General features: G+C 38.8%; 1 protein-coding gene and 1 long non-coding RNA gene across 4 annotated transcripts; one reads left to right on the top strand and one right to left on the bottom strand.

Moving 5' to 3' along the window:
- Nucleotides 1-25,523: 25,523 nt before the first annotated feature.
- On the bottom strand, nucleotides 25,524-48,249 carry LOC117141953 (eIF-2-alpha kinase activator GCN1). Of its 2 annotated transcripts, XM_033305709.1 has the most exons (4): nucleotides 48,169-48,249; nucleotides 48,013-48,115; nucleotides 37,294-38,258; nucleotides 25,524-32,433 (listed from the first exon to the last, which is right to left on the bottom strand). In XM_033305709.1, the coding sequence occupies exons 1-4, from the start codon at nucleotides 48,181-48,183 to the stop codon at nucleotides 25,621-25,623; spliced, it is 7,896 nt and encodes a 2,631-aa protein (XP_033161600.1). In that variant the 5' UTR covers nucleotides 48,184-48,249; the 3' UTR covers nucleotides 25,524-25,620. The 2 variants fall into 2 exon arrangements, with proteins under 2 accessions (XP_033161600.1, XP_033161601.1); XM_033305710.1 differs by lacking the exon at nucleotides 37,294-38,258 and having other exon boundaries at nucleotides 32,274-32,433.
- A 1,181-nt stretch (nucleotides 48,250-49,430) lies between these two features.
- On the top strand, nucleotides 49,431-65,596 carry LOC117141216. 2 transcript variants are annotated; one of them, XR_004459467.1, is made up of 3 exons: nucleotides 49,431-49,636; nucleotides 64,356-65,378; nucleotides 65,436-65,596. It is a non-coding gene; the product is annotated as an uncharacterized LOC117141216 (long non-coding RNA). The 2 variants fall into 2 exon arrangements; XR_004459468.1 differs by lacking the exon at nucleotides 49,431-49,636 and adding an exon at nucleotides 63,915-63,988.
- Nucleotides 65,597-72,089: the final 6,493 nt, after the last annotated feature.

Below are 72,089 nucleotides of genomic sequence, written 5' to 3'. Positions count from 1 at the left end.
ATTTTCGAATAAGTGCCTTAATAGAGTCCCTACTTATGAACGTATAAAGCGCTGAGCGATCTCCATTAAACGGGAAAATGTCGTTGAGTTGTCTTCGCGCTTCACTTAGGTTGTTTTCGTTTAGAGCTACGAGTTGTGGTGCGGCAATTTTAGGCTGTTCCATTTTGTATTTTCTTTTTTATTTAGATAGAGTTTATTATGTTTTTACAGCTCGGTAAAAATGATGCTTTGCTGTTTTGACAGCCGCCTCCCAGAGGCCCCCAAAATGCGGCGATCGAGAAGGTATGAATCGCCATTCAATGCTATCAGTCATGCAGAATTCATGTACTGCAGTTTGATGTGATGTGTTCAGGAACAAACGCTTAAGATCCTCCAGGTCATTCCGAGCGCCGACAAAATTGGCGGCGCTGTCCGACCATATTTATGCAGGCTTTCCACGAGTCAGTATAAATCGACGCAATGCATTAAGAAATGCAGAAGTGGAGAGATCCTGAACCAGCTCAGGGTGAACAGCCTTTGTAGAAAAGCAGCGCGGTCCTCAGGAAGATCACCCATAACGTGACGAGCTATGTGTGGCTTGGCTCGAAAACATATGATACATGTGCTGACTGCACTTGCAGTGGTCTTGCGACCGCCTATGGGCAAGAACTGCAGTCGAATGGAAGCGAGTAGTGCGCGAGGTCCAGAATGCAGATTGAGACCATAATAGCCGAGTATAATAGCACGAGTGACTGGGTGCTGACGTGGCAATATTAATGGATGCTGTGCGTCATAGTCCAAGGATGAGTGCTTCAGTCTGCCACCAACTCTCATAAGTCCAGAGTTGTCAATGATGGGTACTTAAATTTTTGCCAGGAGTTGGCAAATTTACAACTGGTTGGGATGTCGATGTCGGCAGGGGTCTTGAGAGTGATGAGGGCCTTCTTCCTTAGCTCAGGGAGAACCTTTGGAGCGAGACAAGATTCTGGCCAGTGCGATTTGTCTTCTTGAAGATAGTCAGGACCACGCGACCAAAGACTGGACTCGATCAGCTCACTAGGAAGTGCCCTTCTGGAAAGAATGTCCGCTGGATTGCAGGCTGTAGGAACTGAATGCCATTGTATGGCATTTGACAGCTCCTGGACTAAAGAGATGCGATTAGAAATAAAAGTTTGAAAGCGTGAAGACTCATCTTGAATCCATGACAGCAGCACAGAAGAGTCTGACCAGCAATAAACAGGGCATGAAAATTAGCCAAGCTGCAGGACTTCCCAAATTAGTTGAGTCAGTAATACTGCCGCGCATAATTCCAATTTGGGAATCATGAGGGTAATTCAATCAGTGGCGCCACACGAGGTTTAGCGCAGAAAAGGTGGGCTACTCGTTGACTTTGAGACATGAAGACTATGTAGATGCAGATGCACCCCCCATATGCGTCAATGCTGGCACCACTGAATCCATGAATTTCGACCACGCTATTGGTACCAGTGCAAGACGAGGAAACTGCAACATCTGCGTGAGACAGATATCAGCAGACAACTTTAGCCAAGCAGAATGAAGCGACGATGGTAATCTTTCGTCCCAGTCAGGTTTTTCTCTCCAGATTCGCTGCAGCAGGATTTTGGCCTTCGTTATGGCGGGGCAGATAAGACCAAGAGGGTCGTAAAAGCGAGCAATTGCAGACAGGACCGAGCGCTTGCTGGATTTTAGAACTGCTTTCATGGGCGATGTGGAGGAGAGCAGAATATCCGAAATTGAATCCCAGGCGATACCAAGAGTTTTGGTAATGTGGCTGCCATCATCAAATTTGAGAAAGGAATCCTTTTCTGAATCGGGAATCTGCTTCAAAGTACCAGGATCATTTGATCATCATTTTCTTAATTTAAATCTCCAAGACTTCTTCGGTTGAGTTACCTCCTGTGATGAGGTCATCGAAATAAAAACTCGGAGAAGAAATTTAGCGCCAATTGGAAACGGTGTTCTTTCGTCTTCTGCTAGCTGCTGCATAGCTCTGACAGACAGAAATGAAGATAACTTTTTTCCGTAGGTGACGGTATCAAGCTTAAATACTTGTAATTTTTCCTGGGGTGTGTCACGCCACAAAATGCATTGTAAGTAGCTGTCAGATTCCTTGACCCGTACACATCGGTACATCTTGCAGATGTCACCAGTTAAAGCAACAGGGGAGGTTCGAAACTGTTGCAAAGTGTGAAACAGTTTGTGCTGCAAAGTGGGGCCTGCTATTAGTATTTCGTTTAAAGAGTATCCAGAAAAAGTTTTTGCAGGGCCATCAAAGACAAAACGCAGCTTAGTTGTTGTGCTGTCTTCCTTTAAAACGCAGTGATGCGGCAAATAAAATTTGCATATTTTCTGTGAATCAAATGGTACCAGAGACATATGATTTAAAGAAAGGTTCCGTGAATAAAGGCTGAATACTTCTCTTTGAGATGGCGATGGCGTCTAAGTTTGTTTTCCAGATTTAAAAAACGGCGATAGGCTTGTCGATAGGACTCTCCCAACACGGGCTGCGCTTTGCAGGAAGTCGAACTAAATATTATCCAGATGGAAGCCTAGAAAATGTAGACGTGAAGTGGGCCTAGCAGTCGAGTTCTTCCTTTGTGCGCTTAGAGACTGTTTCAGCAATGGTTTCTGTCTCCCAAAATTTGCGCACCAGTTCCTCCAGACGGATGCCCTCATCAGGCATTTGAGAACGGTCAATGATGAAGCCTTGTGACAATACATCCAAAACGAGTTTTTTGGAGAATCCATCGGCCAACTTTATGTGGCCTACATACAGCAGATCAAAGAAAAGACTAGCACCTATCAGCAAGTCAATTTTTTTGGGGCCTGAAGAATTGGGGATCGGCCAAGCGAAGATTAGCTGGTATTTTCCAGTCTTCAGAATTAGCAGTTAGGTTGGGCTGGTTGTCCGTGATTGTAGGAGCTACCAAAGCTGCGATATTGGCAACGAACTCTGAAGTTTGAGATTTGAGATACATTTATCTGAGCTAAATCTGGCTTCACCAATTCCAGAAACTGTAGCTGCAGACTTGTACTTGGGCAATTGCAAAGTGTGTGCCAGACGAGAGGTGATTATGTGTACTTGCGAGCCGGAGTCAAGCAAGGCGCGTCAAGGAACCCAAGATCCTGATTTATTTGGAATATTGATGAAGGCAGTGTCCAACAACACAAAATCCGCTCCGAGATTTTTAGCCACTAAGGAAGAAGATTGACCAAGGCATGATTCCTGCGCAACTACTTGCAATCCGTTGTAATGAGCATCAGAAGCTAGCTGAGGTGGAGCAGGCTGGGAGCGAGATGACGAAGGACTTGAGCCCAAATGTAGCAATTTGTTGTGCTTACTTTTACAAATACAACGGCGATAGGCATTACAATGTCGTAGGTGATGTCCACCTTTAAGGCAGTTTTGGCATAAGGCCAAAATTTTTGCCTCCTGTAAGCGATCTTGAGGCGACAGTTGATCAGCAATATACAAGCTTTTAAATAAAAACCATAACAGCGACATATGATGACAAAGCAAAATTACAGTGCCGACCAGAGGGTATAGAAGTAATGGAGAATACTGCTCAAGTGCTATTACAAAATCTCTTGGATCATACAGCGCAAAGATTAATTAAGTTGGAATCTAATGTTTTCAAGCAATTTCCAGATATCTTTAAAATAAAATTCATTTCCAGCTACGGACTTGATGGAAGAACTGGTAATATTGGAAGCAGAAATTTGAAACTGAAGCACTTGGCACACCAATTTCTGAACACTCTTTATTTGTAACTTCTGTCATACCCATAGAAATTATAGGGGTTTTCACGGTCGATTTTTCGGAGAAGACAATAAATGAGAAAATGGTCGGACAGTTCACGCAGCTTTACATAAGATGAAGTCTCTACCTCTGGTAGGTTCATGATCGCCGAAATGTGAGACTCGAAAATAAACCGCTTATTGTTGTAGCGCTTATCCAACAACTCGAGGGCAGTAGGGTAATTTGCATCAGTAACCTCTAAAGCACCAACGGCATCCAAAGCGGGACCTCTTTGGCAAGAATTGAGGTATTGAAGCTTCTCCATGTCAGCCCACATTGGGTTTTTGTCGATGACAGTGGAAAACATCGACATAAAATCTGTGTATTCTGTATAAATTCCACTAAAGGTTGTTAGCCTCAGGCACATTCGGTCTTCGAAATAAAGAACCAGAAGACCACTCAGTTGCTGGATCTTGAAGAATAGTTGAACAAGCAATCTCTCGCATTTGCGCATTTCAAAGACATGTCTTTGAACTGGTCACGCAATTCGCTTCCTATTTGACTGAGGTCCAGTTCCTCCAGGGAATCGTGAGCCAAGTTAAACGAATCCTCTGTCTGGTTTATTAAATCCAGCTTTAAATGCAGATCATCATCATTCAGTGAAGTGAACCACCGATTCGGTGGTTAATCCTGCAGCAATTTTTTTAGCGTCGACAAATATGGAATTTTCCTTGCGCTTTAAAAATGTTATTCTGTCAGCTGGCAAACGGACTGTGTCGTTGTTTGACATTTTTTATTATATATTTTTTTTTTATCTTATTTTAATAATTCATTTTGAAAATATTTCTACATATGTATAAGACAGCTGTCAAGTGTAAAAGTGAAAAAGTAAAAAAAAAAAAATTAATCAACGGAAAATGGAAAATAATGGCCCACCGCAAAAGTCACTGGACTTTAAGCCGGATACCCGGCCTTCTGCAGGATGGCAAGATGTCTCTTTTACACCAGGTAAAAGAAGAAACAACAAGAGAGCAGGCACAGCCCTCAACTCAAAGAAGGCAACGAAGGCGACATCTGATCAGCCTTTAATCAACTCCGCAAATCGCTTCAAACCCATAAGCAAAGAAGAAGATTTCGATATGGACGTCGTATCCTCGAGTGACGGTGATGAGCTTTGTTCATCGAAAACGCCCTTATTCGTGCCTCAAGAAAAAAAAAAAGTTGCAAACAGCCGGCTGGTGTTAACAAAGCTGACCCCCGCACCCTGAAGGCAACCCATTACTCTAAGGTACCCAGAATGATGTTTCCCAATCTGATGAACTTCACAGCTTTTCGCAGCGAGCTGGACGCCCTTGTAGGAGATTCTTACACCATCAAGGCACTTAATTCAGGTAACTACGCTGTTCAATGCAACACCTCGGATACCTACAGGCAGGTGGCTCGGAATTTTCTAAAGAAAAGATCCTTATTTCATCATCACCAGCTCCCCGAGGACCGACCATATAGAATCGTATTGCGTAACATATACCATGAAGTTTAATCGGAGGACATCATCGCATGCCTACAGAATGAAGGCCATAGCGTTATACGTGTATATACTCCACGCAATAAGTCGACCTCACTCCATCCTAATATGAGGTTTATTGATCTCAAAAAAGAGGAAAATAATAAGCTTGTTAAGAATATTCTTGTCGTTTTTTTTTTTTTTTTTTAATTTTATTAATTGTAAATAAACAAGTTTACTGCTACCTATGCAGCTTTAGGTTTTACATAAAATTCCACAGCATAGGCCTACCAATATATACATTACTTTACAAATTAAGCCACTCCAACAATATTTAATTGATTTGTTTTCCATGAAAAAATAATTATAATAATCTCGATGGGAGAGCATGTGGGTGGAATCTTTTTAGCCTTCTTTTTCTCGGGGGATGGATAAGCCTTCTCGCCAGGGTGTTGGGGTGGGAACCGAGTCGCCGCATATAACTATCCGCATGGGTCCTGAATACATCGCCTATCTTTGGAATATTAAGATCCCTTTCCATATCTCTGGTTCTCATGTACCAGGGGGAGTTACATAGTGATCTAACGACCTTACTTTGAGCAAGTCTTATTTTATTCAGATTAGTTCTGGCCGTAATTCCGTATACTGGCAACGCATACTTCCAAATTGGGGTCAGGATGGATTTATACAGGCGAACTTTATTTGCCAATGAGAGTTTGTTTTTCGGCGATAAGAGCCACGACATTTTTGCAGCCTTTGAAAGTACTGCTTGCTTGATCATCGTCGTATGCCTTTGAAACGTTAGTCCTCTGTCCAAAATCACCCAGAGGTATTTGTAGAAGGTCTAGTGTCGAAGTGTGGAGACGACCATGGAAATTCCTCAGCAGTTCAAAGGCCTTTTTGTGAATGTGACGGAGGCACATTTGCTGCAATTAATGCCGATATTCCATTCCGTTGCCCACTTCTCGAAGGCCGTCACATATTCCTGTAGGCCCCTGGTTGCATCACTTATGCTTGTACTCCTGACCATTACCGCGGTGTCATACACCGGTTGTATATGTCGGCGCATACTTTTGTAAGCTAGTGTATGTGCTAGAATATTTCACAAGAATAGTAATTCCATCATTTTCGGAAATCAATGGTATTTCATCATATTGCATTATGTGTTAGAATACTCCAGAAGAATAGTAATTTCATCATTTTGGGGAAATCATTGGTATTTCATCATATTGCATTATTGCATACTGCGTTGCTATTGGTCGGCTGTATTTTTGTAGCTTTGGCATCTCCCGTTTCAGCGCGGCGGCAGCGTGTGGTCGCTGTCGCCGAGTGTGGTTCGAAGGTTAGCACGGAGAAGAAGTGAGTGACACAAATTAATTGTGTGTAGACCTTCGGTGCCTTCGAAACTCGATGCGTGAAATGGAAAATAATAATTGTGCTCCGACATCAAAAGTGGGATCTGGCTCGCTACCTAACACCATAGATGGGCCATGGCGCGTTTTAATGGAAATGCAAAATAAAAACTTGATCGAACTTGTTAAAGTAATAAAATCAACGGCATCCGAAACAACAAACAAAAATATTGTTGTGTTAACTAAATTCAACGCGGACCTTGATGTCGCAGACGCAACGGCGTGGTGCTCTACGGCAAATATAATTTTGGCTGAATCAACTATAAAAGGCAGCGCGTTAGTTATGGCTTTAAGTGCAGCGATGAAAGGAAGCGCGTCGCTGTGGTTTGCTCAAATATGCTATCCGGAAATAACTTGGGCCGAGTTTAAGGAACTTTTCGTGCAACGTTTTGCTAGTGTGGAAACTCCAGCGGCTATGTTTTTAGCAATGCTAGCAGGTTGTCCAACTGACGGCGAATGTCTCTCCAATTATGCTAGTCGCATGATGACGTCGCTTATTACGAAGTGGCGTGAGATGGATGTGGAGGAAATAGCTGTTTCTGTGACGCTTGCTAAGTTGGCTCAAGTAGATAGCAGGCTGCAACGATTAACATTTACTTCAAATGTGCGCACAGGAAGTGAATTACAAACTGAGCTTAAAGCATTTACGTTTAATAAACGAAAGAAAACTTCGCAAGAAGAAATGCCTCCAGCTGACATAAAGCGCCAGCGACTTTCAACAATGAGATGCCATTTCTGTGGAAAACTCGGTCACAAGATGATCGAATGTAGAGCTAAACAGCAGCAGCAATTTTCATCTAATGCCAGGGACAGCAACGACAGGAACCCTTTTGGTCACCGTCAAAAATCGGATGTGACTTGTTTTAATTGTGGCGAGAGCGGTCATATTTCAACACACTGCAGCAAGCCCAAAAAGGACAAAGGCACACATCAAGTAAAAAGGATGGAACTATGCGAGGTTGTTGAACCCAAGGGAGAGATGGTTCATCAAGGCGAGACATTTTCAACAACAACAACTCAGAGCCCACTCGTTCGTCAGAAATGCCTAATTCGCTGGAATAGAGCAAGGTCCCGAAAAGAAGGAAACAAAATGCAAAACACCGATTAGATGCCATAGTTGTGGTAAACTCGGACACAAGGCAATGGAGTGCCGAAAGAGAAGAGCAGAAGAAAGGAACGAGAGAAACGAGACGAGACCAGGCGATAGCAGCGGCAGATCTAAAGTTACGTGTTTCAAACGTGGCAACGTTGGACATATTGCATCGGCGTGCGCGAACAGCAACAGCGAATATAACCATAGAGAGGAGTAATTCAGTAATTCAGCAGAACGGGACAGCAATATAGTTTGGTGAGCGGTTTCCATTTTTCTTTGATTCTCGTTCCGAATGCTCGTTAATAAAAGAGACAATTAGCGAGAAGAGACGCCATAATCTTGTAGTTTTGAGAGGCGGAGAGAGTAATTTGCAAATTCTGTCCACTGTAAAAATTTCTGAATTCAATCTTGAATTGGTATTTCACGTAGTTGATAAGAAATGCCTTAAATACGATATGATGATTGGGCAAGATATTTTTCAGCTTGATTTTGGAGTAATGTTAAAAAGTAACAGGTTCGATATTTACAAAACACAAACGGTATTATCGATAAATGACGATAGCATGTTAAATAAGGTCGACTCAATTGCTAGTTTTTTTTTTTTTTTTTTTTTGGATGTATTAATTTAAAACTGTCCTTCGCGGACAATCATTAAATTTGATGACTAAACTTAACGGTAGAGAATTAATTGATTACATAAATTGTTGCGAAACTATACAATAACTGTCGATATTGTATGTATGATGTATATAATAATGTATGTATATAATTTAATTTAATTTGCGTGTCTAATCCCAGAGAGGTCCAAAGGGTGTGATCGGTGCAGCCTCCTGGTGCGTTGACTGGTGTCCAGCAGGTCTTGTGCCAGGTTGTTTGGGTGGTCTTGAAGCCTCTGCATGTACTGCCTGCTGCTTTTCTTAATCTCATCCTTCACCCAGGGGAAGCTGAGGACCTCGTGTATAGTGGCATTATCGTGGAAAGGGTGAGCGTTTGTGACTGTGCGGAGCGTTTTGTTTTCGAATGTCTGGATAATGTTGATGTTACTTTTCGATGCAGTGCCCCACAGTTGAATGCCATACGTCCAGATTGGCCTTATGATCGCTTTGTAGATAAGGAGCTTAGTGGAAGTCGGTAGCTTAGATTGTCTGCCCATCAGCCAGTAGAATTCACGGACTCGGTTCTCCGCCTGTTTCCGCTTCTTTATCAGGTGTGGTCTCCATGTAAGTCTCCTGTCCAGTGTAAAGCCAAGATAATTTGGATTGGCTACCTCTGGGATTGGGAACCCGTTGAAACTGACTGGTGGGCAAGTGCCGCGTCTAGTTGCGAAGGTGGTAGCGGTTGACTTGTCGCTGTTTACCGATATATTCCATCTCGTGTGCCACGTGTTCAGTAGATCTAGTTGCTCCTGCATAGTCTGGGAGGCCTCTGCTGGGGTATCTGCTGTTGCTAGGAACGCAGTATCATCGGCGTAAGTGGCTGCCATAATGTACTGGCTCGGTATCACCGGCAGGTCAGCCGTATACGCGTTGTAGAGGAGCGGACCGAGAACGCTTCCTTGGGGAACTCCTGCACGGGCTTCTTTGACGTCTGAGCGCGCTTCTCCACACCTGACGGCGAATCTTCTGCCCTCCAGGAACGATTTTAAGAACTTGAAATATGGCTGGGGCAGGCTAGTGATAAATCAAAACTTAATGCTATATTGGCCAAATATTCAAATGGGCTTTGTATTGACTATCGTGAATTGAACGCAAATACAGTGTCAGATAAGTATCCCTTGTCGTTAATATCAGACCAGATTGATCGCTTATGTGGCGGGAAATATTTTTCCAGTTTGGATATGGCCAGTGGTTTTTATCAGGTGCCAATTCACCCCGATTCTGTTGAGAAAACAGCTTTTGTGACCCCTGAATGTCAATATGACTTTTTGGCAATGCCGTTCGGATTAAAAAATGCGTCATCTGTTTTTCAGCGTGGCATAGTCCGAGCCCTGGGGAATTTATTTAATACCTATGCGGTGGTCTATATTGATGATGTGTTGATTCTCTCAGATTCTGAAGAGGAAGCGTTCGAAATGATTGAAGTTGTTGAAAGAGACAGTAGCGAAATGATTGAAGCTGTTGAAAGAGACAGTAGCGAAATGATTGAAGCTGTTGAAAGAGACAGTAGCGAAATGATTGAAGCTGTTGAAAGAGACAGTAGCGAAATGATTGAAGCTGTTGAAAGAGACAGTAGCGAAATGATTGAAGCTGTTGAAAGAGACAGTAGCGAAATGATTGAAGCTGTTGAAAGAGACAGTAGCGAAATGATTGAAGCTGTTGAAAGAGACAGTATGGATGCCTGAAAGGCTAATAATGAAATTTGTAATTATAATGTAAGCACAAGTGCAAGGCAAATGTCATTAGATATGAATATGAAGAGAATGAATTATGTTAAAGAAAAGAAGTTTGTATTGGAAATTTAAATTTGAAAATTTGATTTGTCAATTTGCTAATAATTTTTCTTTGTGAAAATAGTTTTACAATATAATTATAGAGAACGATTCATTTTGGTAATATTTCACGAGGACGTGTAAAGGTCAGGATGGCCGTGTCTGCGCATACTTTTGTAAGCTAGTGTATGTGCTAGAATATTTCACAAGAATAGTAATTCCATCATTTTGGGAAATCAATGGTATTTCATCATATTGCATTATGTGTTAGCATATTCCAGAAGAATAGTAATTTCATCATTTTGGGGAAATCATTGGTATTTCATCATATTGCATTATTGCATACTGCGTTGCTATTGGTCGGCTGTATTATTGTAGCTTTGGCATCTCCCGTTTCAGCGCGGCGGCAGCGTGTGGTCGCTGTCGCCGAGTGTGGTTCGAAGGTTAGCATGGAGAAGTGAGTGACACAAATTAGTTGTGTGTAAACCTTCGGTGCCTTCGAAACTCGCTGCGTGCAATGGAAAATAATAATTGTGCTCCGACATATACATCTTGTCCTCCATTGCCTCCAAAGCAAAGTTTGTCACCCGGTGTAGTTGTTCTGGAGTGCCATGACTTTTTCGGAAACCGAACTGCCACTTTGGAATAGCTTGGCTCACGCTTGGAAGTTTGAGGATGCGTTCTAGTATTACCCTTTCCAACATTTTCCCTAGCGCGGGTAGAAGACTAATGGGCCTATATGCATCTACTTCAGTAGGTTGCTTTCCAGGCTTCGGAATCATCGTTATGATTTCCATTTGCTTGGAAAGTGTCCCAGCCGTTACTACCTCTTCCAAAGTAATAGGGTTTGTGGGAAGGGCCATTTGAAAAGGTTGGTCCAAGAGTGTTTGCACCCTGTTTCGGTGTTCTGCCGGAGTAAGATTCAATGGCTTAAATCTATCCTCTAAGCTGCTTGCTTCCTACTCCTGCTGCCTCCGCACCAACCACCATCCGGATTTCTGATGGGAGCCTTTGGAATAACTTGTCTTTTAAGGTTATTCTTGAGTTTCCACAGCGAGTAGTTAGTCGATGGATCAGGACTTGCATTTTCCAGCATTTGGTCAAAGTGGTCTTGTTTGTTTTTCACCAGAACTTTGTTAAGACGATTTGATAACCTTTTGTAAATGTTGTGGGCGCGTGTGTCTCCTGTTCTGGAAAATTCTCGTCTAGCTCTTCGTTTGAGATGTATGAGAACTGAAGCGTTTTGTGGAAGTATACTGCGTCTACTCTGGGTAGGAGAATTTCTGCTTCCTGGTGTAGCAAGTGTCGCAGCCACGTGAATTTTGTCCATGAAAATCACTATAGTATCTTCGACGTCTTCTGGATAATTTATGTCCATGTTTAGGTTAATGCTTCGGTCTAGGACATTCCTAAATGTTTCGACAGAGGAGCCGGGAGCTAGTAAGGATTTCTTTTATATTGGGGAGTGTGGCTTAATGTTGCTACTACAGGTAGGTGATCAGAAGATAGATCGTACTATGTTTCAATTGAAATTTTATTTATTGGCACCCCATTTAGGACAAAAAAGTCCAAAGCTGTTGGCGTCAGTCTAGTGTTAGATGAGTAAAAGGTAGGTTTACCTGTAGCTAGAACTTCGCTAGAACTAGTTACGATGGCCTCTTGTAGTCGTTTTCCTCAACTGCATGCCCATAGGTTGCCCGACCATTGGTGCTTAGCATTGTAATCCCCTCCTGCTATACACTTGGGGCCCTATGTGATCAGTATCTGATCAAAGTCGTTTTTAGTCCAACGCTTATTTGGAGGAAGATACAGAGAAGCTATTTTGATAATACCACCACTCGTTGGTACATCGAGACTGGTGACTTGTAAATCAGTGAGCATTGTTGATTTATTGGCGAATATTGGCTTTGATGTTACTTGGATGATTGGCATGATATTGTTCATAGCCAGGAGTGTATACTTTTAGTCCAGGGCGCATATGAGTTTCAGTAACTAGCGTGACGTCTATAGAGTGGGCAATAAGAGAAAGTCGAAGTTCTTCATTCTTCTGTACTATCCCTCTTGCGTTCCATAATCCGATTATTAAGTTTGAGACTATCATTTTTTAGAAATCAGAACGTGGACTAGATCACGAAAAGCTTTGTTGGACTCAATCGTTTCCATGACTAATTTAAATAGTTTATCCAATCTGGCGTTAATGTCCAAGGTTCCTGTTAGAGTTGTATTGCTCCCCAGTACTTAGAGTGATTGTGTTCCTAGCTGGAACGCTGTAGTTGTTTTCAGCTTTAGTTCTTGTCATGTCAGCATAGGAGACTCCATTTCTTACAGTTGACGTCGACGCGTATTGTACATGGCCGATTTCATTATCTCTGTTAATGGTGTGGTAGGGTGGTCTAGGCCCTGGCTTTAATTTTTTACTCAATTCTATTCTGACTTTGCAGCCTTTAAAACTGGCAGGGGGATTCTTCATGCAGTTTTCACACACGTATTGATTGTTTAGGTGTGTCTCACATGATTTGGAACCGGTAGGATGCTCACCCGCACAATTCCCACAAACTGGGATTAAATGACAGCAATTGCGGGTTTGGCCAAAATTTTGGCAATTGTAATATTGAGCTATGTCCATGTTGCGAGTAGCCTTCTCCACTGTAACCCTGTGCCTTCCAATACGGTTTACTTTTAGAGACTCGGCCACATTCGGAGTCGGCTTAAGATTGACTAAGAACTGATTTTGTCTAGTTTGTGCATTAATGGCTTCTTCGTCGTCGTTTCCACCAGCCAAGATTTTATTCCAGCCAGGCTTCCTTGGAGAGTAGATTTTCAGTACAACGAAGCCTTTGTCTGTGAAGCAGCGCTCTATTTCTTCTCTTGCGACAGTTGAGTGTATGTTCTTCAGCACCAGCCTATATGGTTTTTCCTCACGGAGTTGATGATGCCAAAACTGGAAATTCAGGGAAGTCAAGTTCCGAACCACACTTCTGAATGACGTTGCGGCTGGTCATTATTTGAGTTGTCAGCGCTAAATTCAATTGATTCCTCATTAGTCTCCATATTTTCGGTTAGGCTTATTTCTTCAGCTAAAGGTGCGAAACGGTTGTTGCGCAGACTAGTTGAGGGCGAAGCTTGTTTTGTTTTTCCCATAGACGCTCGGGAAATGTTTTCTTTGCATTTTTTCTATATTGTAGGATCTGTTCCAGAATCGGTAGGGTTTCGCTTCCTGCGTCCAGAAGGGGGGCGGGTCGGCAACGAGCACCCCAGACGGGGAACCTCTGGTGAAGTAGTATAACCTGTGGACATACTTATTACAGAGGAATTAACTGAAGCAGTTCTTGTCGAAGCAGTACTTGTCGGAACAGTACTTGTCGAAGCTCCCACAGTGTATGTTGTTGTTAAACAAACAAGAGAAGTGGTAACTGTATTTGTTACTGTTGAAGCAGAGCTGGTTTTACCACCTTGCTTGTTGGTATTGCCTTGAGGCAATCATGGCTCGTATCTCTGCTGGAGTATGTCCAGCGACTTTGTTCATCTTCTCGAATCCGTTCAGCTGATCCGAGAGCGGCGGATTAGAAGGGGGGTTTTTATCCATTTAATAATTAACTAAATTTTCAACTCGGAAAAAATAGAAATCATTTTCTTATCTCTCGCCGGCCTGTGAGTTAACAAGCGAGAGACAAGACACCAGCCTAATGGGCAGGGTCGTACACTAAGTTTTCAGTTTCGCTCTGGTGTTTACTGTTTTTGCGAAGTCCACAGAGACACCGTTTGGCAGACAATTTCTAAAAATAGATTGCGCACTGATAAGCACAAGCGAAAGAAGTTGAAGATCACTCCTCGGTTTATATTTCGAGCATAAGCTCGACTGATTTTCTTTTTTTGATAAGCACGTTGCTTGTTGCCTCCATTGTGCGGCTACCACGTGGTGAGGGACCCAATGGGCAGAGAATGCAAGTTTATCGCACCTTAGGCTATGGTCTTACCAAAAAGTATTGTTCTCGTTATTTCATTTGCAGAGAATGTGGAGAAAACCACCCCACTTCGGAGTGTAGGCTCAAGCAAGATGAGTGTAGGCTCAAGCAAGATGATGCTATCTCTGAGGAACCCCCATACAGCTAACTTTAAAGGTTGCATTAAATACCTTAAAGAAGCTTCTACTCGTAAGACTTTGAAGACCAATAAACACACTGCTGCTGGTCCTATTAACGTACCCCCTGCCCTTGGCGTTGCAAGGCCGTCTTTTGCGTCCGTTGTCAGAGGCAATCAGAATGCTGTTCAGCCGATTCATTCGCCTGCCGCTACTGCTACTAATGTAACTACCAACCTGGACTCCAAACTGGAGCAGCTTTTTTCTAGGCTTGACAGAATGATGTCGTTAGTGGAAACGTTGATGCAAATACCGTCCAGACCCGTCCTTCGCCGTCTGCATTTAAAAATGGGTCCTCTTAAGATAGCAGCTTGGAATTCAAATGGGGCCTCCTCGAAGACCAATGACATCCTCGATTGAGCTTTACGACATAGACATCCTCCTGTTGTCAGAATCCCACTTCTCCTCCCGGTCCAACTTCAGGCTCTATGGCACTGCCCTGCATACTGCCAACCATCCGGATGACAACACGGTGGTGCGACCAGAGGTAGGGTGCTGTTTTCTGCACTTGCAGAAAATCGAATCGACATCGTTGCAACTGGAGAAGCCACATGTTACCCCTATCGCGCAAATGCCTCTCAAAGTGTCATTGATTTCGGGATCTCCAAAGGCTTTAGACAGCAACAAATCAGGGTTAATGTGCTGACAGAACTGTCATCTGGCCATTTGCCTTTGCTCTTTCAGCTAGATGAGGACGCCCAATCATTTGGAAGTGTTACAAAAATGCTGTCTCCACAAACGAACATTCGGATCTTTAAAGAACACATCGAGGCTACTGTAGAACTCAACATTCCCATTGACACTTGCAGCAGGCTGGAAGCGTACGTCGACTATTTCACATCTGCGATCATTGAAGCTGCAAGGCAGGCTACACCAACCCCTGACCAAGTTGGTCTCAAGGAGGCCATAAGGAGGCCTCCCATTTTAAGCATAGAGGCTAGGGACTTGCTCAGCCACAAAAGACGCCTCAAAAGACAATACATCGCGACAGAAGATCCTGTGGTGGTTATAAAGTTGATTTACCGAGAATAGACAACATATTTGCAGCACTTCAAGGAGGCACATTATATACCAAGCTTGATTTAAGCAACGCATATAATCAACTACACTTAGATAAAGAATCTCAACTAAGATGTACTTGGAGCACACAGATTGGTCTTTGAAAAGTAAAGCGATTATATTTTGGTATTAAGGCAGCAGCAGCTATTTTCCAAAAGACAATGGAATGTTTGTTTCAAGGCATGCAAGGCATAGTAGTTTATCAAGATGATATTACTGTGACTGGTGCTAGTTTGGAACATATAGAACAGGAACAAACAAATTTAAAAAATGTGCTTAGAAGGTTGAAGTCAGTAGGACTTAAATTAAATGTCAATAATTGTAAAAACGGTCTGAGCAAAAACAAAGACAGGTGATCCTGTGTGTTATCAGCACCGACACCAAAAATATATTACAGCTACGAGCTTTCATAGGAATGGCTAATTACTATTCAAAATTTGTAAATAATTTTGCACAGATAATGAGTCCGTTGTATAAATTATTGCAAAAAGACATAAAATTTAAATGGTCCGATAGTTGTGAAAACTCATACAACAAAATAAAAGAACAGATAACTTCTGATCAGGTGTTAGTTCACTATAATCCTGATTTACCAATTGTACTTACGACAGATGCTAGTTCTTATGCAGTTTCAGGTATTTTAGCACACAAATTCTCAGATGGTCTAAAACCAATTGCATTCATTTCAAGGGCACTATCAAAAAGTAAAATCAATTACAGCACACTTGAAGAAGCTCTTGCTATATATAGCGTAATGAAATTAAAACAATATCTTTTAGGTGTGAAATTAATTTTGAAAACTGATGACAAACCTCTGCTGTTAGGTATATTTGGAGAAAAGAAAGGATTGCCACATCTGCACGATTGCAAAGATGGGCATTAATCTTATCAGGTTTTCAATTCACAATCGAACACATTAAAGGTGTGTCGAATGGAGCAGATAGCTTGTCAAGGATTCCGCAAATCGGAGTGATGATAAGAATGATGATTTTAATTACGTCATCTTTATAGAATCAAACAGTCCATCCAAATTGAATTTCATGAGCATTGCTCGTGAAACACGACATGATTCGATCTTGTCAAAAGTTTGTGAATCTTTAAAATTTGGATCACTACAAAAATAAAATAAAAATATATTTGGTAGCTTCATCAATAAGGCCAATAAATTGTCTGTTCGCTCGCTCATACGTATGGTGGCCAAATATGGATTTAGAAATTGAAAACTGATTAGAAAATATATTCCGTGCCAGGAGCAACAACCAAGACCAGGAAAGTCTTCATTAATTCCTTGTAAAACAAATGGACAAATTTGGAGCAGAATCCATGTAGATTTTGCAGGGCCAATTAAAAATCATTACTTAAAGGTTGTAGTTTGTTCATATTCCAAATGGGTTGAGGTTTTCAAGACAAAAGACACTTCATCATCATTCACAATATCTAAATTACGAGAATTGTTTTGTAGAAATAGTTTAGATGATACATAAGTTTCCGATAACGGAAGACAATTCACGTCTAATGAATTTAATATGTTTATGACCAATATTAGTATAAATCACATTATGACATCGCCTGGTCATCCAGCAACTAATGGCCAAGCAGAGATTGTCGTCAAAACAGTAAAAAAGTCGCTTTATGCAAGCATGAATTTTGACAAAAACTGTGATTTTGACATCACATTAAATACATTTCTTATGGATTATAGGAACACAATTCATTGTACAGCTGGGGAATCAAATGCTTAAAAAAAAAATATTCGCTGTTGAAACCACCTTTGATGACAGAACACATAAAACAACAACAAGACAAAAGTATTAGAAATTATAATGGTAATACAAATTCTCGTTTTTCAAAAGGTCAACAAGTTATGGTCAGGGACTGTATAAATCCAAACAAGGCAGGTTGGACTCAAGCAGTTGTAAGCGAAAGACTTGGAACTCGATCATATTATTGCATCTTAAAGCACAACACCCGATAAATAAAACGCCATCTAAATCAAATAAGAAATCAAGAAAATGTAAAATTAAATGAAAATGATAATAACATTCATGGAAACATATCAAATGAAAACTGTAATGAAAACATTAAACAACAATCGTCACCAGTAAGAAAGTTGAGACTTCATGTCGTGTACATACTTATTAATAAAACAGTTCATGTCGTGTAAATACTTATTAATAAAACAGTTCGAACTCAAACTTGTACGAATACACAACATTAACCAACGTCCATGGCTTCCCTACCACCCAAACACTATTGACAGGCGACTTTAAAAGCTGGCATACTTATTAGAGATCGTCGAAACCCAAACCCACATTGACCTTTAATATCGCTCTTGAAATCGCAAGGGAAGATGGTCTTTACGCAGCAACCACTTCCCTATCCATGTTTCAAATCACAACCTCGCCTACGTTTACCTTACCCTCCTAATACGGAAGATGTTTTATTTTAATCTTTAAATGTAAATCTACATTTATAGGAAAAATTTTCTTAAACAATTATTTACTGCAGCTTACATATTTATATAGCTTTATATTAAGTTGGGGCTATAGACAGCATGAATAATATCAATGGAAACTTTGTTTTTACATGTTACAGTGTTGCCTAACTGAAATATGCAGATGGAAGTATCTCTAGAAATAAAATCATCAGTTTAAATAGGGGTTAAAACTCAAACCCTAGCATTAACTAAGATGCAGCCACCATAAAAATGATAATACTCCAAAGTGCCCACCTGTCCATTCAACAAAACACCACCTTTACCAAGCATCGCACTGTTCTCTGGAGGAACAACGACCAGACTCGGCTTATACACGACAAAGTTCATAAATGGAAGATAATCAAAAGGAAAGCAAACTCTTGCAAAATAGTAGCGTACAAAGCGAACGATCGTGTTTTTTTCTGCGATCCGAATTTACTTTTGGGCTTGTAAAACTAGCGGAAATTTAATAATTTCTTTTGTAACTATATTTTTTAAACATAATTATTAAAACTCCGTTCGCTTTGCGAGTAAATCTATTTTGATTTGTGCACTAGTTTAAACAAATTAACTAATTCTTTTGCTTTTCTGTTTTGTGATTTGTTTACTCTCTCTTTCGTGCGTTGCTCACAGTGCTGTTTGGTGTAGTTTTGTATGCACATTAGCTGCACTTTACACCCACTCTCTAGTTCTTCCACACAAAATCTATAATTCTAAGCGTACGGTTTGTACTCTCTTGCGGTACTTTTACAAGCTCGTTTGCAGTTTTTGATTTTGTGTTTTTAAACGGTGGTCCGAATTAAAAATAATATGAATACTAATGTTGTCTGCTCTCAAAATAATTGCCGCCTGGTTATAAAAAGTATATAAAACGAGTCCTTTAACTTATAGATCTTGTTATATTAGATCTTGTTATATTACGTGCTCTTACATTCCGCCGTCTTCTGAAATCCCAGAATATCTTAATCATTGTTTATCTGAAATAGACTGTCTGATAGGACCAATTGGTAGTTTTAGGTGATTATTATATACCTGCCACAAGGTGGTCCCCAGAAGAAAAATCAAACATTCTTCTCTCTATAGCATTACAAGACTTTATCTACGGCTTGCTATCGTTTTCGCAAGTTAATTATATTCGAAACTCTCTTGGTCGATTTTTGGTTCTATGTTTTGTAACAAGTCCTGAAAGTGTCTTTCTGTCCAGACTATCGCCTCTTACTCAACGTGAATCGACATAGGTACCGCTAATAAAAGATAAATCAGAGAAGTCAACAAAACAAATTCATTGTTTCTGCAGGGCAAACATTTATAGCTGACTCTAACTGTTCTGATTTTTACTCCTGCAATATAATGGCGGATGCCATAAATATATTTTATACCGCAATATTTTATACGGCAACTAGGTTCCGACTGAATACCTGGATATGTGCCTAGATTCTGTGCGGAAGGCTTATGCACGCCTCTACTGAACTGTTTACCACCTTATCTCTGGAATCTTCACAGTTCCCCCATATACGGAATAAGTCCTTTGTGATTCCTCTCCATAAAAACACCGAATTGGGCGCAAGCAATTATAGAGGAATCTCTAAACTGTCTGCCATCCCTTAGCTTTTTGAAAATGTTATGTGAGGAGTCTTAAAACGCCCCACAAATCGGTGTGCTGGGGAGCGGCCTAGTAACACAGAAGACGGCTGGAATGCGAGAAGAGTCAAGGGCGGTCAAGTAAAACGGGAAATTATTAACCTTGGACCCCGGCAAAGCGGGGAGATCGTACACTAACGGTACAGCACGGACCTTGAACTTTGGACGGTAACGGTGCGAACTTTGGACGAGAACAAACTCACCGTTAACTAACGGGACTGTGGTTGAACCATTTACCCGAGCGGGCCGTTCGCAAAGGGGGAAATAACGGGATCCCTGCGGCCTATAAAGAGACGGGGCAAGTGCAGCTCGAGGCAGTTATTCACAACACGTTGGGAGCCATACGTACGCGAGGATAGTAGGGGCGCGAATCGCGCGGTCAGGACGCGGCCACGCAGTCAGACAGTCGGAACAGAGTCCGAAGGCGAGACAGCGAATGTCAGTAAGCTAGAACGCGCCTAAAAGGTCAGTCAGCTGAAAAGCACGTAGAAAATGACGGTCAGTGAAATCAGCCAGTGAGTGTCGAACGGATATACAAGGATTCATTGCAAGTGAAGAGCGCTCCTCGGAGCAGGAGAACACAAGAACTGGCATTAGAAAGTTTGAGGGGACAGTTGAGTCAGTGGTCGGCACAGGTGGTCCCAGATAGATAGTTTTGTAACGTGTATCGAAATAAATTGATGGAAGGCAAGGGAACCTGTGCTGGCATTAACAAATAAGATCAAAAATTGAGCGGTCTTGCGACAAAAAAATATATTATACAAAATCGGAGGAAGAAGACAGTTCTAGAAGAGGAGGAAAAGCATGAGAATTTGTTGCTTGCGAACCACCGGTGTAACTGTGTTTACTTTCCTTAAGAGCGTGGCCCCTTAGGTGCCCTATGTCCGAAGAAACATCAGAAATATCAGCATTCGAGACAGCGAATGTCAGTTAGCTAGAACGCGCCTAAAAGGTCAGTCAGCTGAAAAGCACGTAGAAAATGACGGTCAGTGAAATCAGCCAGTGAGTGTCGAACGGATATACAAGGATTCATTGCAAGTGAAGAGCGCTCCTCGGAGCAGGAGAACACAAGAACTGGCATTAGAAAGTTTGAGGGGACAGTTGAGTCAGTGGTCGGCACAGGTGGTCCCAGGAAGATAGTTTTGTAACGTGTATCGAAATAAATTGATGGAAGGCAAGGGAACCTGTGCTGGCATTAACAAATAAGATCAAAAATTGAGCGGTCTTGCGACAAAAAAATATATTATACAAAATCGGAGGAAGAAGACAGTTCTAGAAGAGGAGGAAAAGCATGAGAATTTGTTGCTTGCGAACCACCGGTGTAACTGTGTTTACTGCCCTATGTCCGAAAAAACATCAGCCCAGTTCAGTATTTAAATTTTTGTATTCATGTTGGTGACTAATAATTAATAAAAATATTTATAATAACTAATAAAACTAATGTAAGTTAAGAAAACATTTCTTATTATGTAAATTCAAACAAAAATTATAAAATGCATATAAGAAAGTTATAATTAAAAAGATGCTCGGAGCACTATTTGCTAAATATATTCTAAAAAAGGAACAAATAATTTATTTAAATTTTCCCATATTTCGGTTTTTAGTTTTTTTCAGTGTTGTTCTTTTTCACTATTTCTATTATTAAATAGAAAAAATAAAAATGTAGGAGAGTATGTTGCGAGTAAATTCGGTTAAATTTTAATAAATATTTAATTGTTTGCTTCCGCAATATCATTAGGGTCCAATAAATTGTTCGCAGTGTATTCATTAGATTTTTTTTTAAAATCATGTGGTTTAAATCAAAGTTCTAAAATAAATTTTAAAAAATGTTTAATTTATTTACATTTGTCTATTTAGCATCCATTATTTTTCCCGGTGTATGATTGGAAAACAAAATTTTTTTTTGTAATTGTTTTGACTTCTCTTCGTAATTTTTCTCAGTTTGTCATTTCCAACATAAATTTTTTATGTAAATAAAACTCACTCAAATTTGTAATCCTCGGCGAAAGATCGATCTACCGGCGCAGATGAGCTAAAATAAAAGCGTGGCATTCCCACGAATACTTTGAAAATATATGAACATACAAATACTTTCACTCGAATTTCACTCGAATCGACATTACATAAACTTTTTCTTCCCAAATTTAACCCGAAAATTTAAGCGCACACTCTCTGAAACTGTTTTCATCTTAGGAAAAACAATTAAAATAAGTTAGATTAAATAATATAAAATATATTAAATACTTAAAAAAGTAAATTTAAATAAAATTAAGAATACAAAGATGATGTAAAGTATGTCTCCTTCTCGGGTACACATTTTTATGAATTATTGTAAAAGATATTAATATAAAAATAAATTTATAAAGAATATGTTTCTCAGCGCAGATTCGCAGTTAGGTAATTTTTCTCCGATGTAAGGTTAGATCAAACAGAATTTATCAAGCATTTTATATATATTTTTGATTTTTCATATGTTTACTTCATCAGACAGTTTTTCCAGTGTATTCTTGTCTCCTAACCCTGATATTTTTGTCCGCGTGCTTAACCTAACTTTGGGCTCTTTTTTTTATTAATATATATGTCTAGCAATTAAATTAAATACAGATCGCAGGGTCTACATTTTGTTTTTCGGCTGCTGTCCCGCTGCGGTTGCTTCTCTAGGCTTCAGTTACTCGATGGAAAGGGGTGATCCACGGGTACTCCACGACTATTTTATTGGAAATAAATAAAACGGAAACTCAAGCCGGGGTCTAGGCCATTATCGGAAATCACGATCAGCCGAAAGTCACTCTATTTACGATAGCCAAATTATCCCAAAACTTTCCGGGTGCAGCTGATGAAGAGTTGCACCTCGTCTAGTATATTCCCGATGCATAATACTGCATTTAATATTACCCTAAATTAGAATCCCACAGGTAAGCTCAAGCTTCCTAAAGATTGCCTATCAGGAGGTTTCAGATTAATCTAAAATATCAGCTTAAGTCGGCAATACAAAACCCCCCGCTACACTCAGACTAGGGTACTCTAAAGAAGGCACCTTTTTGTTGAATATCCTTGGCATGATATGTACGCACAACTCTTCCTTGGAGGTCTTCCAGCTCGTACTACGAGTTGCCGATCGTCTAACGAGCTCGATATTTAACGAACTTAGGTTCGAACTTGGCGTTATAACCTGCTTGAAAGCAGCTTTGCTCGAAATTACGCTGATAAGCTTCTTACCCTTCGACAAACGATACCATACGAGAACGGAGATTATATCGTTTCTCGTTCTCGTCGCGCTTAATTTCGTATCTGGTCAGCATTATCTCGAAAGAATCGGGCCTTTCGAACGTCAGAGAACGATCGCCCAAAAGATTTAATCGTCTAATCAACGAGTATGTCGACCCTGAAGTGATCATGTGCTGCCCAAATACCATATAATAATACCATAAAATAATAATAACATGTACCAATCCTAGAATATACTGCAGACCTTTATGCACAATATATTCGACTGATGAATTCATCCCAATCCTTTTAAGTCGCGGCGTAGATATGCCCTGATTGCAGTAATTACGGGCCGGTTTACACGCTCAGAAGAGTTTTCCTCAGGCGAGTGAACAGCGGTCAACTTGTGGTTAACGCCGTATCGCTCCATCAGTTTCTGGAACACTCTAGCTCGAAATTGAGAACCGATGTTTCATAGTATCACTTCGGGGACTCCGAACGTCATGAAAAATTCGTTTTCCAGATACTTTATGACGACGCTGGAATCGATTTTTTTACTGGCTTCAAGAAAACGTACTCCTTGACCTAGAATACGGTCCGAATAAATCGATGAATAAACGTTGACAGAATTGCTGAGACTCAGGCGCTATTCCTAGCGGCGGTCTGAGAGTAAAATTTGGTGCTTTAGTACTCATACAAGCCTGCACTTATAAAGGCCCTGACATCAGAAACGAGACCAGGCCAGAAATACTAGATACCCAAAAGGCATGACTATTAATTGATATAACGGTCTGCCTGGGACGGTAATAGCAAAGACACTAGAATAACAAGATGCGTAACGGCCATACATTAGTTTGGTCAAAGACACTAGAATAACAAGATGCGTAACGGCCATACATTGGTTTGGCACTATGCAGCCACTTTTTTGGTGACGGCCAAAATTGCTCTTTGTCCGCTCGCTTACGCTGAGAGCGTAAGAAATCTAAAAATTTGCTTGCTTGTGTGAGTAAAAACAATAGACGAGAACGTGTATATGTTTGCGTACTTGTGCTAGAAGACGGGCCAAAATCAATTCTGATCGAAGAAACGAATTCACATACATATTTGGAGTTTTGGCCAATTTCGTAGCAATATGATAAAATAAAATAATAATTAAAAATTCCTACTATTACTACTAGACTATTATAATTTTAAAGTTCTTTAAATTCGTTTGTTAAAATCGAGGCTCGAATTAGCTACCTTTTATATATTTGTATTTATGTTAATAATTAATTATGTGTAATATATATACAAATAACATTCATTATTTACATAAAACCATTATGAGAAAGCACTACTTTTATTCGTGCACTTAATGCTCAACAATAAATTTTGTATACACATTTGTCTTTATTATTTTTAGAAATATTTCAAAAACTTTAATGTGTATTTTACAAATATTAAAAAAAAGATCAGATGGTGCCTTTAGTTTTGCGAAGTATAAAAATTTAAGTAATAAAAATGTATAAAATAAATAAAAATATGAAAACAGTTTGTTGCGGACACAAGCACTTAACAATCATTGCCTTATTAATTTTTCACACGTCGCACGGTAAATACTCTAATGACAAATATTCTAATATAAAGACATTTGTGAAATTTATTTTGGTATATTATGTACATAGATTCGGTTTTTTCTAAGCTATATTTGAATAATAATAACGTTAAGGCAATGCAAAACAAGAATTTTTCACATGGTGCCAATTGAACAAAAATAATATACCACTAGAGCCACGCCGAAAAAATCGTGTGCCAAAATATCGTATGGTAATATAAAGATATGATCAGTGAAATCAGCCAGTGAGTGTCGAACGGACACACAAGGATTCAATGCAAGTAAAGAGCGATTGTCGGAGCAAGGTCAGTGGTCGGCGCAGGTGGTCCCATGAAGAGCGTTAGTTTAATCTAGAGGAAGATACAGCCTGCCCCATAGCATCCTAAGCTCCTTCAAGGGCATGTCGTGGTTAAAAGGGACAGTGAAGTCAGTGGTCGGCACAGGGGGTCCCAGGAGGAGCGTTGGCTTAACCGCACGGGGTCCATTGTTAAGAACAACGCAGGAAAGACAAAGAAGGAGCAACATGGCGCGGTAGATGGCGATCGCCGAATGAATCCATTGTCGAAGTATCGGCCAATAAAGCTTTTTTAAAATGAAACTCTGTCCTTGGTTGGCCAATGACACAAATCCTTAATTTGGTCGGACGAACACACAAACTCTCTGAGCTAGCCGCTGCAACTCGTAGCGAGCAGAAACGAAAAAAAACAGTTCGTTACAGTTCACTCCTCATTTGCACCACCTTTGAGGTCAATTATATCACCATGTCATGTCAGATGAACAACCACTCACCTTTTGGAGCTAACTTCCTTCGTAAGTTAGGGCTTCAAAATTAATCTTCAAACTGATGTCATCTACACTGACTTTAGTAAAGCATATGACTCTGTCAATAATTTTCTTCTAGTAAGGAAACTTGATTTATTAGGTTTCCCTGTTAATCTTTTAAATTGGATTTCCTCGTTCTTGTATTTTCCGAGTCACATCCGGCGTTCCACAACGGAGCTACCTTGGTCCGCTTCTTTTTACCTTATTTATTAACGACCTTCCTTTGGTAATAAAACATTAGCGTGTAATTATGTACATATGTACTCGGAATTCATGCTTTTTTTTACGGCATTGAAACCCATCACCCCACCCAAAGATTTATTTAGTATATCTATTCGTTTTCAACCAACTACAAGTCTACTTACCCAATATTAAATACAATTTATAATATAAGATGTTGAATTTAATTACTTTTTAAATTTCACTTTATTTACAAAAAAATTTTAAATACATAAATTTTTTAAGAGTTCATGATATTTTTGGAACGATTTTAAGGTAAATTGGTTATGCTTGCAGAGTGTCATCCAATTCTTCTTCTTTTATAATAGATTGTGAAGATGTGCGTTTTAAAACTTTTAAAACTACTTCATTTAAAGAGTCTCTAGCCCCAGAATCTAACAGACCTGAAATTTTTAAAAAGGTCGTATCGTCAGATCTTAATCTCAAAATGGAAATTAATGCTAGTTCTGAATTTGATTTCACATAACCATTTTTTTCTTTAGTTCCATTTACCAGCATAGGCACCAAATATTTCAAAACATCAATATTACTTTGATTTGCTGACAAATTTTTAGAAAGGTAGGTACAACTTTGTGCAACAAGCTGCTTGACATCGTTGCTAGAATGATTCATTGCTCTAGATAACGCAACCACAATTTTAATAGGGGGTTCATTTTTATTGACAAGGTAATAGTCCAAAAGGTAAGTGACAGCTCTTACAGCATTGGAGGCAATTGACACTTTTTCTGATAAAATATTGATCAATATATAAGATGTAATCTTTTCAGGCAAATTTAACACAAGTACTTCGGTGGGGCACTCTTTTAGTGCTACAAACAATACTATTGTGTGTCCATGTTTCACTATTAGATCATCTGTATTATTCGTCAGTATAATATTATTAAACAAATCATATATATGTTCAGAATCAATGTACTTTAATATCGCTCCCAAGCATCCTCCTACTGCGCTTCGAGTAGCGTCTTCTTGATGTCCGATCATACTCAATAAGGTAACATAAATTTGTTTTTTAATTGGTTCAGTCATTTTGTCTCCAGATCGACTCACAATACTTCGAAGTGCATGGAGCATTGTCTCCCTAACAGAAGAATCATCCGAGTTCTTAATTCCATTATGAATTTCATTAAATAATGGCTCTGCTCTAGAATGAATTGCCACTAACTCAGACAATGCTTTTCCAGCTTTCATTCTAACGTTTCGATTTTGATCATGTAATGCTTTAAGAAAAGTGGTCTGAAGCTGTGGTAAAAACTGTTTTAACATAACACCAACTTTATGAAGTAAAATTGACAAGGTTTCCAATACTGCAGCCTTAACTGCTGCGTTGAAACGGTCTCCTAGTATTCGAATCAATGGACCTGTTATGTGTACTACTGAAGGCTGTAATGATTTTGCATTAGTTAGAAAAATAACTTCACCGAGTCCTTGTGCCGCGTTTTCTTTTTCCTCTGGTAATCCATTTAAAATAGCTTCCCGAAACACCGGTAATAGTGGAGTAATTCCTTTTGGAAGACAAAATCCAGGAAGCTCTGTTCCTTTAAGTTCGCTTGCTGCAAACCTAACGGCCTGGCGAACATCAGATACGTGACATATTTGTTGCGCAGCATTCATGCCTTTAATTACAGCGTTAAGAGCCTCCCAGGATTTCTGTAGTATATCTTTATCACTTTCTACTAACAACTTAAGTAAACATCTTAAAAGTTGAGGAATGTATTCATAGTAATTGCCGGGTGAATGAATACAAAAAGCAGATAGTAAGCTTGCCGCAGACTTTCGAGTGCAAAGGTCAGAAGAATTCGCTGAAATAAGCAATGTATCCATTATTGTCCTAATTCCAGTTTCATCTGTTACTGACAATATAACCGTTTGGCAGTACTCGTTCTCCTGTGGTTCATTAGGATATCCGTAGGCGTCTGATAAAGCCTCCAATAATGCTGATAATATTTTAGGCAAATATTTGATTAAAGCTTCTCCAGCGACAGAGACTAGTATAGATAAGGCTTTTGTATTCACTGGTGGGGATGTTAGTTGCGGCACAAGATATGGCAAAACAACTCTTGATTTAATAGACATTACCTGTCTAAGACCGTCTAAAGTATTCTCAGCGACGAAGGGGTCGGGGTCTGAAAGACCTTGCAGCATAAATGGCAGAATTTCATCCAACGCTCGAGATCCCACTGTGCTATGCAAGGACTCAAATGTTTTTGCTGCTGCTTCTCGAACTTCAGGTAAGGGATCGCACAAAGCCTTTCGGACTGTAGGGACCAGACTCTCAATAAACGTAAGTACCATTTCTTTTGATGTAGAACCCATTATTTCAGACAAACCAATGCATACTCCCTGACGTTGATCAGGATGATCAGAGTTTAGACCATTTTCAAGAATAGGAATTATTTCTGGCAAAACTCGTTCCCCAAGTTTTCTTACCAAATCTCCCAAAGTTCGCGCTGCCACTTGTCTTTTATCATAACTTGTGCTTGCCAAACATCCAAGTAGTAAGCCGAACAGTGTTGGTAGAATCTCACGCAGAGTACGCGGAGTATTTGTCACAACAACTTTCCATACATGCAGTGCAGCCTGTCGCACCATCAATGAAACGTCACTACGTCCCATGTAAAGCCCTGACAATACTCTATTTCTACGTTCATCGCCCAAAAAGTGAATAATAGCTGTATGTGAATGTTCCGTACCAAAATTATCATCTTCGCTTGCTGTTTCCGTAGTCATTTTTCCAGATACTCCAGATATTCGATACAACAGGTCTCCAAGTAATTGAACAGAACTATATCGAATCCGCCAATTATCATCGAACAGCCCCTTTTCAAGCTCAGGAAGTAAAAGTGCCACAGCAGTTTCTGCGTATAAATTAACAATACGTTGACCTGCCTTTAAAGCAGTATCACGAACAAATTCGCTTTCGTCTGCCAAAGCCTTTAAAATCGGATTGATAATTTGTCCGATATATGGTGTAAATTCTTCTTGGAATGCTCCAGGCATATATATAAACATCATTATATATCCATCTTTAACATGTGCAGCGATGTCTACGCGTTCTGCAGTCGAAATTATTTCCGGCATAAGTTTATGCATCTTTTCAACGCCAAGTCCTCCAACTACTTCAGAGAGTCCTTGTGCTGCTCCACTGCGATCCACACTGCTAGACTCGGAAGTTAGAGTTTCCATAAGCCAGGGTAATAAATTTTCAAATGAACTTTCACCCATACCTTTAACCATGGCACCAAGCGCACGAGCCGACACAGCTCGCACTTCAGGGACTGGATCTAGTAATGATGATTTTAGGCCAGGAATAATACTTGGTAAGTAGGGCGCAAGATCTTTTTGATCTGTTAAGGAATACATATTTCCTATTATTTGTGCAGCCATTTTTCTAGTCTCTGTGGATCGGTCCATAAAGGCACGTTGCACCACTGGCATAATTAAAGCTAATGAGGGAGCATCAATAAAGTGAATAAACTTAGTTTTTAGCAAGCTTTGCAAACAAGTGGATGTATTGTTGGATGGATCTTCCAATGCATCCAAAAGCACGGGGACAATAGCTTGAATTTCAGGATTTTTTATAACAGATCCAATTACCTTAAGAGCTTCTCCACCCGATTCTTGTACTTTAGTGTGAGAATCTCCCAGGACTTGAATTAGTTTTGGAACTATACTTGGAAGGCAAGATGAAAGTTGCTTTGGTGCACAGAATGCCATTGCACCTAACAGTTCAACTGATGCTGTTTTTGTTCTCCATGAATCTTCGTCAAGAGCTTCCAAAAGTGACGGAAGTACTAGCTTAACACCATGTGCGGAAAGTTTTCTCATAACTACTTTAGCAGTATCATCGGCTGCCTGTCTTACGTACTGCGATGGATCACCAAAACATTGTAACAAATGTGGCAAGACATGAACTATATAAGGTTCAAATAAACGGCCAAGTGTACTACACAAAACTTCAAAAGCAAACAAAGCGCCTTCTCTGGACCTATAATTTTTTTTATCTTGAATAAAAGCGGTCAGCTTTGACATTATGTCTAGTTGCTTTAGTGATAAAATCCCAAGACCTTTAACTATCCCGGCAATACCATACGCAGCTCCACGTCTTTCACCATATTTTTCGGACTTTGCCAATGAGTGTAATAGTTTTTTTATCATTGAAGAGGCCTCATCCTTTACGGATGGCATAAGATGAGGTAAGCAATTCGACACCGCTTCCTGAACTTGTTGTGATGGAGTAGACAGTGCTGTTATTAACCTTTTAACAATTGGGTCAATTCGTTTGTCATCTTTTTCCAAATGACGTGCTAGAGAACCCATCAATATCACTACAGCTTGACGTATGTTGTCGTAACTTTGGGATTTTGGCGCCTTATCGAGAAAATCTTCAAATACTGGTAGCAAATTTACAATTGCTTTATTTCCGTGTAAATCAACAATCTTTAATGCAGTAGCTAACATTTCCTTATGTACAACATCTTCTCGGTCACCGAGTCCTTGTGATACCATAAAATTCATAATATCGTTTATATCTTCAATAGATAATAGGAAAGCGATAGTGGAGAATGCAATAGCAACACCTCTTCGTGGTTCCCACTGATCGATTGCAGGCTCAATTTCACGGTCAAATTGATCCAATACCGGCGGTAATAGGGCCAGCTTTGCTTTGTAAATAGAAAATAACTTCTTTATAACGCATTTTATTACAACTTCATCGCCAGCTAATAGCGGAATTAGGGATTCTGAAGCGGATTTTTGAATGCAGGTCTCGGAGTGTGTGATATCATCAATAATATCGACATATCCGGGTAAAGGAAATTTTGCAGTGTTCCACAAAAATAAAGCCAGTTCTCGGTTTTCTTCATCTGGATCATGTTTTGCAACCCAAAGTCGTTTTATAATTACCTTTTCAAGACTGTTATCAACTTTTATATGATTTACAATTCCATTAACCATTATTTTTAGAGATTGCAATGCCACTTTTCTTACAGCGTCAGAACAATGTTGCAATGCTTGCAGAAATATGCTTATAATATGGTTATCCGGACTAGAAGAACAATTATCACCATTAGAACACTTCGCAACTTGTAAGATGGCATCTGAAGTCTGTGCCCAGAGTTTATTGTTGTTCCTTAAAAGATCTAACAACATTTTAAACATACCAAATCGAGGCATAAACTGTGGCTTACAACAATCACCTGCCCTTGTATGGAGTGCTATTATCTGTATTCCTTTAGAAATAAGATCAAAATCCGAATCGGTATTTAACAATAATAACGCCCGCTTTAAGAACTCGAAGGCATATGAAAATGATGGCGAGTCAAGAAAGTTTGATTTAACGTGATTGTCAAGATCAATTATTATATCATTAATAGCTTGATTTATATTTAAAGCTTCAAATTCCTTCTTTAAAATACAGGACGGGCTTTGAAGTTTGATTGTCGCTAATGCGATTGCACGTCCAAGTTTTGGCTGGAAAGTAAAGCACATATTACGCAAAAATATGTAAAGGTCAGTAAGAACCTCGGCACATAGGGGACTTTTAGAAGCATTCAATATGCCGTCTAATAAAGAATAAAAATGTTGGGCAATTTGTTCTCCATTCCCAGAACATGATGCTTTTAGCAAGCTTATTTTCGAAATTAATTTTTCATAAAGCAGTGTAATTCTTAATTTTATTTGGAGTTCTTTTTCCATTTGATTTTTAATTTGTTCTTCTTGCTTCTGAGTATACCTTATAGTTTTTAATTTTCCTTCTTTTTCCCTTTTATCGTCAATTTCACGCCGAAGTTGAATTTCTTCTAATTGTTCCTTGTAGCTGTAAACTTTATTTTCTCTTTTAAGACGAACTGTTTCATATTGCGAATCTATATGAGGTATTACACTTTTATCAAATAACTCTCCATCCGGCGTCAAAAATATTAAATATTCTTCATTAGAAGCATTATAGTTAGAGAAGTTACTAAGATAGTTCTTTAAATTATTGACAACTGTTGGAACAATAAGACTCGGACAAATTCGAATCAATGCTGATATTGTATTCTCGTATTGCGCACTAGCTATATAGTTGTCAATGTATTTATTAACAATTTCATTTGTTTTAGCTAGTATAACGTTTTTTGCATCCAATTTTAAATGCTTTTGTATGGCTGTTTCCCATAGGTATGGCTCATTCGATACAATTGCAGGGTGATGTGATATAAGAAGTAGATCTATAGCAACATCCACAGAATCTTCGTAAGTAATTTGTTTTATGCTTGTTAAAGTGAGAAGTGCGTCTACATACACTTGATTCGAAGTCCCAAACTGATCCATTGAATGCTCCCCGTCCGTTTCAATATTAACTAAATTCATACGTTTACCAAACTCGCATAAGGCTAACTTAACAAAGTCGATTCCGCTTGATGCGTTTATTATTTGTTTGACCTGCTTAGCAGTATATACTCGAACTTTAACTGAATTACAACATAAGTTATAAACTAAAGTTCGAGCTAAAGGTTCTAGTTTGCCTTTAATTTTATCAGGATATGAATTTATCAATATTCTAGCCATTAATGATATATTGCATAACGTGGTAATCGGAGCTGTTGTAGTAAACTTGTCATTATAAAAAAATAGTTTTTTCATATCGAACACTGTGGTCCAAAAAAAGTTATAGTTTTCAGATGGTTTTTCCAAAATAAGCAATATACACGCAATGCAAGCAGCTTCAGACAAATTGCATGACTGTGATGAGTTTTGCAAAGCTTTAGTATAAAATGAAATAAGATCCGGTATAATAGAAACATGGTTATCAACCTCCGTATTTTGAATTGACAGTAAAAGCCACTCGAGATAACTTTGCCGAATAATTTGATTTGTGTTTTTCAGCCGCATTCCAGATGTAAAAATATTGATAATAACATTTGGCAACTTGTGTATAAATTTTTCAGTCCACAACCCAAACATCTCCAAAGTGCAGCAAATAACTTTTTCTTGCGTTTCACACTCCAGTGCTTTCGAAAATAAGGTAACAGCTTCATTTAAAATGTTGGGCATATGATCTTGATCTATGTTGTTGAAGCTTAAATTGCCGGCTCCCTGAAATTTAAATTGCAATATAACATTATAACATTGGAAGAGCGATAAAATGGCAACGATGCTTATAAGTAACAATATTTACGAACGATAAATTTTTCTGGCATATCGTTGAAAATTATGTAACAGGCAGAAGGAAGCGTTTCCGACTAGATAAAGTATATATATTCTTGATCAGGATCAATAGCAAAGTCGATTTAGCCATGTCCGTGTTTCCGTATGAACGTCGAGATGTCAGGAACTATAAAAGCGCTTCGTCTTTTTCTCTAGAATCTATTGCTGAATCTCAATCTAATATTTTATTAGCCTTGCAAACTTTTTGCCATGCCTACTCTAACGCCGTAAAACTGACCTAAGCTTCACGACTACATTTTGAAAAATTGTTGGATCTTTTTTCATAATTTTATTAGTCTTGCAAATTTCTATCGACTTGCCAAAAAACTTTTTGCCACGCTCACTCTAACGGTCGAAAGCCCCCAAACCAGTCACGTCCACACTTCTAAACAATTTTTAAGTTTTTTTCCATTTCATTCCCTAATATTTATCGATATCCCAGAAAAATAATGACATTTTACGTTCGCATTCCCACTAGCTGCGTAACGGGTATCTAATAGGGGGAAATAACTGGACTGTAGCATTCTTTTTGTTAATTAAGTAAAAAGACGAACTTCCTAACAGCGCGTTCTAGCTCACTATTAAAATCAACGATGACCCAAAAATAACCAATACGTCGACCTCGTTCATCACTCTATTCCAAACAATAACAAACAAACAAATACTAATCGGCCTCACGCATGGTGTCAACTGCAACGCTCGTTTCTGCTGAAACACTAATAAAGCCAAAAACGAAGCAAAAAGAATTGGATCGCTACATCCAAATAAAAAAAACAGCCCACAAAATGATTCGACGGAAAACAAAACATAGATCGACCGTAACAATCAAAATCACCGAACGGACCCCTAAGAGATCACCAGTAGATTGGGAATACTGGAAGATGACGATAAGGATAATTGCCACAAATATGTCCATACTGCATACTGTGCACTGTGAGGAGTCTTTAAACTCCCCACAAATCCGGGTGCAGGAGAGCTGCCTAGCAACATGGAAGATGGTTGGAATGCGAGAAATGTAGAGGGCAGCAAGGTCAAACGGGAAATAGTGGCCCTTGGACCCCATCAAAGCGGAGAGACCGTGAACTAATAGCACCGCCCTGGAACTTATACTCGGACTCACCTCCCATAACCTTCTCATCGACGCACCATCAACGCAATATTAAAAACATTATGCATACTCTGCAGCATATGATTGAATTAATGTCGTTCATTCGGACCTTATGCAAACGGCGTTCATGGCATTAAATATATATAACCAAATTCCTTAATTAAAATCATATTGATAATCATAAAAAATTGGAGAACTTGTCTCGTACAGCATCTACTACCGCGACCATAGCTGCTGTCAGGCAAGAAGAGTCTCGAAAGGAATCCGATCAGACAGAATGGTTGGCTTTACCCAAACAGGTGTGGTGGCGGGTGAAGAATACTACCTCAGCGTTCCCGGCTTGTCGTAAAAGACGACTAAGGGGTGAAAGGAGGAGCTCTCATGGCCTACACTAAGGAAGGGAGTGCGACCTGGCCTCACATCCTGCTCATCGAAGTCATACATTGACTGGCAGTCCCGGTGATCGTGCAAGACTGAAGAGCACACGGAGGTTTTTGTTTTAGTACATAGGTACTATTCCACTATGGATTATGAATCGCGCATGCCACCTACAGACGGTAGGTGGTATCTTTAGATTTTAATTTTCCTACCGTAAGCCGAATAATAAAAAAAACACCTCATTAGAAATCGCATAATGAACAACTCACAACTCACCACATATTGTGGAATTCTTCAACACCATAGGAGACCACTTCATTGCTGCAGATTACAGCGAGATCACCCATCAGAACTACATTTTCTGGAATTCTTCAAAATCCCTGGTCTCTTTATTGCTGCAGGTGACTACAAACGCCAAACACACCGACTAGGGTTCACGCATCGTCACACCTGAAGGAAAACGGCTATATAACGCCATCATAAATGCCAAGCTTAACTACGTAGCATCAGTTAGACCATCATACTGGCCACCGACCCGAACAAAGTTCGCAATCATCAAAAATATCCCTTGAAACATTGTAAAAGCCGAATCTCTATCGAATCTTTCATCAGACCACTCGTCAGTAGTGCTGAATCTGAACGTCCTCCAAAGAGCTGATACTATGATGCACAGTAACAGATTAATATAAAAAAAAAAATAAAACAGCCAAATATAGAAAATATTAAAGTTCGCATCTGAATCCAAGGCTAAGGTCTGATGCCGATATAGAATCTGCAGCAAACACACCAAGCACAAAGTTCCACTCGCCGCTCTAAGATGACAAATCTAGACACCCAGCTTCATAGATCGCCAATCGCAAGGCAAAGATTAAAAAGTGCATCACAAAACTCTCCAATGCCCCTAAACAATAAGACAAAAAACGCCCAACGTCGCTATATAGATCAACTATTAACATCCAGCAGTAAAAAGTCACTATGAAAAGCTCATCCAACTTATCCACACCAGCACAAATTATCACCATTAAGAAATAACTCAGGTGGATGGGGCCGAGGCGATAAAGACGGAGATATCACATTTGCAACGCAACTTAAACATGTTTGTTCTAGCGACGGTAACAGCCAACGACCAGCAGCACATTTCGAAGATAAATTATAAAAAATCAACTAAACTCAAAATAATCCACAGAATGTGACCTAAAAACTCCCAAGATGATAATTGAGCTACCATACTTTGCTGTATGCATTATTTTCCTGGTCTTTAACTATCACAAAACTGGGGTACTTTACAGAGAGATGCAAAAAGTCGATCATAGTAATAGACCATTCAGATTCTTCATCGTACAGACATTATCCATTAGCCTGTCTTGTCTTACCAGACTATTTGAAAAATACCTGATGACTTCGCAGCGATTTTAGGTCGATACAAATGTATTATTATTATTATTAGTATTAATCGAAGAAAAATTTAAGCATGTAACATTCACACTTAACCGGCAAGACTACCCCTCGATCACCATTACCAACAGCGTACTCCCAAAAGCAAATTAAGTTACTTATCTTGGGTGCACCTCGAGCGAAGACACATCTTAAGCTAAAGACTATTTTTCTGGAAAATCGACAAAAAATATGGGGAAAAATGGCAATTAAAAATGGAAGTGTGGCAATTTTGTCCCGTCTACCCTGAACCCAGAAGACTCTTGGGCTTCCACCCCTGGATTTGGGACCGAAGGACATTCAGATCCATCACGAAGACAGTCGTCTGGAGGACTATTGTAAACCCATGAATAAGGACCAAATAATCAAATACTGTATAATTTCCTCCTCTTCTCCTATGGGAACGGGTCGTATTTTCTTACGCAACCCCACCTGAACCAAATATAGGTTCCTGGCCATCCCTTAGCCATCCGACACTGACAGATCGTCACAAGTGCAACAAAGGAACGTGGTGATACTGAGAACGGGATCAAAAATCCAACAACCTGCTCGCCAGATCCCAGTGTGGGTGACGAGGTGGTATGTACTGCGACGGTCTGGTTGAAGACCAGGTATCGGGAACAAGGCGTGGGTGGGCGTGGCAAAAAGTTTTTTGGCAGACCGATAGAAAATTACAAGACTAATAAAATTATACAAAAAAAAATCGAAAAATGGTTCGAAAATGTGGACGTGGTACTTTTGGGCGGTTTTTGGGCGTTCGAGTGGGCGTGGCAAAAGTTTTTAGCATCGATAAAAATTTTCAAGACTACAAAACTTATGAAAAAATTTCTTTAAATGTTTTGAAAATGTGGGCGTAGAAGTTTTGGGCGATTTTAAACAATTTTTTTTCCAAATCAATAAAAGTTTACAAGACTGATAAAAATATGAAATATTATCAAAACATTTTTCAAAAGTGAATCAACAAACTTGCGCAGCCTCTATGTCTCTGGAATACATAATCTCAACTGTCTATCTTCTATAGTTCCTGAGATCTCGACGGAATGACGGACGGATCAACTCGGCTATTGATCCTTATCAAGAATATATATACTTTATATGGTCGGAAACGCTACCTTCTGCCTGTTACATACTTTTCAACGAATCTAGTCTACTAATCTTTTACTCTACGTGTAACGGGTATAAAAAGTGAAATTGTTGTTTATGCAAAGCTAAGTGCCTAAGCTCGATTGCCAAGCTTATAATCCAAATCAGGAAATGTAACCTAATTTCACAATATGAAATATATATTCCGTTATGCAACGTGGCTAGTTGATTTCCATTTTTTTTTTAGGAAAATTCAGCGGTAATTCAGCTGCGTTTCACGAACATGATTTCATTTATTGTTCTTTTTGATTAAGCTGTGTTCGTAATACAGACAAGTTATCAGTGGCCAGAGAGACAACTAATAATAATAAGTGGGCAATTAATTAATTAATTAAATTAAATTAATTAATTAAAAAAAATTATTTTAATGGATAGGCAAACGAAATTATTTGTTTTTAAGGATGGGCAAACGTAAAAAACGTGGACAAAAAAAACTGGGCAAACAATGGCCAAACGATTCCAGCTTTCCAATTTCAAAAATTCGATTTTTCCGACCCCAGCTTCTTTGAGCTGAAAACTTAAGTGATGCAGCTCACGTTTGCCTTAGTAGTGTGTGGATCCCTCGGTTTGCCAAAAAAAAAACGTATCTAATCTGTCCCTCGAAATGCCACTAAGGCTACTGTAGTGCCTTTCTTTCATTTTATATTTTGTAGATAAAATTTTATAGTTGTACATTTTAAAATTACCTGTAGAATATTTATTCTATATTCGATTACATTAATTTTGCCGTCGGATCCATTTAGAACAGAGAAAATACGTTCTAATAATTCCTTTATGATAATCCAATTAGAGCATTTTGTTGACAGAAGCTTTAAAGATTCAAGTGACTCTTGTCGTGCGATGTCACCTTTACTATATAAATTTTGAATGAGAACTATTCCAACCTTTTGAGCATAACGACTGCAATCGAAGTTCAACATATTAAAAATTAATCCAATACTCTGAAGTGTATTTTCAGGGCTTCGCAATATGGACCGTTGTAAAGATGGATATATGTAAGAATCAAATTCAGTGTCGGTGAGGGATTCCAATAATGGACTGCAAGCTGTAATAAAGGACTTGTCAGGTTTGTGTTTGCATGAAATCATACTTTTTACGAAGTATTCTGAAAGCTTTTCTGTATATTGGTTTAATTTTACAGCATTGCAGTTTTTATATTTAAATTGAAACATGGCCATACAAAAAATTGTAACATTACTAGTTGATTCCATTTGGAATAATGTGTCCATTGTTTCATTAAAAATATCAGAATTATTCCATAGATCGTACAATATTTTTGTTCTTGCGTCTGTAACTCTTTGGTTTGGTGATATTACTGTTATTTGATATAACAGAGTCTGATACTCAATCAATTTTTTTTTCTCGGTTTTAAAGATATTTGATTCACGTTGCGCTTGTTTTTGTATGATAGATATCCATCCCAATGCTATAACGGCCAATTTACACGATTTTTGAGGTGACACACTAGCGAATTCTTTATATATAAAAGCTTTAAAGACGTTTAACATATGTTCAATTGTTAAATCGTGATGAATAGTTACAAGGTCTACTATAAGATCTCTAACAATTCGTTGCGATGTAGGATCCTTATATTTCGTTATCGTAGTTCCAATCACTTTACATATGCCACGAATAATTGTTGAATTTATACCTAAAATAGAAAAATAATAGTTATTACCAAGCCAGCCAATTAAATTATTTCGCAGAACAATGAACAATAAAGTACTTAATTGACTATCATACTGCATGCCATTTGCGCTAAGCCATTCTTGAAAACAAACCTTAAAGCCTGACGTAAGAAGTTTTGCCTGCTCTTTTTGAAGCTCTTCTCAACTTTAGCATCCAAGAGCAATTATATTCTTAAATGGCGGTTTGTGGGCGTAGCAAAATATGTGTGCTTAATCTCAACATTCTAGCCTTTATAGTACCTGAGATCTCGAGGTTCATCAAGACACCTAGGGTCAGATCGGCTCGGCTATTGATCCCGATCAAAAATATATATACTTTATATGGTCGGAAACGCTCCCTTCTGCCTGTTACATACTTTTCAACGAAAAAAGTAGTAAACTCTTTTAAACTCTCTACGAGAAACAGGTATAGTTAAATTTCAATTAAATGTAAAACATTTATTAAGTTTTTTAGAGCGATTTTTCTGTATTTTAAAAGGGGAATTTACAGGTTATTATCTAGAGGAAAACGCAAGGAAATCATGATTTTTTTTTTCGATATTCCCCAGGAATTTCTGAGGATATTCCTTGACAACATCGAATACATCCTCACGAACGTATGTTGTTGTAGGAAAAAATCCTTTGCGTTTTGTACGCAGAATATGGGGTATCTTCATCAAATTTTACGCTGTCACCTTAATTTAATTTTTCTTGTTTTTTGTTCTTAACTTTGCAACAAATTAATTTGAACTTATCGCAGTTTTGACAAATGAGTTACCAGAATTTCCCAAAATTGAGGGATACATTTTTAAATTAAAAGTGCTCTTACATTCCGCCGTCTTCTGAATTCCCAGAATATCTAAATCATTGCCCGTCTAAAAAAAACTGTCTGAAAGGGATCAACTGGAATTTGAAGGTGATTCTAATATACCAGCCACAATGTGGTCCCCAGAAGAAAACTCAAACATTCTTGCTCGACTTATCGTTTTCGCAAGTTAATTATAACAGTCTGGCCCAAGTGCAAGCGCAATGCGAGCAACCACTTGAAGGACAACAAACCATAACTACATAGTAAGCGCTCTCACGCTGGCCCAAAGCGCTGACCGCATACCATGAGTGCCTATAACATTCCCCCCCTCTAGCGACGTCGCTCACCGACAATTCGAATATATATATGTGTGATACGCGCCGCTGCGATTTAGGCTAAGAACCCTTTATACTTTAGATCCTAAGAAAACTTACAAAAGATACTTCGATTGGAGCGGGACCTTGCCTGCTCCAATCTCTACCTAAATAAAAATATATTAAAATATGAATACAAGTGTTGTGTTTTAAATCCATCAAATCTATTGGAACTGTGTTCTACATTGCGACCGTGACGTTCGGACTTCAGAGGAGCATAAAAAGGAGAATTAATTAAAACTGAGAAAAGAAGACGGACGAGTATAAAACAAAACAAATAATAAAAAACCCGAGGAAAATTCTAAGAGAGCAGAGTTATAGAACTGCCAGATGGCAAAAAGGCGCGGTGGTGTGATGAAAGGAATACAAAGAAAATAGCACTTAAAGTGGCTAAAATATTCACAAGAAAATCCACCAAATTGGTCAACCGCCTGTAAATTACAAGCAGAGTTGGACAATTTAAAAAATTATATAATCGCAATTAAGGCCACATCTTCTAAACCTGACTCAGAAAATATAATACAAATTATTAAAGAAGAAATAATTAACAAACCTCTACCTAGAATATAAATTCCAAAGAGACGTCTGCCCAAAGGACGGCCAAGGACCGTTGTACAGCAGATACACATGCAACCACAAAAAAAAACCAGTGCGATGACCGGCACCAGTACCGCCTGAGCCCATAGGCCCAGGACAATAGCAGCAGAAGAGGGGCAAGCCGATCCTTGCGTCTTCGAGAGAGTGTCAGCGTGCCAACACCGGCGACGCCCAGCTGACACTGGAATATAGTGGTGACAATACCGCTCACTACGGCAACGATTGGAAAGAAAGAAAAATAAAATTTTTTCTTACCTTAATGTAAAATTAAACATGCATTATAATATTGAGCGGTATCTTTACTGCACAATACGCTCGTGGACCCGTAAAGTTCACAAAAAGTTTGGTAGGAACATGTAAATCGAAAACTAAATCAAAGAGCAGAAATCGGTGGTTCGGAAAACCAAGAATAAAAACAATAAAATAAAATTAATAATCCCAATTTCAATGATAAGATAATTAAAATATATAATAGAAACAATTGAATATTGTAACATATTAAACAAATGCACCCAAAATTTGATTAATAGACTCTAAGGCAATGGATCCCACTGCTAATGTAATTAATAAAGTGGAAGTGGAAACCACTAATTTATATCTAATTACCGTTTTGGTGCTGGGAATTTTTATACTGTTAATTATAAATGCATTCATAAAGGCATACAAATTACACAAAAATTACGGCAGTCGGGCTGATCATTTAGAAACAATTTAAAAAAAAGGGAAATTAAAAAAAGGAAAAAATAAAGGCACCATAAACTATGGAAAATAGTAAAAAATAAAATTTTCCTAAAACAAAATATGCCAATTTATATATGAATGATTAAGAGATAATAAATGGTAAATGTTTAACATAAATCATGGACAAAATACTAAAATAAAACAAAACAATAAAAATAGAACAATGGAATATAATGTTAAAGAATAGTCCGTCAGCACCGCTGATTTGTGTCATATTAAGCGATAGAAATGGGACTGGTAGACTTTAATAACAGATCTTAAAGACACGAAATCGACATTTGAAAGGTCATACAAATGTTTCACACAAAATACAGGTACAGAAAGGCACAATACCATAAATGCCTATGCCTGTATATTGGTATAATGCTTTAACAAAGCACGCCAATTATTACATAATAAAAAACAGCAACTAACTAGATAGATCAAGAAGATTCTAAACAGACTTTACGAAAATCTAACTGTAAAACCCAGATATAATTTAAACATACATATCTGCACCTGCAATCCAAGTAGATGAACTCGAAAAGGAATTAAAAGAGGATTTCAAAGGAAAAGATATACACGATCTAACAATACCAGCGGTAATAGAGTTGGCAGAAATAGAGGAGGAATCTTCTGAAACAGACTCTAACAATAGTACCACTGAAGAGAAAGCAGCAACAGACAGCGTGGCAACGTCTACATATTTCGTCCACAATGCCTTAATTCGACGGCCAGAATATGAACCTTATTCGATTCCCCAGGGAATTCTCAATAGCGGATTTTACAAAAGAAGATCAGGAACCACTAGCAGTAGAGATAATCAAAAAAAGATAACTAGTCCTTTATCTCACAAGGTTGAACATGAAAAGACAAGACCATTATTGGTAAAATAAATATATTAAAGGCATCAGTTAAGGCCGAATCGCCGGATGTCATTAAAGCTAAAAATTACTAATCTACTTCAGCATGGTAAAACAGCAGCGTAATATAAATCAGAGATAGAAAATCTCCGTAAATCACTTGAAGCTGCGTATATAGACGATGATCTAGAGGCCAGCAATGCGTATAGATACGCTACAAAAGAATAGATTTCAATGAAAAAGAATTATAAATTGTGCTTTTCCGAAATAGCCGGCAAATCGAAGAGCGTACTATACTATAATAATAAAGGTCACTATCGAGTTTCTAATAATCGAGGAAATTAACAAATTAAAGGTAATTGCAGGGGTAATTATAAGAACTATAATAATAGTTATAGAGGACGAGGTATTTATCGCGGCGGATATAGAGGACGCGTCGGTAACCAAGATAACAATAGAGGAACAGGTTCCTATAGAAGAAACCAAAACGGATACAACCTTGGGAACAGACCAACAATAAAAATGTATATCAATCTCAATTTAAGCATTTTTGTTAAATTTAAAAATATGTATACCAATTCAACGGCAACTTTTTTTAATATATACAGGTGCAGATATTTCACTGCTAAAGTGCAGAAATAATCAATTAAATACTCTAAATTTGCGGAAAATTACAAACATAATAACAGGCATAGGTCATAGGACAATACAGTCCCTAGGTACGAACAAATTAGATGTGTGTTGCAAATGCAGCAATACCATACGAATTTCATATAGTACCCGACAATTTTCCTATACCAGCTGACGGTATAATTGGCTTGGACTTCATAAAAAATACAATGGTATTTTGGAATTCCAAGGCCAAGAAAATTGGTTCACAGTAGGGCCCAATAGTTTCAGGAATATTAACATTCCTATAATATATTCAGCTGAAAATAAATTAGTTCTGCCTGCAAGATCTGAAGTCATAAGAACGATTGATGTTTATTCAAAAGACATTTACGTCTTAATTCCAAATCAAAAATCCAAATCTAATAATTTTGATAAAGAAAAATTAATATTAATTAATATTGAACGATAATACCATTGTGTAGATAAAAAGCTAGAATCCCAGAAAGTCAAAAGCCAGAAATAGAAAGGCAAGTTGACAAACTGATAAAAGACGGTATTGTAGAACCATCTATATCAGAATATAATAGCCCACTTCTCTTGGTACCCAAGAAATCACTGCCTAATTCCGCGAAGAAGCGATGGAGACTAGTAGTTGACTACCGGCAAATAAACAAGAAAATGCTAGCAGATAAATTCCCTCTCCCTAGAATAGAAGATATTCTTGATCAATTATGACGAGCAAAAACGCGATTAGCATTTGGTTTAAAAATAGCACAAAATTCCTTCCAAAGAATGAATATGGATGGAATATGGATTATTTAGTAGTAATCGGTAGTTTTGAAAATCATATACAAAAGAACTTAACAGATGTATTCAAATTATGCAGACAGCATAACCTAAAACTACATCCAGAAAAATGTACTATAAAGAGGTAATAAAGAGGTTACATATTTAGGTCACAAGTGTACTGATAGAGGTATACATCCTGAGGATTCTAAATACGATGTAATCAAAAACTATACCAAACCAGCAAATGCAGACGAAGCTAGACGATTCGTTGCATTTTTTATTTATTAGAGAAGATTCATTTGAAATTTTTCAGAAAAATCATGCCACTTAACGAGGCTTTGTAAAAAGAACATATCATTTGAATGGATGGCCGAATGCGAAGAGGCATTCGAGTGTCTGAAAAGGGAATGAAACCTAGACCTACACCCAGATTTTAGAAAAGAATTTGGCATAACCACAGATGCTAGTAAACATGCATGTGGAGCGGTACTATCGGAAGACCATAACGGTCAACAGCTTCCTGTGGCATAAGCTTCAAGAACCTTTACAAAGAGTGAAAGTAATAAGTCGACAACAGAGCAAGAACTAGCAGCAATCCATTGGGCAATAAATAATTTCAGACCATATATGGTAGGCATTCTCTAGTTCAAAGTGACCACAGACATTTGGCCAAATTAATAAAAAATCCAAGTTCCAAACTCACGCTGCGACGCCCTTGGCCCAACGTATTTAGAGTCAAAAAAAACGACGAAGTACGAAAGGTAGTGAAAAATATGATTCGTTCTTTCAAACATGGAAAGAAAATCATTAGAAGATATAAAATTGGTGATTTCTACACTAATAGAAATCTCGATTTATATAGTTTTTTCAAAGGATTGAAAAGCAGGTTGGTATATACAAAATCAACCAAATTAAAATGGCACCTTGGGAAAATATTTTTGAAAATATTAATAGATCCTTTCAAAAATATGGACAATACAAAATTAAACGTATTGAGAGTAGTGCTACTCAACCCGGTGAAGAGAAAAGAAAAAGAAATAGAAAAATAAGCAATAATATCTACACTACATGATGATCCAATACAAGGAGGACATACTGGCATTGCAAAAACCTTGGCCAAGGTGCAAAGATATTATTATTGGAAAAATACGCCTAAGTACATAAAAGTGTAAATAGAAAAAACAGGCCATCATGTCAAAAATAAAAAATAATTAAACATAACAAAACACTGACGATAACAGAAACACCAGAAAAAGCGTTTGATAGGGGAGTAGTAGGAACAATTGGCCCACTATCAAAATCGGAAAATGGTAATGAATATGCAGTCACTCTCATATGTGACCTGACTCTCATATGTGACCCAGGAAGACGTTCATTACGGACATGGGAACAGAATATAAGAATTCAGAATTCTGATCTGCGCAAATACCTAAAAATAAAAAATATAACATCACCATCAACATAATGAATATATACGATCCAAAACTGATTGGGACATTTGGCTTAATACTTTGAATACTGCTTCAACACTTCTCCTTCTATGGCACATAATTATTGTCCATACGAATTAGTATTTGGTAGAACTAACAATTTAGCAAAACATTTCCTTACAACCTATGACAAAGAACCATTTTATAATATTGATGACTATGCTAAAGAAAGTAAATTCAGATTAGACGTAACATATAAAAGAGCAAGGAAAATGATAATAAAAAAAAATAAAAACAGAAAATATAGAAATAGCAGTAGGAGATAAAGTTTTATTAATAATTGAAGTAAGTCATAAAATAAATGCCAAATATATGAGACCCTATAAGATAGAATGTATAGAGGGCAGAAATAATATTATTATATCAGGTTATGGTGACGGATGTGTACCGTCCGTTATGTCAAGTCAGCGAATCAAGTCTTTCCCGAATCACCTTTGCCGACCAAAGATTCAACTGTCCCGTCTGACCACACCAGGTCCTCGTATTTTTCTCTGTCTCGGCTGCGTCACTTGCAGTAACCGTCCTCGTACCGCGGTTCCAGGTGCACACTGACTGGTTGTTCGCGGCCGGATCTCGGATCTCTTGTTGACCTTTCTCACTTGCGTGTTGTAACTCAATGCCCCGAGTGGCGTTTCAGAATGCGCGTCTCGCGTCCATACTCTCCTCGACTATCCTCGACTATGCTTTGACTGACTGGTCTGACCGAGCCCGCGTCCTGACTACGTGACTAGCGCATGCACTCTCCTCTAATATCCTCACGGACGTATGGCTCCTCGCGTGCTCTGACTGATATTTATGGGCCGCGGGGATCCCGTTATATATCTTTTTGAGGACGGACCGCTGGGTACATGCTCTATTAGATCACGGTCTCTCCGTTTTGACGGGGTCCAAGGTCCACTATTTCCTGTTTGTCCTTTCTGCCCTTCACTCTTCTCGCATACCAGCCTATTTCGCTGTTGCTATGCAGCTCTCCTGCACCCGGATTTGTGGGGAGTTTAAAGACAACTCACAGTGCACAGTATGCAGTATGGACATATTTGTGGCAATTATCCTTATCGTCATCTTCCAGTATTCCCAATCTACTGGTGATCTCTTAGGTCTCCGTTCGGTGACTTTGATTGTTACGGTCGATCTACATATGTTTTGTGTCTCGTCGAATCATTTTGTTTGCTCAGTTTTCTTTTTATTCGGATGTAGATGACGTTTTTTTTGAAATAGATGAGTTGTACAAAAGAAAGCAATTGGTACAACTATTTTAAAATTTAATTTTACATCGCATTTAGCGCCAATTCCCCAGTTTCTTGAAATATATTGTATATTTCTGGAGTCTAGAAGATAGTCTTGTGTTTAATATCCCCCAATGGAATTCACGGAAACCCATGAAGAAATTATTAAAAGAAAGGAATCAGTGACAGAAATAAACTACAATAAATTATAATTCTGTAGAAATACTTAAGACTAACTTTAAACGACAAGCCCTTCAGAATTACTGTTAGTGAAGGGCCCTTGCTTCATACCACCTATAACAAAAAAAAACCTAGTGGATGGGCAAATCATAGCAGTAAGTACCAAAATCTTAGTCTTTAATAGAAATCTCGTGAACTTTTAGTAAGTTTTTAGAAATTTTATAAAAAATCGGATTAGTCAAAAAACTATATTGAGAACCCAAAATTTTTAAACTTCTTTTCCGTAAATTATGAATTAAAATTCTTATTCTCTTGGGTGCTCTTATTCTCTATGACGAATTCTAGGAAAAAACAAATATTATCACAAATGTGGGAATTATCTGTATAAACAGAGCTTAATCGTCAAGCTCAAATATTCGAAACAAAAGTTAAAGAACATTTCGAACAGATAAATGGCTTGAAGGTCCAGGTGTTGTCACAAATAATTTCTATAGTAGAGGAAATAAAATAGTACGAAATTGTAAAATCTTAGCTTTGTCGGTAAACAGGATAATTATGTCGCTTGAGGAAAGGTGGACAACCAAAATTGGACACGCAACATAATAAACAAAATAAATAATGAAAGAACGGTGTATGAAGTCGGCACAAGATACAGAAAATTGACTTCACCTGCGAGGAGAATATTAACCAGAATTTGCGAAATCTTCAAAACACCACAAGAATTGATAGCAATCAAAATCAAAAACAAATACAAGGAAATTGCATTTACAATTCTTAGGACTCGTAACACTTAAACCACTCTGCTCCCATTCGCATAAATTAGAACTAAATTATAATTAGCAGAACATCATCATCTCAACGAACCCTAAGGATCCCTTTAGGATGCCATACGCAGATCTTAGATAGTTCTTCCTTACTTTTAACTAACCAAAACCAATGGCCAAACCCTGTCCAATTCCTCCCCATAAATACATCTAAAAGCATGTTCGCAATAAGAAAAATTAAACAAACGAAAACAATGCAGGGGACGATTGGAAGAAGCTTGATATATAGAAGTTATGTGATCCAACTTGGTGTTCGCTTTGAAAGTTCTATACATTTATAAGGATACCTAAAAGTATGCGGCTACGGAACAAATAGTTTAGCATACTTGTCGGAATCGCTTCCTTCCGACTGTTACATACTTTTCAATATATCTAGTATACCTTTTACTCTTAAATGTAAAACATTTATTAAGTCATTTAGAGAGGTTTTTCTGTATTTTAAATGGGGGAATTTAAAAATATTATCCAGAGGAATTCTAGAGGAAAGCGCAAGGAAATCATGATTTTTTTTTCGATACTCCCCAGGAATTTCTGAGGATATTCCTTGACACTTTGAACACATCCTCACAAACGTATGTTATAGGAAAAATCCTTGACGCTTTGTATGGAGAATTCCCCTGGATTCCTTGAAGATTCCTGTTACTCCCTATGGATTCCTTTTTGTGACTGCATACCAATGTATGGTCGTTAGTTTGCTTAAGATTTAAATAATTAGTATGAATATATGATATAAAATATATTATCTAATTCATTGCTGCTCGACTAAAATTTACAAAAAAACATCTACTATTTTCGATATGATTATAAGACGACATTATTGTTGATTTTAAACATAACTTTAACTTTTCGGTTTTAAACTAATGCAATGTTTGGATATGACCATATAGTGAGCATTATAGCCAAACTCTTGAAACCTACGGGCCAAACATGTCATGGCTGAGACTGTATGGCAGCCTCTGGCATAGACAATCTAGTTTTTATCGACTCCAAAATGCGCCATTAAAGTAGTCCGCACATTTGCTTAGTTAAATTTTTTTTTCGGTTCTAAGAATAAGAAAAGGGGTATAATTTTTTTTGTTTTTTGTTCTTAATTTGGCAACATATTAATTTAAACTTATCGCACAGTGTTTTCACTAATTATACAAAAGCACTGAATTGTAAAAATGAATGTACATTAAATGATATACGATTATGATAAAATTTAATTCATCTGATTATTGAACAGAAAGAATTAGGCGATTAACTAATCCCTTACCAGAATTTCTTAGAACTGATGATACATTTTGAAATAAATGTTGTCGTTCTTCGACAGGCACGTTTAGAACTCTGCCTGGTAAATCTCGCAAAGCTGCAGATAGCTAGGAAAATGAAATGGTAATCAATTGTTACTCGAATAATAATAAATAAGAACCTGTTCGTCCACCATATTTTAGAAACGTGTACTCCAATGAATTAGATATACTTCATATATATGTTAACGGGGTAACAACAAAAGGAGGATCAAAAATTAGGAAATATACATATATGTTAAATATGGAATATTGATAATAGAACAGTACTGCTTGCATACTTTTCGGAATTATACCCAAAACGCACACTCACATCTGAGAAGATGACAGGAAAAAATAATTGAAATTTAAAGTCACTTAATGGTCATATTTTTCGCTATTTCAGCATTATTCTAATCCTAGAGCAGCTGCGAGAATTATTCGTCCTCGCCGCTTAATAGTAGGCTTACACCATTTCGTACAGACTTTTTTTTTGAATTAACTATTTTAAACGTGAACTTAAAACAACTCTTACGGATTTTAAAATCATAGTGAAGAAGATATAATATAATTAGAAAATTCTTTTTCTATGCCGACGCCAAAATTTTGTTAGTAAAATTTGAGGTGGGGCCAGAAATAAACTGTATATAAAATAACTACGTGGTATACACATCACCGCTAAACTATTTAATACCTTGATCAAAAAGTTCCCGGAATTTATTCAGAAAATTAAAAATACAAGATTATACATCAAAATCGATATTGTCCCCTTCAAAGTACTCCCCATCGACTGCAACGCACTTATGCCAGCGCTTGATCCAATCCTTGAAACATTTTTCATATTCAATTTGCGGTATGGCCATCAAAGCCATCTTCGATTTTTCCATGATTTCATCCCGGGTGCTGAAACGTGTTCCACGGAGCGGTTTCTTGAGTCGACCGAATAGGAAAAAGTCGCAGGGAGCCAAGTCAGGAGAATTCGGTGGTTGTTGAATGGTATTCGTTCCGTTTTTAGCCAAATGATAATGATAATGATGGCATTGTGCGACGGTGCGTTATCGTGGTGCAAGATCAAAAAAAAGATTCAAAATAGTACAAAATCGAGAACACGCACAATCGTAGATGTACTCAATACGGCGTCACTTTTACAAATGTCACACTATCAAGCTGAAAATTTTATAGAATGTCAATGAGGGTTGTGCCAACCTAAAAAAAAAAAGAGAACTAAAATCGGGTGACTGAAAGCGCCACACGGTGGTGATTCCGGGAACTTTTTGATCAAGGTGGTATTTCCCTAAGTAAATAAGATCGATTTGATATAAAAAAGGCATTCACTTTTCATTTTGGCCAGACAAAAGTGACAGTTTTACAAATTAAAAAATTCTGACGAATTAGAAAACCGGAGGACCGATTTTGCGATTTCAAATCGAAATCGGAAAATTCTTACAAATTCGATAACCGGAGCATGCCCGACTATTATTAATAAATTTATTTTAGACTACGAAAGCCACACACGATAGTTCACGAATTATCACCTCTAGTCCGAGATCGCCCCGTTAGCCAGGAAGAATAACCTTACACGACCGTTTCCTGACTGCATCTTTATGGTTTGTAAGTTATTTGTTGCAAGCCTTCGGTGAAAGTGGTGTTTGATGCGTTCTCTGATTAAGATGCCGGTTCCGCCGTGGGTTTTACCATATACTTATTGTGTATGAAATATTTTCTCTAAAAGTCTGTACGTTTGTATTTTTTTTTTACATTTTTTATATTTGTTATCGCCATAGTAAGGTCAACCACAACCACAACAAAAAGAAACAGTACTTATCACGAAAACGATAAAAGCAGAAAAGCCCAAAGCATTTTTGTTGTTATGTTGCGTTTCTGTTCAGTTCAGTTATACGGGAGTTATGGTTTCCCACGCAACGGTCTTTGCACGGGATTGCAGGTTGTAGATCCAAATGTAGAATTAGGATGTGTACGAAGGCTTCTGGCCTAGAGACTCAGATAGCGTGATAATAAGAAGATATACGGTGAGTTACCAGAGTATGAGCTTGTGCTCTTTATTGAATCAGAGGTCAAAACAAACCTGTAAAACTTATTCAACTGTACTAGAGCTAACAGCGGACGGAAAGCCGACCGCTCATCCAGCAAAGTGGTGACACTAGCAAAACCAGCATATGTCACCATACCAGCAACCAATGAGAATCAGGTACGTCCCCTAACGGCGTTTTTGCTGAATCTGCATATAATGATTCTAGGGTTATCCAATAATCACACAAGACATATACCGACTAAAGTTTACTTATAAATTGTCTTAACTACTCCCCTCTTATAAGTTTGACCGTCCTCGGTCATCTGGAACTTGTCAACGACTTGTCGTATGTCTCGTGCATCTCGTCTCCTCCTCACTACCAATATGAGTAGGATAGAGCAGCTAATGAGGACGCTGGATCCCACGCCGACCGCGAACCAGATGTCGGTAGTTCCAGCCGCTTTCACTTCCTCCTTAAGTCCTTGGACGACCTCCAAGTTTTAGTTATCAATCCTTTGGCATGCTTAGTCTTGGATCGTGGCCGATGATGTTACTTTCCTTATGGCTTCGCGTTGGTTGGAGTATTTGGTGCCGTTGGTGAAAGCCACTCTCTCGAACATAATCAGATGTGAGCCGTTGCTAGCTATTTCGGGGCCGTCGTCAGTGCTGACTTTAGCTGGGCACTCATTGGTTATTATCACTCTGTCGTCTCCAAGGTGATTGGGCTTTAATGGCTGTGTTTTGCATAGTGCAGTGCTTCGCGCAAGTATCGTGGATTGCCAGCTTACAGTACGATGCGTATGTTGTTAGTACGCAATCGGTGACTGCCAGGACGTCGTTGTTGCATTCCGTTAATATGTTCTCCGTTAGATGCAGAATGATGTGTTGGTGTGATACAGGGAAAATTGTGACCTTTCCCTCACATGGATAATACTAATGGACTGGTAGACTCTAATATTAAATGCCTCTATTAGGTTTATAACGGGGATTTCTATGGGGTGATCAATTAGTACAGACTTCAAAATGTCATGGTTAAAAATTGCAGGCTTTATTATATTGGCTTTAGCCAGTGTGACGGTAATCAATAAATTTTGAATTTCCGTTATTAACATTCTATTTCTAGCCAACAGTATCTCAAACAAGTGAGGAGTGTCAACCATATTATTTTGTTTTGCTTGAATGATTTTGTTAGCTACCTCTGTTAATTCATTCATTTTATTTTGGGGTTGTGTGTTAATGATTACGATTACTTGCCTATTATTTGACTCTATTAACCGGGATTCCGAAATTTTTAACATTTCAAAATCGGAGACGTCAAGTGTGCCCGCTATTACCTTGAGTGCGGTGCCTAGAAAGTGTAGGCGATCCTATGAAGAACTTTTAATGCATATGTCGGGAAGTTAACTGTTTCGGGGTCCTCTGTTGCCGCGCTCCGCCCGCGAGTCGTACACTTCCTCGGTTGCGACATATTCACGCGTCCGCTTTCTCAGAGTTTTCAAACATAAGTGACCCGTGTACATTTCAACATCGCTCTATCTCGCTTGATACATGCTGGTCCGAACTCACCACAGGACAAGCATTTGTCTCACTCTAACGCATCGTCGAACCGAGGCTATGTAGAACAGAGCAAAATCCGTTAAACTCGCATAACGGAACACAGCGAACAGTGATCAAAAAGAAACGAAGACAAGAACAGCTCGATACGAATTTTATTTATTAGAGATGAAACATAGAAAATAAAAATAAGACTATTAATGATGCGACACGGCCTTCCTGACCAGCACACGTCCTCGTGTGTAATATAAGTTTTGAAATTAAACAAGCTTAATCTAGAAAGATAACATTAAACGTAATTCAGAGTATTAGTAAAGGTTATATTTTTTTTTTTTTTTTTTAATTTTATTTTTCTTGTTATCGACCAACTCGAGTGACAGAAGTACCAAGAAGATCGTTTGTTATTATTAGCAACACACTAGGACAATTCAACCCGCCACGCCGCCAGTCACCAGACATCAAATAAGTCAACACAGTAACACGTGTACCTACTAGCACTGGCAACTTGGCGACGTTGCATGTGTCCCCAATCTCGCATTGAAATCCATCAATGCCTCTCATTCACTTGAGTCTTCAAACAACTCAGTAACTTTTCGCTCGCATTGGCATCCACCAACGGATTTCTAACGTCTCTTTCAACGTTTTCATCCACATTGGAATCCACCAAGGGATTTCTAACGTCTCTTTCAACGTTTTCATCCACATTGGAATCCACCAAGGGATTTCTAACGTCTCTTTCAACGTTTTCTTGATCGTCACATAGATCTAACTCTTTGGGGATCTCCTCTGTTGGCATACTGCGCAAAGCTTCATGTGGGTACTTATAAGTCCGCTTATTAGTTAAAGATTTTAAAATATAACGATCTCCCTCAAGTACCTCCGTCACGAGGAAAGGTCCTTTATATTTTTGGTCTAATTTTGTTTGGTGCCTTTCTTCGTTCTTAAGTAAAACATAATCGCCAACACTAAAGTTATCAAATTTGGCTTTGTGCTTATCGAATCTAGTTTTTTCATACAAGGCGTTCTTCTTAATATTTTCTCTCGCGATATTTCTTATAATATTTACATCGACTTTATTAACTTGTTCACATATTGGTAACATATTAAATGGTCTACATTCTTTTCCGATTAGTAATTCAAGAGGACTGGCTTTCGTTATGCGATTTGTAGTACAATTTATAGCTAGTTGTATCTCTCCTAAGGCATCTTGCCAAGAACGATGGCTGCTCTCTACAGCCGTAAGCATGCGTTTAAGCACACTCATAACGCGTTCTACCTGTCCATTGGCACGACTAGCCCCTGTTGCAATTAAGTGTAGTTGAATTTTTTGCATGGAACAGAATTCACTGAAACAAGAGCCTGTAAAGCATTTACCCTGATCTGCAATGATTCGTGTTGGTACACCGAATACGGAGATTGACGCCTTCAAGGCGTCTATACAACTCTCACTATTTATGTTTACCGTGTGGTGCAAACAAACAAACTTTGTAAACGCGTCAATCAGAACGATAATATATTCCTTTTGATCCCTCTTGCCGCTTAATTTTCCCGTAATATCTATATGGATCGTGTGCCATGGAATTTCTACTTTTGGTATGGGGTGGAGTTCGATTGGCAATTTTCCTGACGGAGGCTTAGTTAACTTACACGTAATGCAATTATCAACGAACTTACGAACATATTTGGCCATGTTCTCAAACCAGTAAAATTCGTACATTTTGTCTAAAGTCTTTTCCCACCCAAGATGTACAACTGCTTCATGGACATGGTTCACTACTGACCATCTGAATGATCTGGGGACAACTGGCAGGCAACGAGTTTTACCGTTCCTTTGAATTTTGCGAAAAAGCATTTTCGAGCGTAATTCATAACTTTTTGCCAAGCTCTCACCCAATTCATTGTTCTGTATTTTAACAACAATCGTGGAAATCTCTGAATCCTTTTGTTGTTCTGCAAGTAACCAGTTGTCCGTTATTTTGGCCAATAGAACATGTTTTTCTTCCTCACCAGTAATAACCCGAGCAGTTGGCAGTGGATTGCGTGACAAGAAATCAACATGTGCCATTTTGGCACCAGGTCTATATTCTATGTCAAAGTCGAAGGACTGCATATATGCCCACCAACGGTGTACTCTCGGCGTTAGTTCAGTCTTGTTGCGAGTAGCTTTTAGGGAATTACAGTCTGTAAAAACAACAAATCGTCGCCCATGTAAATAGTGACGAAAGTGTCTCATGGAGTTATAAACAGCTAAAGTTTCAAGCTCGTACGAATGATATCGAGATTCCGTCAAGGATGTTTGTTTGCTGTAATACTCAACTACACGACGTTTATTATCTATTTTGTGGAGTAGAATTGCTCCGTAGCCATCCATACTGGCATCTGTATGCAGTTCAATGGGATGCCGAGGATCGAAGATAACAAGGACGGGCTCATTTCTAAGCAATTTAGTGACTTTTTGACGAATTTGTTCGTGTTCAAGTTTCCATTCAAATATTTTGTTTTTGCAGGTCAGTCTATATAAGGGTTTCATGATTTCTGAAAACTTTGGCACAAACTGCCTAAAATAAGAGGCTAGGCCAATAAATTGTCTTACTTGGGTAACAGACTGCGGAGGCGGTAAAGCGACTAATGCTTTTATCTTAGATGGATTTGGTCTTATTTCGCCCTCTTTTACCACAAACCCCAGATATTCAACGCAAGATTTCAGGAATGAGCATTTTCCGATATTAAAAGAAAACCCAGCCTGCGATAATATTTTCAAAACTGTCCTTAACCTTACAAAAGCTTCTTCTTTTGTTTCTGCGATAATCATTATATCGTCCATATAAACGATAACGTAAGAGTGGGCAAGCTCACCCAAAGCTTTCATAACTGCACGCTGGAACACGGATGGGGCATTCTTTAACCCGAAGGGCATAGTTAGAAATTCGAATTGGCCGTCAGGTGTCACAAAAGCCGTGCGCTCAATTGAATTTGCGTGAATAGGCCATATCCAAGCAACTAAAGAAACTTGCTCCACGCAACCTAGATATTTGGTCACTAATTAGTGGTAAGGGATATTTCTCTGCAACTGTGTTTGTATTTAGTTCGCGGTAATCCACGCAAAGACGATCAGAACCATTTTTCTTTTTAACGAGTAAAACTGGACTGGCGAACGGTGAGCTGCTAGGACGGATGATGTTAGCTAACAGCAGCTCATTAACCTTGTTTCGGACAATTTGTTTTTCCTCTATACTAAGTCGGTACGGTCGTCTGTGTACAGTTTTTATTGGATCAATTAAGCGTACTTCTAATTCGCCAGTTGTAACACGATTTTTGGGAAAACCGTCTATAAATGAGTCACAGAATTCATTCAAAAGATTTACCAAGATTTTCCTATCCTCGCCACACAATTCGGTATTAACATTTTCAAGACTAAAACTACTACTCAAAGCGGATAGGGTTTGCACAGACCTTGTTTTACATAACTCTATTTTATCTATTGTTATAGTAGCACTAAATCCCTGACTTAAAATTTCGCGTCCAATTATAATATTATAATTAATGCAATCATTAAGAATTACGTGAAAAAGCACTTCGAGACAGTAACCACTTATTGTTACGCTTGACAAAATTTGTAATGTACTGGTAACAGTATTATTTCCGATACCCTTTAAAACTACAATGTTGTTAATTCGTGTGCCCGAGAGTTGGGTGGACACAGATTCTCTTACAAGTGAGCATTCGGCTCCAGAGTCGAAATAAAATGGATACGACTCACCAGATGATATCAATGTCCCAATTGGCTCAACTACGTGACACACGTTGACACGCTTCTCGCCGGCTTTAGTTTGGTTTGACAACGATTGTCTTGCAGGGCAAGCTGACGCTATATGCCCCTGGTTTCCACATCTATAGCAAGTAATTGACCCAGGTTTAGAGTCAGATAAGCGCCCAATACTCGAACTAGATCCTTGTTGATTCTTTAAGTTGTTTTTCATGGAGCTGCAGTCAGCTATCTTGTGGCCAATTTTTCCACAAAAGTGGCACTTAACATTTGGGTGTAGGCGAGCTCTTTTGCTGGTAGAATTTTCTGGAACGGGATGGTCCTTCCTCTTGCCATACGAAAACGCTCTTAGCTCGTTCTGCAACTCGTTGCGTGTTTTGACAGTAGTTGTGAACACAGTGCGTTGCAGCCTACCATCTATATTTGCAGCATGTGCCAGGGCAACAGACACTGCAATTTCTTCTGCGGTCATAGACTTCCATTTTGCCATAAGTGTTGTTATTAATCGGCTACCATACAGCGCAAGACATTCGCCGTCGTTTGGCCGCCCGTTTAATACATTAAAGACTGTTGCTGCTGGCGTCTCATTGCCTTCATACTGCTGAAGGAACATTTCTTGGAATTGGCTCCAAGTCATTCCGGCGAAACAAATTTGTGATAGCCAATTAGAAGCACTGTCCTCCAATGATTTGGTTAAGGCCATGAGCAAAGCACTGCCATCCAGAGGATTTTCTCCTACAATAAGGTCCACTGTAGAGCACCAAGTGGCTGCACTTGAACCGGCGGACTCAGGGTTGAACTTGGGTAGTACAACTACTTGTGTAGTCTGCGAGCCCCTCACGGCATTTACAATTTCCAATAAATTACGATGCTGCATTTCTAAAATTGTGGACAGGCGATCATCAGTGATGGCTTGGGGCTGAGGCGATCCCACTTCTGATGTCGGGAAGTTAACTGTTTCGGGGTCCTCTGTTGCCGCGCTCCGCCCGCGAGTCGTACACTTCCTCGGTTGCGACATATTCACGCGTCCGCTTTCTCAGAGTTTTCAAACATAAGTGACCCGTGTACATTTCAACATCGCTCTATCTCGCTTGATACATGCTGGTCCGAACTCACCACAGGACAAGCATTTGTCTCACTCTAACGCATCGTCGAACCGAGGCTATGTAGAACAGAGCAAAATCCGTTAAACTCGCATAACGGAACACAGCGAACAGCGATCAAAAAGAAACGAAGACAATAACAGCTCGATACGAATTTTATTTATTAGAGATGAAACATAGAAAATAAAAATAAGACTATTAATGATGCGACACATACAATAAACTTTTTATATGGTCGGTATCGACATTTAACAATTTTCGCATATGCGACTCTGGGAATAAATCGGACAACCTACTAGTTTCTTCTACCATCATTAAGAATTCGGTCAGATTACTTAAATGCCTGAGCAAATATTTCTGTTCCCACACCAGTACAACACCGTCCGTGATAGGAATATACTGGGAGTGCGAGTAGTCTGTAAGAAGGCGGGAGGTTAAATCTATTGTGCGTATAAGTATGCTTAAGTATGGAGTACATAAACAAGGGTAGTTAGTTTATTTGTTGTTTTTGAGATATACCTTTTCTTCTACCTCAAAAATTCGATTTTGTCTGGTAGGGTTAAACCTATCTAGATTAGCCTGTTGCGCTTTTTCGATGCTGTTCCTAATTGCTAGTCTCTGAGTGTCGTTGGCTGAGTGTAAGGCATATTTTGGATGTAAATTTGTGACTGAGTGTAATGTCTTATTATACTCTACCGTGGCTCTCATGATGAGCTCGACGGTGTTGTCAACCTTTTTGTAAATTTTAATGCACATAGCTATTTCTGTTAGGGTGCTGTGGAATCGGTCCACTTGCCGATGGAGCTACTGTGTAAAGGGGGTGCATTAACGATGTCAATGTCATATTGGTTTTTCATAACGAAATTACGGTCTCCGAATTAAAGGAAGCCTCATTATCGCAGTATATTTTTTTGGGTTTTGGGAGAAATAAATTTGGGAAATTAAAAATTAACTATGGCCCTAGAAGTTAATGGCTGTACCACGGCGAACTTTGAAAACTTGTCCACACAGGTAAAAATAATTTCTTATCCGTGGAGTAGATGTCCATATGCAGCATTTCGCCCGCATATGAGGCGATTTTTGTGACGCCCAATCCCTGCTTCTTGGTTTGCCCATTGTTTTTAGCCTTGGTGCATGTCTTGCAGTTTATAACTTCTTCGTTGGCGAGTTTAGACATATTCGGAAAATAGTAATCCTGGAGGAGTTGTTTAACATTTTCCTGGGCAGCCCTGTGGGCGTGGTCTTGCTGGCACGTAATAATTTCTGTCTGTTCATTACCATGATATCAGTCACGAAGTTTTTGCAATGCCAAATTTTGGTTGCTGGGAATTCCGTCACTTAGGGATGCTGGATGCATGATAGTGTGGGGAGGTTGCAGTAAATAGCGTGAACAACATTTATGTTTACAACTTCTTTAATCAGTCCGAACAGTGAGCCTTTATTATCAAATTGGATAATGTGTCGGTTTTTAGATCTACAGTTTTAGCCTAAATCGAGGAGAAGCGCTCCCGGCCAACATTGCATTAGTTTAAAACCAAAAAGTTAAATTAAAATCAACAATAATATCGTACTATGCCGGCGTAGCCTGCAGCGCAGCGGCGCTTATATATAGTTTATATTATATATATGTATATATTATATGTATGTATTATATGTATTTGAATTTGGGAGGAGTGCTATAGGCACACGCTGACTATGCAGTTATATTTTGTTGGCCTTCAAGTGGATGCGCGCATTACGCTTGCACTTGGGCCGGACTGTTTATGCTGTTGACATATGGGTACAGTGGGTACCCGATATGTGTTTCTACCACTTCTCCCTCCTTTTTAAAAAATAACGTAATTTATGGAGTTATTATTAATTGTTTTTACTATACATTTTTTTTTGGTTTTTTATTTTTGTGTATTTACGTTTTTATTAATTTATTTTGGGTATCATTAATAATATATTTTTAGCCTGTTCTTGTGGACTTTTTATTTTTTTAGTCTTTTTACCTACTGCTATTTCTATATTTTCTGTTTTTAAGTGGCGGTGGGACTCGTGCGAATAAAAGTCATAGTTTTTCTTATTTGATATTTTATGATCATCAAGCATTTTCCTTGCTCTTTTATATGCTATGCCTTTATATGCTAATCTGAATTTACTTTCTTTAGCATAGTCATCAATATTATAAAATCGTTCTTTGTTATAGGTTGTAAGGAAATGTTTTGCTAAATTGTTAGTTCTACCAAATACTAATTCGTATGGACAATAATTATGTGCCATAGAAGGAGAAGTGTTGAAGCAGTATTCAAAGTATTGAGCCAAATGTCCCAATCAGTTTTGGATCGTATATATTCATTATGTTGATGGTGTGCAGTTGATGTTATATTTTTTATTTTTAGGTATTTGCGCAGATCAGAATTCTGAATTCTTATATTCTGTTCCCATGTCCGTAATGAACGTCTTCCTGGGACAGTATTTCAGATTAAAATATTTAAATATCGCTTTGGCTACGGTATTTGCATTTTTGTTTGGTATTGGTGTGGCAACTAAGTATTTTGTCAGGTCACATATGAGAGTGACTGCATATTCATTACCATTTTCCGATTTTGATAGTGGGCCAATTGTTCCTACTACTCCCCTATCAAACGCTTTTTCTGGTGTTTCTGTTATCGTCAGTGTTTTGTTATGTTTAATTATTTTTTATTTTTGACATGATGGCCTTTTTTTTCTACTTACACTTTTATGTACTTAGGCATATTTTTCCAATAATAATATCTTTGCACCTTGGCCAAGGTTTTTGCAATGCCAGTATGTCCTCCTTGTATTGGATCATCATGTAGTGTAGATATTATTGCTTATTTTTCTATTTCTTTTTCTTTTCTGTTCACCGGGTTGAGTAGCACTACTCTCAATATGTTTAATATTGTATTGTCCATATTTTTGAAAGGATCTATTAATATTTTCAAAAATATTTTCCCACGGTGCCATTTTAATTTGGTTGATTTTGTATATACCAACCTGCTTTTCAATCCTTTGAAAAAACTATATAAATCGAGATTTCTATTAGTGTAGAAATCACCAATTTTATATCTTCTAATGATTTTCTTTCCATGTTTGAAAGAACGAATCATATTTTTCACTACCTTTCGTACTTCGTCGTTTTTTTTGACTCTAAATACGTTGGGCCAAGGGCGTCGCAGCGTGAGTTTGGAACTTGGATTTTTTATTAATTTGGCCAAATGTCTGTGGTCACTTTGAACTAGAGAATGCCTACCATATATGGTCTGAAATTATTTATTGCCCAATGGATTGCTGCTAGTTCTTGCTCTGTTGTCGACTTATTACTTTCACTCTTTGTAAAGGTTCTTGAAGCTTATGCCACAGGAAGCTGTTGACCGTTATGGTCTTCCGATAGTACCGCTCCACATGCATGTTTACTAGCATCTGTGGTTATGCCAAATTCTTTTCTAAAATCTGGGTGTAGGTCTAGGTTTCATTCCCTTTTCAGACACTCGAATGCCTCTTCGCATTCGGCCATCCATTCAAATGATATGTTCTTTTTACAAAGCCTCGTTAAGTGGCATGATTTTTCTGAAAAATTTCAAATGAATCTTCTCTAATAAATAAAAAATGCAACGAATCGTCTAGCTTCGTCTGCATTTGCTGGTTTGGTATAGTTTTTGATTACATCGTATTTAGAATCCTCAGGATGTATACCTCTATCAGTACACTTGTGACCTAAATATGTAACCTCTTTATTACCTCTTTATAGTACATTTTTCTGGATGTAGTTTTAGGTTATGCTGTCTGCATAATTTGAATACATCTGTTAAGTTCTTTTGTATATGATTTTCAAAACTACCGATTACTACTAAATAATCCATATTCCATCCATATTCATTCTTTGGAAGGAATTTCGTGCTATTTTTAAACCAAATGCTAATCGCGTTTTTGCTCGTCATAATTGATCAAGAATATCTTCTATTCTAGGGAGAGGGAATTTATCTGCTAGCATTTTCTTGTTTATTTGCCGGTAGTCAACTACTAGTCTCCATCGCTTCTTCGCGGAATTAGGCAGTGATTTCTTGGGTACCAAGAGAAGTGGGCTATTATATTCTGATATAGATGGTTCTACAATACCGTCTTTTATCAGTTTGTCAACTTGCCTTTCTATTTCTGGCTTTTGACTTTCTGGGATTCTAGCTTTTTATCTACACAATGGTATTATCGTTCAATATTAATTAATATTAATTTTTCTTTATCAAAATTATTAGTTGATATGGTTTGTGTTTCGAGACCAAAAACATCGCTATATTCGGTGCATAATTTAGTCAAGTCGTTTTTAAATAACGATGGAAATTTAAGAAGGTTAAATACTTTTGAAGTTCTTTGCTGTTTTTTTTTTCATTTGCGTTATAGACATCAGAATTGTGCAGTGATTCGCTTTTTATATCTGCGCTGTCCACAATGGCATCTTTATTTGTTGTATTTATTATTCGAATTATTGCATTCTCAGTGTCTACAATTGCACTTGCTATTATTATTCCAGGTTTTAATTCCTGATTTGGAATTAAGACGTAAATGTCTTTTGAATAAACATCAATCGTTCTTATGACTTCAGATCTTGCAGGCAGAACTAATTTATTTTCAGCTGAATATATTATAGGAATGTTAATATTCCTGAAACTATTGGGCCCTACTGTGAACCAATTTTCTTGGCCTTGGAATTCCAAAATACCATTGTATTTTTTATGAAGTCCAAGCCAATTATACCGTCAGCTGGTATAGGAAAATTGTCGGGTACTATATGAAATTCGTATGGTATTGCTGCATTTGCAACACACATCTAATTTGTTCGTACCTAGGGACTGTATTGTCCTATGACCTATGCCTGTTATTATGTTTGTAATTTTCCGCAAATTTAGAGTATTTAATTGATTATTTCTGCACTTTAGCAGTGAAATATCTGCACCTGTATATATTAAAAAAAGTTGCCGTTGAATTGGTATACATATTTTTAAATTTAACAAAAATGCTTAAATTGAGATTGATATACATTTTTATTGTTGGTCTGTTCCCAAGGTTGTATCCGTTTTGGTTTCTTCTATAGGAACCTGTTCCTCTATTGTTATCTTGGTTACCGACGCGTCCTCTATATCCGCCGCGATAAATACCTCGTCCTCTATAACTATTATTATAGTTCTTATAATTACCCCTGCAATTACCTTTAATTTGTTAATTTCCTCGGTTATTAGAACATCGATAGTGACCTCTATTATTATAGTATAGCACTGTATTCGATTTTCCGGTTATTTCGGAAGAGCACAATTCGCAATTCTTTTTCATTGAAATGTATTCCTTTGTAGCGTATCTATACGCATTGCTGGCTTCCAGACCATCGTCTATATACGCAGCTTCAAGTGATTTACGGAGATTTTCTATCTCTGATTTATATTACGCTGCTGTTTTACCATGCTGATGTAGATTAATTATTCATTGCTTTAATGACATCCGGCGATTCGGCCTTAACTGATGCCTTTAATATATTTATTTTACCAATAATGGTCTTGTCTTTTCATGTTCAACCTTGTATGATAAAGGACAGTTATCTTTGTTTTGATTACCTCTACTGCTAGTGGTTCCTGATCTTCTTTTGTAAGATCCGCTATTGAGAGTTCCCTGGGGAATCGAAAACAGTTTCATTTTCTGGCCGTCGAATTAAGGTATTGTGGACGAAATATGTCGAAAATATTCCCTGGACGTTGCCACGCTGTCTGTCATTGTTTCCGGTTTTTACCTCATTAATACCTTTGTTTGAGTATGTTTCATAAGATTCCTCTTCTATTTCTGTCAACTCTATTACCGCTGGTATTTTTAGATCGTATAGATCTTTTTCCTTGAAATCCTCTTCTCTTCCTCTTCATCTACTTCGATAGTTATTAAACTATCAAAAGTTGTAGGTACAAATATGTTTATGTTTCCAGCTCTTCTTCGATTTCCAGCTCGCTTGGGGGCAGGTGATATCTTCTTCTTTTTTCTTTATCTGAATCATTAATGGGGACCAGACCTAAAGGACGAGCAACCTTTCCAATTAATAATTCTAAAGAAGTCTAAAATCAAAGTGCTCATAGCCTTCTCGACCTGTCCATTACCACGACTTGCTCCAGCTGCAATTAAATGCAGTTTCATCTTTTGTGAAGAGCAAAGTTCAACATATCTAGCACCTGTAAAACTCCTTACACAAGTTTCAATCATAATTGGTAATTGCAGGAATCTGTACTGTTCACACATGTGCATGACATTGTATACAAATTATAATAGTTATGCGCCACAGGTGGTTCCCTCTCTGCAGTCACTGTGGTGGATTCGCCAGTTGGCCGGTGGATGAATCTCCTTTTACTCTTCCGCGTGCAGAGGCGTAGGTTGGTGAATCCAATTGAAGATATAGGATGATTATGTTGAGAAGATGACTGTCTTCCTTTGGCTACTGGCCTAGATACTCAGCTAGCTATTGTAAAATAAAGTGGTTAACGACAGGAAGTCGGACTTATTGTTTTATTGTTATTGTGCTCTTTGTTATTGTGCTCTTTATTCTTTGAATATCCAAAACAAACTGGCTTAAAAGCTAACATATAAAAAGCTTCATAGCGGCCTCTGCAAACGTGCAGAGCTTTTGCCGGCTATGTATGAGCTTCCGGGCAAATGCTTGGTCAGCAATTTGACCGGTGCTGGAGTGCCGACGATCAGTCCAGTTAACTCAGTTAACTTACAAGATAATATTGTTTGCCTCACACCGTAAATTTAAAAACAACAATTGTAGATTGTAACACCAAATTATGTATGCACTTGAAAACACTCAATTGATAAGTGCTATTCATAGAACTCTGTAGATAAGTAGTTTTAGGATTCTCGAATTAAGCTAGGACTTATACACAATAAATTCAGTGAAATTAAAATTCACCAAATGTAGACGTCTTTGATTAAGATCGTTCTAAAATGTGCAATAATATATTCATTACGATCGCTTTTAAAACTCAGCTTGCCTGATTTGTCGATGTGTGTGACATGGAATGTTAACTTTAGGGATAGGATGTAACTCCATTTGTACTTTTACAATTAGAAACTCAGCATGTTGTACAGTTTTCAACAAATCTTCGAACGTCTTTGGCCATGCCCACAAACCAAAAGTAATCGTATTGTTGTGTTGTGTGTTAAGCGATTTCTCCCAGCCCAGATACACTATTGATTCATGGTTAATAACCGACCATCGATATCCACGAGGCAAACAAAATCTACATATTTATACATGTCCTATGCCATAGGCAAATTCAATGCAAATTCATTCAATATCTTGACCTTTCTGTTGCTTTGCACGAATTTAATCTTCAGATACTTTGGTTAATTCGATGCGCTTTTCAACAACCTTTTGATATTCAGTCGAGGTTCTCTGAGGAAGTGGATTTCTGTGATTTCTTTTCGATGGGCCTTACGTTTACCTTCTCTATACTGTATATTGAATGTCTGTAAGTAAGCCCAGAAACGGTATAGTCTAGGTAACAACTCAATCTTTTTTAGTGATGATTTTAAGGAATTAGTCAGTGAACATAACAAAATTTCTACCATGTATATAGTGTCATAATGCTTAACAGCAATAACCACAGCCACTGTTTCCAATTCATATTAGATATATTTAGATTCATAAGGACTTGTTGTCTTGCTGTAGTATTTCACTTTGTAGCGTCATATGCGATTGCACTTGCATCAGGTGCAATTCGATCGGACACTGCGTGTCGAAGATAATCAAAACCGGCCAATTTCTAAGAATGTGGATAATTTTATTTCGAGTCTCCTCATGTTTTATATTCCAATCGAACTTATTTTTCTTTGCAGCGAGAAAATATAGAGGCTTCAGGAGCTGTGAAAATCCGGTCACAAGCTGTCGAAGTACTATGCTAACCCAATAAACTGTTACGAATCTTGGAGCTGGCAAAGCATTAAATGATACCATTTACACGCATTTGGACTTAATCCTAAATATTCTACAGAAGTTCTTAAGTCCTTAAACATTTTTCAGCAATGAATGAAAACCCAGCCTTTCGTAGAGTATCTAACACAATCTATTACCTCTCAAGTGCGGATTCCTATTAACAGTAAAGGAAACTTGTCGGCAACTGTATTTGAATTTAAACGCGCACCCGTCGACAAGGTAACGGTCAGTAAGAACACGCAGAAAGCAGATAGAACTAGTCAGTGAGTGTCGAAGTGGACATACAAGGACGATCACTGCAAGCTGCCCCTATGACATCCTGAGCCCCTTTCGAGTCGACAGGTGATCCCTTGGCAGAAACGACAAGGGCCTGGAGTGGTTAGAAGGGACAGTGGTTGGCAAAGGTGGTCCTGGGAAAAGCGTTGGCTTGACGTAACGGACGATACACCCTGCCCTATTACATCTAAGAGGAGCTGGCTTAGTTGATCTTGGATCGGAACAAATGTTTCCAGGTGAATCTTCGAGCGCAGGTGGTGGATGCTGCGAGTTTGTCGGATGTAGCACTCCACCCTCCGTTGTACTATTGTTATGCACTGCAACGTTGAGTACAATCGGGCAACTCCCTCTTGGAGCTGCAACCGAATCCGCTGTTTTGAAGCCTCATTATTATTATTTTTTTTTTGACTTCTGAAAGCTGGGCTTAGTGGTCCTCCTTATATATCGGGAATGGTTTGGAATCAAGGCTACGTTTTTAGGTGACATACAAGTCTTTCACATGCCACGACACTTTTGCCCTGCTCATATGAAACTTTACTCTTAAGTTGTGACGGCTAGTCGGGGATTGGACAGCTCAGGGGTTGGTCCAGGTTCGTCGCAGATGTGGTTGCTGGAAGAGAAAGCCGACCCGGGCCAGAGTAAAACTCAGGGTAAGTTAAACGGTCATTGAGAATAACACAAATTTATCTAGAGAAAAGTTACAGCAGAGTCCGCATCGGGCTCCTCTCGGTGGGCTTGGCGTCCGGTGAGGGTGTCGTGTCGCTGCGTTATGATGAGTGGCTGCCGTCAGTGGTTTCGAGTCGCCTTGTTCGGCTGGGAAGTAAAAGAAGAACAGGCGCTCTCGGCCTGTCGCTGTACGAGCCATAGAAATTTACAAGAAATATAAAAAAATGTGAACAAATATCAACACATTTTTTAAAAATTTGGGCGTGGCAGGCTTGTGCGGTTTGCGTTGGAATGGCCGTGGGAACATGGGTCAAAAAGCTTGCGTTGCGTCTATGTCTCTGGAATCTGTATGCTTAATCTCAACCTTTTAGCTTTTATTGCTCCTGATATCTCGACATTCATACGGACGGATAGACAGACGGACGGACAGGGCCAGATCGACTTGGCTATGGATCCTGATCAGGAATAGGCAGAATTCTTCTGCCTGTTTTTTTTTTTTTTTTTTTTTATATTTTTGTATTTGTTTTATATATATTTATTAAGAATTAACAAACACTATAGTGTCAGAGGCCAAAAATAAAAAAAAAACATCCAAATATATTTACGCATAAAGTAACCAAATTGTCTCCAAATAGTCCAAATATATCCAGCCAAAACGAGTTTTTGCTTCAAACCTAACGGTTTTTGTGAAGCGAAATTGCATGCATTGTAATTTCTGCATTCCAAAAGCAAACTTCAAAGGCATCATACTTTCAGTGAGGAGCTTCGATTTAAATAATTTAAAATGGATTTTAAAGTAGAAGGTATTTACTTTGTATACAAAAACTAATAATTAACTAATCGGTTTACTAAGTTAAGTAAAATTAATATCTTCAAATGGCCTTTTTATCGTCTTTTTTGTGCGTATTTTCATGTTTACTTAATCTTTTAGTTGTGTTCCTCAAAAATGCAGAGCTAGACTCCTTATATATTAAATTAAGCATAGTTTTAAGATAATAAAAGTGTTGAGTTATATATTTTTGATTTATGGTGCACAAAGAAGGGTACCCACGGAGAAAAATTATAAGAAGTCATCAGTACAATGTAATATTGAAAATAGCGGACACATGCCTATGTTGAAAAAATTTGTCAAGTATATTGGAGCTTCAAGCTGAGGTAGTCGAAACACTTACTTATGATTGTGTTAAAAAATGTTTATTGATTGGAAAATGGAGATTTAATGGAAGAACCGGTCATAGCGAATATAATCAAAAGTTTTCCAATAATGATTTACAGGATAAAAGTTTATTTGTTACATCCTAATTTCAAAAGATAACCAACCAATAATTTGGAAAAACTACAGACTATCGTCAACACGTTACTGCAGGCTAGTACGATTTAGTATTTTAAGGAAAAAATAAACCTTCTGAATCCAACTGAAGTATTTAAAAATGATAAAAAGGTACAAGTTGAACAAAGCTTACAACTAACCATAGTGGATGGGAAAATATGCAACGCCTTAAGCGAATCTTCGCCTATGAAATGTTACTTATGTCGAGCAAGTCCCACAGAAATGAATAACTTGGCAAAATGTATGAGTAATGACGTAAATTTGAATATTTTGAATTTGGTTTATCTCCGCTTCATTACTAATTAATTATTATCATACCAAATCATAAACATGTTCTTACCACATTTTAAAAATATTTCTTTAGACCATAAGTTATGATTGTATCAGTCTTCTATGATGTATGGTCATGTTATATTTGATTTAAAAAAAAGGCTGCATACTTTTACGGAGGTAAGAATATTTTTTTTGCCGTAAAAATAGGTTTGGAGTGCTCCAATCTCAAAAATCTTTTTCGCACGTTTTCATAAGCTCTATTAGATGCCTGAAACAAAATCTTAGGCTTCTAGCTATACTGGAAGTATTTATGGCCGCTGCTTTTTTGACGAGTGTTGCGTAAGCGGATACTTTTTTTTTTTTTTATTAATTATATACGGCAGGAAAATAAAATCTTCTAAAGATACCATCTAACGTCCTTGGATGGCATGCACGATTCATAACCCTCAGCTGAGGGATTATGCCTACGTACTAAACCTTCGCTCTCTCTCCTGTCCTTGTCAAGCTCACCGGGACTGCCAGTCAAAGTATTTCATCGGTGAGCAGGATGTGATGCCAAGTCTCACTGCATCTTCTTTTGCGATGCACAGCAGCGCCTTTTTACGACCAACTGAGCGTACAGTCGTAGAGTTCTTGCCCCGCCAACATACGGGAGTACTCCTTATCTATAGTTCCGATTGGCCAACTCGTCCTTACGGACACTCTTCATCATAGTGACGATGATCACGTGAGCCCCGTCCCAAATGATTTTGTCCGCCATCATAGCGGCAACCAGGCCTCTCGGGCTGAGAGGTGACCCAGCGAGCGCCACGAGTTGCGCCCTCTCCTCGACGAACCTGGAGCAGTGCAGTAGGATGTGCTCTGCGGCTTCCACTGCGTCTGTGCAGTAGAGGCACTGGGCTGTATCCACGTGGCGGAACCTAAATAGGTACCCTCGGAAACAGCCATGGTCCGTGAGGAACTGGGTCATGTGGTAATCCGCCGTTTTGTGCTTGCAATCAGCCCACAGTCCCCGTTGTGACTCTTGCCACCTGGTCTGCCATACTCCTCGAATCCACTCTGTGCCCCTCACTCGCTAGGTATTTGCCCTTTATGTCCAGGTCAATGGGTGTAATGCCGGACAGAGCGTACGCTGCTTGAGAGCCATTGTCCGTGATACTGTGCGGGCACTATCTAGGTAGGTTTTTTGGTGGTAACGCAGCTCCAGATAGGGGCAGCGTATAGCAACGTTGCCTTTGAAACCGGCACTAACAGTCTCCTAGTCGGCAATCTGGGTCCTCCTACGTTGGGCATGATACTCGCCAAGGCTGCTGCTGTATTTCAGCGTTTCTGCTGAGGCAATTTCAACTCCTTTGACTTCCACACGCATGCACTCAACGGACTTTTTTGTGCTCAGCAGGACTACTTCGGTCTTATGCGCAGCTATTCTAAGTCCGACTTTCTCGAGCCATTTAATACAGAGACTAATACAGAGGCAGTACTCCTTACTGCCGCCTAACCATCGGTTACCACCGAGTGCTTTCCTGACAGCGTCTGTTACGGCTTTGAGAGCGTCGAGCGTACTTTTCCCCTTCCGGAAGCCATACTGTTGGCTCTGAAGGCCTGTGGCACTTTCAGTGATTAGCTCAACGCGCGCGTACAGTATGCCCTCAAAGAGCTTGCCAACAATGTCCAACAGACACAACGGTCGGTAACTGCGAGGTACATTTGCGGGCCCCTTGCCTTTCGGCAGAAGAACCAGCTTCATCTTTTTCCAGCGCTTGGACTCCGTCCAGCAGACACTGTTGGAATGTATCACTGAAGACCTCAGGTCTTGCGATGGCGGCTGCTTTGACGATCACGCCCGGGATACCATCAATGCCCGGAGCTTTGTTCGATCGGATCCTCTTTCTTGCTTCGACGACTTCGCATGTCGAGATGAACGGGAAGTCAGAGGCGAGGGGTCAACAGCGGGTTGCCATAACGTGTGTTGGCTTGGAAATAGTTCCGACACGATGTTAGCCAGGGCGGCTGGGTACTGCGGAGATCCTGCACCAGCGGAGTTGAGTTTTTTCCTTTCGACTTTGTAGGCGAGACCCCACGGGTCGTCGTCTACTCTAGCAATCAGGTCCTTAAATGCATTCGCTTTTGCTGCTGATATACCGTTCTTAAGCTCAGTTCGCTTCGCTTTATATAACTCAATACACTGGGCGTGGTGCGGTTGCCCTCTAGATCGCTGCGCTTGTCTCCTCGCCTTGAGGCATTCCGTCCGAAGCTGGTGCAATGAGTATCTCCACCAGTAGACAGGGGGCTTTCGTGTCGTGTTCATTTTCCTCGGCATCACCGCATCACACGTTTCTCTGAGCCTATCCATGAGCGCTGACACCATGGTCACCGTGTGCCCATTTATGGACTCCATGCTCTCGATCTGGTATGCCAGCATGTCTTCATCCAGTTTCCTAATGTCCCATACCGGTCATAGCGCCCATCATCGCTGTTTGGGTACCGGACTCATTACGTGGCGCCTAGTCTCGATCGAGGATAGAATGGCGGTGATCTTGGCTTTCATCATGACCAGGATGCCCTGCAGGTCCTCATTCTGGAGCGTCGTAGTCAGTTCTGGCGAGCGATGCGGCGATCCTGATGGGGACTTCGCTCCCGCCCTTTGAGCGCTGATCTGGCAACGCCAGACTTACCAGCTCGACCACTGCGAAAGGTTGGCAATGCTATCAGCTGTCTTATCTGATGCAGCTTATCTGATTAATTGCCAATTTACTGGATCACTCGTGAATTCCGAAACGACACCGTGACGCTCAGAACTGTGGCACAAACCCCAATGTGGATTTGCAGGTTTTGTGGCAGTTTACGGCTGACCGGACTCCTATATGTCGAAAATCGCGCAGCGCAGCAAAAAGTCGTGCGTAATACGCGGGAACTCGAACTCTCTCTGGGTGTGTAAGCGGATACGTGTGCAGTTCCAAATGTTCTTATCAAGACATTTGTGGTGTTAAGTTATATAAAAATAGGAAAAAAATAATAAATAAAACTTTCATCACGTGGCCAAAACATTGACCATTGCTCACCTTCTCTTCTCCATCTTCTTCTATTTTAAAAAACTAACATCTAGTCGTACTATCTGCCATCAAAATAAAATAAGCTTGCTTAGCAAGTTAACTAAATTGTATTCTGATCACCTTTGTCACATAATTGTGTTTACAGAGATTTTATTAAAGGCGGGGATACTTATGGTATCTCTGAAGTTTTGGCACAGAGTAGCTAGGAGCTCAGACATCTTGGGGACCGCGTTAATAGACGTCAGCGACGTCTAACGCTGAGAGCTTAGAGTGAATCAAATTAACAGAAGCACCATTAATCAATGCAAGCAAATTCATATTATAATTTATTATAATTTACTCACTAATACAGTCAATCAAACAAATAAGGACACATATATAGGATGTAATAGGATAGTTATTATAGAATATCAAAATCATAAGCTTGCTACTACGCTTACTAAAATAAACGTAGTTAATCCAAAAATCTCTGATCATGCAGACTTGAAGGATTTTTGGATCGAGGGCTCCTCGATGCCACCGCTACTCCTATAATGGATATTCTGACCGGTGCGTCTGCATACGTTATACAGTCCTCCAACATTTTACATTTCATTATCAAATTCTTTACAGTTAATCTAGCTTACAACAAGATTACCATATTTCCCACCATGATACGATGTTGAGGGTAGTAGATTATATAGTGGCCACACTGTTAAGAACTGCTTCATAGCACCATAACACCATTTTGCCAACTATCAACAATAGGCTGGCGTGCTCAAGAGCTCAACGCAGGTGGGATAGCGCATTGCAACACGCAGACGAGTATTATCGTCATGCATGAAAGGCCAGCACTGGTGTGCTTGGACAATGGTACCATCGTTCACCTTAAAGGCACGCACCCGATTACTTTCAAAGAATGTGTCATGGTCAACGAAATTATCTTCATAAATCATGACGTAGTCCAGAAGAGAAAACCAGCGGTGGTCAACTCGCCTGCTGTTGGCTTATTTAGAGAATAAAAAACCCGCACAATGTTGAATTGCGAACGATTAATGAAGAACTGAACTGAGTAAGAGTACATACCAAAGACATAAGAATAACAAGGCGTAACGGCCATACATTGGTTTGGCACTATGCAGCCACTTATTTGGTGACGACCAAAATTGCTCTCTTTCCACTCGATTACGCTGAGAGCGTAAGAAATCTAAAAATATAATTTGCTTTCTTGTGTGAGTAAAAACAAGAGATGAGAACGAGTTACCATAACAGCGACAACCTTGTCTTCATCACGAACTCATCTCTACTCTGTGTATATCAACGAACGGGATCATAAGCACCGAAGAATATCAATAGTGACATACATAAAATATCTAAAAACAGCTTTCGTCTCTACTTTGTGATCATCGACTAACGGGATAAAAAGCTTTAGCGTGTAACCATAGCAGCATACATAATCGTTTTTCAATATAGCTTTATCATTGTGAGTTGTACCATCTACTTGAACAGTCGATCGTTTACATTATCGCCATAAATAAATCAGCAAAACAATTAAATATAAGAAGGATACATATGTACATAGATAAGTGTATGGACGCCCATCGTAGCCTCCCACCGTGACGACCTAAGGCAATTTGGTAACGGGCGCAGTCGGCTCGTACTCCACATCCATTGGAAGGAGTGAACCACGAGCATAATAATCAAAAAGTAAGCGAACAAAGAAATTAAAATATAAATTGTGCATATTACTTATGTACATACATGTATACGTATGTGTATACAAGAAAAGAAATATACATATATGTGTGTATATGTGTAATTCAAATGTACAATGTATTTAAGTGGGACAATAAGCGTAGTGCGTATACACACGTAAATATATGAAATTAGAGAAATGCATAAATAAGAAGAGGGGGATATAAAAAAAAAAAAAAAAAAAAAATTAATGTGTGGCGTCATGTGGCTTCCAGTTAGTTACGGTGCAATTGTGTGAGTGTGCGTTTGAAATTGTGTGGTCGGCTGGATGCAACCAGTTCGCCTGTGTTGAAGCACGTGCTTCA

This window comes from Drosophila mauritiana, chromosome 3L (genome assembly GCF_004382145.1).
Source record: "Drosophila mauritiana strain mau12 chromosome 3L, ASM438214v1, whole genome shotgun sequence".
NCBI classification, from domain to species: Eukaryota; Metazoa; Arthropoda; class Insecta; order Diptera; family Drosophilidae; genus Drosophila; species Drosophila mauritiana.
The sequence above is the reverse complement of the archived record's forward strand: the minus strand, read 5'-3'. Positions and strand labels throughout refer to the sequence as shown.

Bases quoted from the DNA above. Each gene is read 5' to 3' on its own strand.
- LOC117141953 (XM_033305709.1), bottom strand. The intron at 38,259-48,012 runs GTAAGGGATTAG...TTTCTATTTTAG, and splicing joins ATCAGTTCTAAGAAATTCTG to GTATAAATTCAACAATTATT. The intron at 32,434-37,293 runs GTAATTTTAAAA...TTTAAATTTCAG, and splicing joins ATAGAATAAATATTCTACAG to GGAGCCGGCAATTTAAGCTT.